Source organism: Sarcophilus harrisii, chromosome 3 (genome assembly GCF_902635505.1).
Source record: "Sarcophilus harrisii chromosome 3, mSarHar1.11, whole genome shotgun sequence".
NCBI classification, from domain to species: domain Eukaryota; kingdom Metazoa; phylum Chordata; class Mammalia; order Dasyuromorphia; family Dasyuridae; genus Sarcophilus; species Sarcophilus harrisii.
In genome coordinates, this window is record NC_045428.1 from 229,732,999 (window position 1) to 229,805,087 (window position 72,089).

A 72,089-nucleotide genomic window follows, 5' to 3' on the forward strand; every position below is an offset into this window, starting at 1 on the left:
AAGGCTTATTAGAATTCTACATACTAAGAAATGAATTTTTTGGCTTTACCAATGACCATAAGTGCTGCTTCAACTATTTCCCAAAATCTACTATTCCCATCTTCTATATATTCCAGTCTGTATCAGGTTGCCAAATAGTGGTTTAGCTGAATGGTACAAAATGGAGAATAAAGTGCACAATTTCAAAAAGAAACTGAAAGTGTTACTTCACTAAGATTTATCAATCATTTACACACATGAAAAAAAATCTTCATATCTGTTATTTACAATTCGTTAAACTCAAAACCTGTTGCTAATTCAGTGGTCTGAGCCAAAATACAGTACCGAGACTTCCCTCTGATAAAAAATAAATAATTCATTCAGTTTCTGCAACTAGATAAAGACCTTGCTAAAAAAAAATACTGTATACTAGAAACCATAAGCTACATATACATCCAAAATGAATTATGTCCTTAAAAGGGAAAAAAAAATTTACATATAAATTATCCCATACAGATGTCATACTATTTTTCTCATATAAACCAGATCCAATAGCTGAGATATCTATGAATAGTTACTACTCAGTGCCTCCAAAATTTTGTAAAGCTACCCCAGTTTGCATGAGGGAATCTGGGGGGCACAAATTCCCTTCCTGGACTACATTAAGCGTTGAGAGGTAGAAAATGGGAGAAAATCCATAGAAAATGGATATTATTTTTGGAATGTGAAAAATATTATTTCTGCTGTTCATATTTGCATTGTAGAACTAATTAAACACTTTTAGAGTTTAAAAAGTTAAAAATTACATTCCTTACTCAACAACATAACTTTTTTGTTTAGACTTCACTTTTCTTAATGGTTCAAATGTAATGAAGGACACAAAGTCATTATCCAAAGGACCTATACTGCTCTTTTCTTTTTCTACAACATTTTTAAATTATGGGAAAAATCATTTTTTGAATGCTCAAAATTTTTAAAGTGTTTTATGAAAACCAATGCAAATATATTAGATAAAATTGACTTATTTACTTATTTACTTTTGGGCTAAAAATCTATATAGTATGGAAATTTGAACATTAGGAAACTTTTTAAGCACCCTGAAAAAGAATATCTGAAATTTCAAAACCTAAAAGTTTCAAAAGTACAAGAAAGCATAATTTCTCCCATAATTTAATTCATCTTTGGCATTTTTCCAGTAGTTCTTTAAAGCAAAACATTATCAACAAGTATTACATGACATTTTGATTTTTGAGGGTCAATTTTACATCAATTTAACAAAAATAGTTTGGATAAGGTAATGGTGAGCATTATAGATGTTGTCAGTATTAATACTGCTGAGCTTTATTTTCTATTCACTGTAAATACCTGGGGCTGGGGCCAAGTGTCATAGCAACACTTTCAGGACAGATATTTCAAAGTACTAGTAACATTAAACAACCTGACAACTTCCACTAATAAAATTTGGTAGGAAACTATATCTTACAAATGGCACTATTCTATTTTTACAAAATGCAATTATAAATAATGCTTATGATCTTTTCTGTCCTATATGCCCGGTATTCTAGATGACCGTCATATGAGAATTCATTTAACATGCATCACTTTTGAATATATCTTTCCTATGGAAAAAGATGCATTCAAAAGAATGACTATAGAGTGGAGGAAGGAGCCTGGGGAGACAGTTAATTTTAAATTAAGTGTTATGTGAAATTCACCAACACCTAGATGTTGCTATTTCCTGGTAAATTTGAGAATCATCTTCATTAAAGTATCTTGGCTTTACTTTTGCCATTTGTTGTATTAAAGAGGTATAATAAAGAGAAAATGGTCACTAGGTGAGATGGATTAATTCAATTGAAGTTGGTCTTTCTTAAATGTCTATTGGGAATTTCTATAGCACTGACTTGAAGAGGCCAAGATCCACCATCAATACCTGCTTGAATAGCTACTCCCATCACAACAGCCAGATCAGGGTCTACAGATGTGTTGGGACTCTTTCCAAAGAACTCTTGAATCAGCTGGCGTATTCGGGGAATACGAGTAGACCCCCCTACCAAAACCACTTCATCAATCTCAGTCTTCTGCAGATTTCCTTCTTTCAGCACTTGTTGAATTGGCACAAGAATTTTCTGAAAGAGATCCTCATTCAATGTATCAAACAGTTTCCTTGAGATTTCTGTTTCAAAAAGAACCTGACTCAGTTTTCCATCTCTTTCAGAAGAATTAACTCTGAACATAATATTCTTATTATGGGAACTTTCTGGAGACAGTTTGTCCTCTGAAGGTTTACTTTCATGTTCCTTATTTTGTGCAGAATCTTTTAAGTCTTTAGTTTTCTCTAAAGTAAGTGACACTGAAATCCAGGCGGAATGATGAAGAGTCAGATTTAACTTGACCATTTCCACAGCCTGTCTTAATCGATGGATTTCTTCTTTCCTGAAAGGTAGGGATCCATAGGTTTGATAGATCTGCTTATATAAGTATTGAAGCAATCTCTGATTGAAATCTTGACCTCCAAGTTTATTATTTCCTAAGTTAAAAAAAAAAAGAGTATGAGAATTTAAATAATCTTTGGCATCAATACAATTGTTTTATTTTGTTTTAACTAACAGATTTTTTTCCCCTCTGTCTACTTTGAAAGAAATGATTTTTTAAACATCACAGACTATATGAAGGAAAGTAAAGTATAAGACTGGAAATATAGATAGAGTCAAGTTATAAAGGCTTTAAATGACAAAAAGATGACTTTATTTGGAAGATAACAGAGAACCATCAGATCTCATTGAAGCAGGAGTGAGGGGATGGCATTATCATACCAACATATATTTTAAAAACTCATCTAGGAGTTAAGTGAAGGATGGAGTAGAATTAGGTCTTGCGACAGAGAATTAAAACACATTGCCATTGAAATAGTTTAATGAAATGGGATAAGGACTTGAACTAAGAGTATTTATAAAAACTGATTGTTATAGTAAGACCAAGTAAAGATTTATTAAAGATAGGGGAAAAAAGTGTTTGTAGGCAGCAGAGAAGAAACCTGTATATATGGAGAGATTGAAGAATAAAGAGAGTAGTATGGGTTATTTGCTGGAGAAATATGGAGAGGATGGCATCAAAGGTTCAAATAGAAGAGGTAGCATTAACAAAAAGAAAAGTTAACTCAATCTGAAACTCAAAAGAAGGGGAAAATAGTGGGGAAAGATGTCTAAGTGATTAAAAAATGAGAAGGTGAAAAGAGGAAGCTTTTGTTTGAATAGCTTTGACCTTTTTCAGTGAAGTATGAAATGAGTTCCTCTGCTGAGAAGGTAGAGGCAGTTCGCAAAAAATGAGGTCTAAAACAGATGTTATGGAATGAGATAGTGAACAGATTTAGGTAGGAATAAAATGCTGTACTTTAATAAAGAAAAGGTTGAGATTAAATAACATAAATCAATATAATTTTCATGATTTCCTCCAGCTCCAATAAGCAGTAAGTCCATAGAAATGAAGGAAGTAAATGATGGGATTATTCCAGAGTTGAGGTTTAGGGGTAAGCAATAAGAAGAGAGCAAGTGATTTAAGAGTAGAAGATTGTATAAGATGTTCAGTCAGTTTGTCAAAATTAAGAAATTGATTCTATTAATTTTTTAAGAAATTTGCCCCCTTTCAAATATTTATGTCCAAAAATAATTTAGGTATATTAATGAGCAACAATAGACTACGTACCTTATATATGTATACTATATTTTAGATTGTGTCAACACATTTCAAAAAGCAACTCAGAACTTTTATTGATATAATTTAATTTTAAGCTTATGTAGGATGGTATAAATTATGAATATTCCCTACCAAAATAGACACAGAATGTAAAATAATCACTCGTTCACTAGAAAGGCATTATGAGTTGAATCTCCATAAACTCTCCTTACCTGCCATGGCTCGGGTTAAAAACATTCCTCCTTGTTTGTTGAGTAAGGAAACATCTAGTGTTCCTCCACCCAAATCTACCACCAAGACATTAAAAACATCTGCCTTGTGAAGTCCATAAGCCATAGCTGCAGCTGTGGGTTCATTAATTACTCTTAAGATTTTTAATCCTAGAAGATGAAAAAGAAAAACAGTTAATGAGGGGGAAATTATTTATAGATGAAAGAATCAAGGAAGACTTCACTGAGGAGATGGCAGTGGAGCTGAACCTTAAAGATAAAGAAAGGGAGCTATTACAGACTAGGGAACAAGAAGCCAATAAAATCAATTAGCAGTCATGTATTAAGTGCCTACTATTTACCAAGTCCTGAGAATAGAAAGAATGAAGTAATGTCTAAGCTTAAAAAGCTTACATTTGAATGAATAAAGATGCAAAAGAGAATTGGACCTATTTGGGAGGGGTGGGGGAGAGCACTCAGTAACTTATTTGGTTGGAAAATACAAAGGGTTGTTGTAGTTGATCCTTCATTCTAGAAGAGGAGAGCAAGACTACAGGAAAGTGATGCCACGACTTGCAAAGTCATCAGCCTCATTCTGTCCTCTGCATCATCTGGGTTTAGTGGCAAAATAAGGATCAGAATGACTGGAGATGGCTCTGGATGCAGTGAGGATCTTGGCCTTTTTAAGTTGTCTTTTTCAGGTTTAGTTTGATTGAAGCAACAACCATTCAGTAATTAAGGCAGAATACTGGAGAGTTAAAGTGAAGTCAGAGTGGGAGGGCCCTGAATTCCAGCCACGAATTTGGTTTGCGACATGAAACATGAAGTCAAGGGATCAAGCAATTATTAAGTATCAATGACACAGCTTTTCTGGCCACTTTCTCCAAACTGCTTTCATCTGCATTCATTTTCCTTGGTTCACTCTGATCAAGCTGGAATAGTTCTATACAACCCTGAATAATATTAATAAAGAAAAATGTCCCCCTTCTCAAAACAAAAACAATTCCTGAATTTTCCATTAGTTCCATGGACTAACTTAAATACTGAACTGATGGATCTTTTTAATGACCTCTGAATAAGTGGTAGAGCCACGTGGCATAAATGTAAAGTATATAATGTACTTGACAAGCTAACCAAATCATAACAACTGAAGTATTACCTGCCAGATTTGCAGCCTGGATAGTGCAATTTCTCTGCCTTAGATCAAATTCTGCTGGCACAGAAATAACAGCATTGGACACTGGCATCCCGAAGTAGTCTTCTGCCATTTTCTTCAGCTTCAAGAGCAGTTGGGTGCCGATATATTCTGGAGAAACAGTGATAGTTCCATTGCTTGTCACAGAAAATTCAGCAGTTCCATTGTTGTTTAACACCTGTGAATACATATCATAAGCCACCAAGAAGAAATTGAGGTCTTATTAAATAAAAAAAGCAACTCTGCAAAACTATTTAGTTTTATATCATGTGCTAATGTCATAAATTCTTCATCCAAGGATCACATTTCAAGCTGGAAGGGATCTCATAAACCATTCAAATCCAATCCCACCATTTTACAGATGAGGAAAGAAGGCCAGTGAATATTTGAAAAGAAATGGAATTCCTATTTTCCAGATTCAAAGTCCATTATTGAATCTACTGTGCTACCTAGCTGTGTAATTAGAAATGATTATCTAAAAATCATATGTCTACAATAAATCAAGGGGAAAATATCTGACAAATTTAAGTAATATGGAGTCTGGCAAATAGCAATCTCTATCTTCCCCTTCCCCAAAACTTCCTATCTCAAACACAAATTTCCTCCAAATACAAAATTAATTACCTTATATTCTTTCACTTTCCATGGTAGATAATATAACCAATTAAGATGCTGTGTATCCTTTTCTTTCAAGCAGAGGGCAAGTCTTCTGACAATTAGAATGACCATTCTGATGTAATTCTGTTGCTAATTCTCTTAAATGACTACTTGATAGCCAAAATTCATGTCCTCTGTTGTCTTCTGAGAATAATAACTCATATTCACTTAAAAGTTGTTTTGTTTTTTGTCAAAATGTAAATTTATTTAGGAAAGAGGTCACAGACAAAATGAAGGGATAAAATAGTCATTAGGAATGGTAAATATGAAATAGTGGAAGAATATAAAAAGGGATTTTAATAATTAATGATGGAAGAGGCAAGTTTCCTAGTGAACTTGTCATTTATCAGGAGAAAAGAAACACACCATGAGATTAGGGCATGTCCTTAGCTGGCAGGCTAAATCCTAAAAGGGACATAAACACCCCATTCAAGTTTTACAAAGTACTTATGTTATGACAACCCTAAGAATTGTACAGTCCTATTTTACAGAAAACTAAAACTCCAAATGATTAACTGACATCTATAGTAGAAAAAAAAATTTATTATTTATACAAAAAATGTGCCCAAACTACTTTCCCATTTATCTTACTGCTTTATGTTCTATATATTAATCACAGTCCACATAAACATAAAAATGTTTTCCAGATTGGAAATAAGAAAAGACCTATTTGATCTGTTTATGACAAAGAAAAGGAAAATATGTTTTTCTGAAAAAAGCAGATAGTCAATGTCACTGTCTTGAGTTCCAAAAGATATCTCTCAAGACATGGTACCCTTTGCTCAGACTCATTTCTCGGTCTCTCAGATATCCTAATTTCAGGTGGGTAGCAAATGTCATGTGATTTCATGTCAAAGCATTGTTCTCAGTCTCCCAGACTGCATCCTCTGACAACTTTTATGCCTCTTCTACTGATCCCACTAAACTGAAAAGCTATGAGAAATAAACAGGGAAGATGCCTGATAAACAGAAGTTGGCCTTATTGTGCTACCATCCTTGGTAGCAGCTGATATAGCACTTATTTGATTCTCATATGACAATCTTGTGACATAGGCAAAACAAGCATTATTTTTCCCATTTTACAAGTGATGAAACTGATTTTCAAAAAAAAAAAAATAGATTGCCCAAGTCATTTAGGAAATAAAAAGCAGAGTTTAGCTTCAAACAGGGAGGTCTTCCTCAAAATTTATTACTCTTTTCGATAAACAATAGCTCCCTCAGCTGTCCTAAAACTGCTGAAACCATACTATAAATCCATGTTTTCTGACTCCAGCTTTTACTTGTCAGATCTAATAATCTTTCCTCAATCTTTTATCTTTCTTGACTTCTTTGCAGCATTGGGATAATACTTTCTTTCTTGTTATGCCCTTTTCTTCGGGTTTCCCTTCCTCTCTTCTTTTATGCTTTAGTCTTTCACAATCATCATTCTTACTTCCTAATGGTATACACTTTCCAAAGCTCTGTCCTACATCATCTCCTTTCTTTTAGTGACCTCATCAGTTCATATTGTTTAGTAATGAACTCTAATATCGATTAACAGATCTATATTTCAAATCCAAGGTTCTTGAACTTCAGTTCCACATTATATACTACTTATTAGACATTTTTAAATGAATGTATGTCCCTATAGCTATCGCAACACTTTCTCATATCCAATGAGTCATTTCTATCTCAACAGTATCTCTCTCACAGTTGCCATTATAGGTCTTCATTTTCCTGATTAAACCCTTTACAATATCTCTCCAGTTGAAGCAAACAGAAGGAGAAATGGGAGGCAGAAAATGCCAGGCAAATTGAACTACCAATCTTGACCATAATTTTAACCCTTTGGATCCTGAGAGTGACAGCACAGGATCTGAATCCAATTGCTTTTGGAATAGCATTGTGGAAATTCAGTGTTTCCCATAGAAGCAAGTGCTATTGTCACATCTACTGAAGTTGGCCCTGTCAAGTGGTTCAACATCAAAAGTAGTTCAACATTAAAAACTGAAATGATTTTATCAGTGGAAATAACATTAAAAAAGAGGCATTACTATCTTCACAACTGCACCTTGATGACCATGAGCTCTTTGCATCTGATGAAGCTGAAAACTTCCACGCGTTGTCTCCTCCATTAGAAGGCGAGCTTCGAGTAGGGACTGTCTTACCTTAGACTGGAAATGTAGATCTTGGGGCAAGTAGGTGGTGCAGTGGTTTACTATCTATTTCTTCCTGTAATCCATTTAACTTCTCCTTTAAAAATTCAGATGCTATGCCAGTCAGTGCATATGTTTGGTATTGCTCTAACTTCATTACTATGGTACCTTAATTTAGCATGATGAAGTTTCATTCTTTACCTCTTTTAATTAGGTCTATTTTTGCTTTTGTTTTTGTCTGAGATCATGATTACTAACCTATCTTTTTTTACTTTAGCTGAAGCAAAATAGATTCTGCTCTGGCCCCTTATCTTTACTCAGTATTCTATCTTTGTGCTTTCAATGTGTTTCTTGTAAAGAACATATCCTAGGATTCTAGATTTTAATCCCTTCTGTTATCTATTTCTGTTTTATGGGTGAGTTCAAATAATTCACATTTATAGTTAAAATAACTTTATTTCTCTCCATCTTATTTTAATTTCACCTCCACCCAGTCCCTCCTCACAAGTGTTTTACTTCTGATCAGGGCCACCCTCCAATATGCCCTCTCTTTTATCAATCCCCTTCTACCCCCATCATCATTTTTTTTCTTCCATATGTATCCCTTTTTTGAGTCAATTCTGATGACAGTAAAGTTTCAAGCATTGCCCACCAACTTTTCTCCCCCCCCCCAAAAAAAAGTCTCTATTATAACAACTCTTTTTAACACTTCTTTTTATAAGAGATAATTTGCCCCATTCTATCTCCCTCTTTTCCCAGTGCCAGCTTCTTTCTCACTACTTAATTTTTGTTTTTTGGGTTTTTTTTTTGTTATCTCAATATAATCAGCTCACATCCACATCTGTGTCTACACACACACACACACACACACACACACACACACACACACACACACACACACTGTATTTACTTATCTTTATAATGATAAAAGTTCATAAAAGTTACAAATGTCACCTTGCAATGTAGGAATATAAATAGTTTAACCTTATTGAATTCTTATGTTTTCTCTCTCTTTCTCTCACACATTCTTTTTTTTACCCTTTTATGTTTTTTTTATGTTATTTGAAGAACTTTTAAAAAAAATTTAGTTCTGGTCTTTTAATTAAGAATACTTGAAAGTCTCCATCCCATTAAATATCTCTTGCAATCATCTCTTTCTCCATACTCATACAGCTGTAACCCTCATTTGGGTCTCCATCATTTCTCACTTGAACTACTCTAACGGCCTCCTAACTAATCTCCCTGCCTTAAATCTTTACTAATTCCAATTCATCCACCAGGCAGATGATATGATTTCCCTAAAGTATAAATTTTTCTCCTATTTGTAATTCCTCTATTCAGTAAACTCCACTGGCTCTTCTCTACTTAAAGATCAAATATAAACTCTTCTCTTTTTGTCATCCTTTTCCAATCTACCTTTCTCTCTTTACTACAAATTACTTCCCTTTACATATCCTTCAATTCAGTCAAATTGGCCTTCTTACCATTTCTTATACATGATACCCCTTGTGTCATTTCTTTGCCTTTGAACTAGTTGTTCCTAATACCTAGGTTGTCTTCTCTTATGTACAACTTATATATCCCTATGACTTAGCATAGTGTCTGGAGTAGATGCTAAATAAACAGTTGTCCATAGATCAATTATAGTTTAGAAATCAGAAAGATACATACACACAGAATTAATAACCATACACGTTTTTTCTTCATCTCAAGGATCTATCAGACTTATTAAATAATCTCTTACCTTAAATGGATATCTACTACTTTCTGTCTCCAGCTCTTCTTGGGTGAAAATCTTTCCTATGAATCGTTTGGCATCATATATTGTATTTTGTGGATTTGAATCTGCCAGCTCCAATCCATCATATCCTACATGAACATCAGTTTCAGTAAAAGATACCATGCTGGGTATGCTATTATGACCACTTTCATCTGGAATGACCTTCACCTTTCCTGTACCAGGAAGAAATGCCCCAACTGAACAGTAGGTGGTCCCAAGGTCAATGCCTATCACTTTAGGAGTAGGCAGAGGCAAATACTGCTGTGCCCAATAGCCGGCCAAAAGAAGAGTTAGGACAGCTGAACCTGAAATATAACCAAATTAGAATATGTAATTGTAACACATCAGTATAATATACCAAAGTTCACCAACATTTTAAGTTCTTAAAATAAAGATCATTTAGAACAAATCTTTTTACACTTCACTGAACCTGATCAATACTAAAATCAAATGCTCAACACTTTTTTTTGCTTATTTCATTTATTCAATAAATATTTATTAAACATCTATTGCTCAAACTAATGAAGCAGCTTTGATGGTACAGTGATAAGAGCACTGGACTTATAATCAGGAAGACATCTTGAGTTCTGATCCAACCTTACTAACATTAGGTAAGTGATCCTGGGCAAATCACTTAATCCTGTTTGCCTCAGTTCCTCATTTTTAAAGTGAAATGGCAAACCACTCTAGTATCTTTGCCAAGAAAACCCCAAAATGGGAGTCACAGATCAACAACAAAAACCTGCACTAACACTAAGTAGAATTTGGGTGACTGAAAGGTCAAAAGGAAAAAGGGATCATAATCCCTATCCCCAAATAATTTATAATTTAGGGTGTCAAAATCCACCTAAGGTCAATAATTCCAATACAGTAGGAACAATGTGAGAGTGTGGTACAAATAATCCATTTAAATATTGAAAAAAAAAGTTACTTTGTGTGGTTATTAAAAAAAAAACAAAAAAAAAAAAAAAAAAACTAAGGTCATCTGCTGCACTGAGGCATCCTTCCAAAATAAGGAGGTGATAGCATAAATTCCTTGATCAGACTACATTTGGAATAATCTGTTCCATTCTGAGCTCAAAGGTTACAAATGACACTGATAAGCAAGAAAATGTCCAGAAGCAAGCAACCAAAATGTTGATGGCCAAGATAATCGTGGAAACATGAGTTGAACTGAGGATGTTTAGCCTGAATAAAGAAAGGGTAAGGATAGGATAGTTGTCAAGTTTTTTAGAAGATTCCAAGTGGAAGAAAAATCCTACAATGTTGAAGGAGAAGCAATGGTAGAAAGTAGTGCCTATAGTTCTAAATGACCACACTTGTGGTCACAAGTGATTCTTTTCAGTTATGAGTTAGAATGGATAACCAATGTATCTTCTTCCAGCTCTTAAATTCTATGCCTCTGGTTCTCCCAGGATTTTTTTTTTTAATTGTAATAACCTGCAAAGCCTCAATTCACCCTCCACCCAAATAAGCAGGTAATTAACAACTTATTCAGAGATGTCATTCCATCAGACAATCTATATTTTTTTCTTTTCCCTACTTCCGTAGGGCCAAGTTTCAGACACATTTCATCACCTTTGAAGCTGGCAATATTAACTCCCACCTAAGAGCAAAAGAAATACCATTCACTGGATTTTGGAGAGCACATATTCAGTCTTCATTATATTTATGGTACTTCAAATAAAGAAGCCGCTGAACAAATCTTTTCAGAATTATTTAGGAGTAATTCAACACACAAGTAGCCCATATATGAAATGTGATATTTCTTCCTTTCATCTACAACTTCTTTCCCCAAAATCTAAAATGTTCTCAATTAGCACCAGGGAGTTATTAAAAAGATATTTCTACAGGACCTGGTTTCCGCTGAATCCCCACTGTTAATACCTCCACCCCTTTTAAAAAGACCTGCAATTATGTTGAATAGGGAAGTCCCAGTATGGAAACTCCTTCCACCAATGTAGATCCCGCTTGCTCCGAGATTTATATTCCTCAGAATTTCCCTTAAGCCACCAAGAAGTGAGTGACTTTTCCAGATCCACGTGAGACACAAGCCTCACAACTTGGCACAAGTCAGAGAGGCAGGCTGTTTAACGCCGGGGCTTTTTGCTTCAGAAGCAGGGTCTCTCTGCAGAGGACTTGCTGTCTCTCCCCAGACTTTCCTTTAAGAGCATCCCCAACACGGAAGCCTTTCCTGATGCTCCCGGAGCAGACAACTTAGTAGCTTAGCGCTCACAGAGTACTTTTGTGCCGTAACTTCTTCGCTCTTAACACACAGCAGCACGTGCCGTGGTCACCTCCATCTGCCCGCGGGGCATCTCCGATCGAGGCTGTTCCGGCCCCCGAAAGACCGAGGCTAGTTCTTGCCTGAATCTGGCATCACCTCCAGCAGCGCACAGGTGCTTCGCTCACGGAAGCAGCTCATCCCTCCCTCTGCCTGGGGCGGCTCTCACACAAACATCAGCCGCACTTAGGGCTGCTACCGCCCCCTCTCCCTCCACTCCAGCGCCAGAAGGGTCTCCTTCCCTCCAGAAGAGCCGGGAGCGTTCTTTCCCTCCTCCTTCCATCACCTTCCTCGGGCCCGTTCCAGAGACACCTGGTGGCAGGGACGCTCAGCGACATCCACCACCCTCACCTGCCCCGCTTCCTTCTGAAAAAAAGGGGTTCGGGGTCACTCACCTAGAATTGTCATCTCCCCCGCCATGGTTATGCCGCTTGCCGGGAAGCCAGATGCTGACTGTATCTTAGCACAAACTGTAACGTCACCAAAGGATGGCCTACCCGCCGGCAACGCGGTTCCCTCTGGGAAATGTAGGCAGTTCTTATTCCTCCTCCACGCCCCCACCGTCCCTACCCCCGTCCTCAGCTACATCCTGAAAGACTGTGCCGGGAGGAGTGGGGACTACATCTCCCGTCACACAGCGGGGCGGAAGGACCCGTGACTACAACTTCACACACCGCCAATGAGGCCATAAACAATATACGCGTGTACCTAGCCGGAAAAAGAGTGTGGAGTTAAGAGCGGCTTTTTCTGTTTTTGTTTTTATTTTCGTTCTTGTCTTTTGTTTTTAATTCTGGAAACAGATAAAACTTGACGGACCTTCTGCCGCTAGGCATTCTGGGAGATGTATTTCCTCTGATCCTCCTCCCCAATTTCGCCTGCGCGAATTTTCGCCCGGAGAGGCCTCCGGGGCTAAGGCATCTGCGTTCCGGACACCACCTCCCTGAGGCTGTCGGGAGTCATTTTTACCCGACTTTACCATCCTCCCTCTCTTCGCTACTTTGCTCCAGTCCCCAGCCCCAGGTGCGCTACATCCTTACTCTGTAGCGCGCATCTGTATCCGGCGGACCAAGGAAGGGCAGGATGCGGGGCCGCTCTTTAGGGAAAGACTGAAACCATCCTTTAGCCGAGGCAGAATGGAAGGAACGCTCTTTTGAAGAATCCATTCTTAGGGTAATTTTAAAGAGCTCATACTTGGGAAACTGGAGACTTGGTTTTCTTTAATAGTTGTTTAAAAAATAAATTAAAAAAAAACCCTTTTCGGAATTTTTTTTTTTAATGCAATAAAATAATACTGAAAGGAAGGAAAAGCAAAGCTGTGGGATGATCAGCTGTGAATGACTTTGCTATTCTCATCAATGCAATAATCCAAGACTACTTTGAAGGACTTAATGATGAAAAATGTTAGCTATACCCAGAGAAAGAACTGATTGTGTCTGAATGTAGACTGATTCATACTTTTTTTTTTTAACTTTATTTTTCTTGAAAAAAAAATTTTTTTGGGGGGGAATCTATGATTCCTTTCCCAATAATACTTTGATGGAAATCTTCTCATTGGTGGGAGGGGGAAGCTGGGAGGTAATCTGGAATTCCGTTTTGGAAACAATCGTTATCAATAAAATATCAAATAAATTATCAGAAATATTTTAATGCAAATGTGTGGGACAATATAGACCAGACTGCCCAACAATTGCTGATTGAATTAAGAGAGCACAGGGAATACTCGGTGCCATTGAGTATGAAATTATTCATAGCATTTTACTGTAATTTTACTTATATGTATCTGTATCTTTGGATCTACTCTGGTAAGCTCTTTTCTGACTATTGTTAAAAAGAATTACGGATGGTGTCCATAGGCAGGATCTCAGGCTTCAAGACTTGAGAGCAGCAATAAACAAAAAAAAAAAAAGGGAAGATGTAGTGAATTCCCAGGAAGTTCGATATTTCAGTAACTGGGATGTTCCCTTCCTCCTAAGATTAATCAAGCGTGCATTTAAGCTTGAAATCATGAGAAAACATAAGGTCCTGGCACATTTACTGGAGCATTGTGAACTTTACACAAGATTGAGTCGCCAGAAAATAACGACATGCATCAGAGAGTTAGATCATTGAAAACAGAAACCAGGGTTGGCCACAGAACAATGCTTTTCATAATAACATGGTTTTAAGATTTATAAGCAGCATGATTTCTCTTAATAAATGGCTCTGTTGAAATATCAGTAACCCCCATCTCCTTATTTTCAAACTCCACTAATCCATTTGTATTGTGCTAAACACAATAATAATGTATACATCCAATTTTTATTACAGATGGAGCTTCATTCAAGAAACCACATTCATTATTTTATGTGCAAGACACAAACTAGAGATAGACTAATATGTCACACTGTATACCAAAATAAGACCAAAATGGGTGCATGATCTAGACATTTAAAGGGTGACAACATCATCAAATTGTTATTGTTCCTCTTTTTCTAAGCTTTTTTCTAAGACTTTTTTCACAATTCTCTTACATCATTCATCACTTTTCCCAATTTTTCTTCTACCTCTTATTTGATCTTTAAGCTCCTCTTTGAGCTCTTCTGGACTTAAGACCCATATCCATTTTTCTTTGGGGCTTCGCCCATAAGGGTTTTGACATTATTGTTATCTTTGTATCTAGATCTTATTGTAACTATAATAACTCTCTATGATCTGACTTTTTAAAATTATTTTTGTACTCATCATTTCTAGCCTTTTCTCTTACTTTTAAATTTAAGTTCTGTTCCTGAGGAGGAAGGAGCATTGTCCTATGCTTCTTGCTCCAGGTACTTTTGGCTTTGGATATTTACCTGGTGCTGGACTGGTATTGCTCTGCGGTCCATGGGACACTTTTGCATCTGGTGCAGTTTTAGAGACTAAGATGGTGGGTGACTGGCACATCTGGAGGATGTAGGAATCTAGCAGCTTACCTGATAACTGATCTGTTCCCAATCTGGGATGTCTGGTGTGAGCTGAAACCCATGGCAAGGTCCCTGCCAATGGCTCCTGCTTTTTTATTTAGAGATGTACTGAAGCAGGTAGCAGGTCCAAGTGTTGATATCTGTCTGTTTTCAGCATACAGATAGCTATAAAGATTATAACAGTGAGGGATTTCAACCTTTCCTTCTCAGAACTACATAAATGGAATTCAGTGAAAGAAAACAGACCAAAAAAACCTCCAAAATAAAGGAAGTAAAAAAAAAAATTATCTTTGGTCTGTAATCAGACTCTCAGTTCTTTCTCTCTCTCAAGATGAACATCACGTTTCATTATAGGTCCTTCAAATTGTCTTGAATCATTTTATTGCAGAGAATAATTAAAATATTCACAGTAAATCTCCTAAAATATTGCTGTTACTGTGTAGTGTTCTTGTTCTGCTCATTTCACTTTGTATCAGTTCATGTAACTCCAGGTGGTTTTGAGACCAGCCTGCTAATCAGTTTTTAAACCACAAAAGTAATCCATCATAATTATATATAGCAACTTGTTCAGCTATCAACCAATTGATTGACATCCTCTCAATTTCAATTTCTAATTATTTTGTCTCCACTAAAAGTTGCCATAAATATTTTTGTACACAATGGTCTTTTTGGGATACAGACTTTTGGGGTACAGTGGTGATATTACTTGGTAAAAGCATATGCATGGTTTTATAGCCCTTTGAGCGAAGTTCCAAAGTGGACTCCAGAATGATTGAATGAATATACAACCTCACCAGCAATGCACTCATATTTTAATTTTCCCACACATCCCTTTCAACATTTGTTATTTTCTTTTTCTGTCTTGTTGGCCAATCTGAGAGATAGCTCTGAGTTATTTTAATTTGCTGTTATATGTTGTTTGTCCTTAGTTCTCAAAAAGGACCATGATATCGGGAAGGTGATGCCATGACATGCAAGTGAATTGGATTTAAGGGAGGGAGTCTGTGCAGGGTTGCCTGCTATATTTTCCTCTGAAGAACCATCTGGGTCTAGTGGCCAATATATTTATCAGGAGGACTAGACATAGTCCTGGATGTTTTAATTTGCACCTCTTTAATCAATAATGATCCAGAGCACCTCTGCATATGACCCACAGATTGCTCCGATTTCTTTGACAACTGCCTGCTCATTTCCTTTGACTATTTATCAATGAAGGAATGGCTCTTATAATCATAAAATTAACTCAGTTTTCTATATGTTTGAGAAATAAAGTCTTTATCAGAGAAACTCTGTAACAACTGTTTTTTCACAGTAATGATTACCAATTGTATAAGTTCTTCCATCCCCCTATTTATCCTACTTTCTTTCTCCTTTTACCCTGTTCATTCTCAAGTGTTTCGCTTCTTTCTGACTTTTACCTACCCCAGTCTGCCCTCCTTTCTATCACCTTCTCCCCGCCCTCTTCTCTTATCTTCTTCCTCTCAGTTTCCTATAAGATAAAATAGATTTCTCCAGCCAACTGAGTGTATGTTTGTGTTCTTCATTTTAAAGGCATTCAGGGGGATGACTACATTCGGGCTGGGGCATTGGTGATACTAGAAAAATATGAGTTAGTCTCTAATGTCTTCTTAATACCAGTTGGGCCAGAGTAAGCAAGGAAATTGTGGTACTGTTTGGGAATAGTTTGTATTAATTTTGTCCCCAGGTGAATTTATTTGGGGTACAACTACAGGCCCTTTATGAAAATATAATGCCAGATTTAGGACTTTTGCAGAAATTTCCCGCCCCCAAGGAACTTCATTGACAGCAGTTTTAAATCTATTCCAATCTTCCTAATCTTACAAATGTCTTCTACCTGATTAATATTGGAATGTGGTTTTAGTAAAAAAAAAAAAAAAAAAAAAAGACTATTTCATTGAACTCTTGAACTATATGAGTGCACAAAATTGCATGTAGAAAAATGACTGGAACAGCATTGAACAAGCAATAGCTATAGCTAACTGTCTGTAATTCCACCAAAGAAATTCTTTACATTTTCTTCACATTCAGACTAACATTAACACCTTGTCTCTAATTAACTTTTCTTTCTGTGATTTTTTTTTTATCAAATGGACTGGAGGTGAGGTGGGAGAATTAATTGTTAATTGGTGTCCTAATCAACTCCTCTCTTTCTCCCTAACCATAAAAATCATGAACATAATGACCCTTCTGTTAGAAACTTTGCAATCTCTTTAGTGCCTGAATCTTAGACCTTCTGATAGAACTGGTTATGCTTTGGAGGATTTTTCTTTTTTCTGATTCATTCTGTACTCTAAAAGAATATGAGAACATCACTATCTGATACTATCTGTACTGTTTTTTCCCCAATTTTCCTTGCACACCCAACTCAAAAGTCTCAAAGAATGAACAAATATATCTGCAGATTGAAGGAAACAAATAGGACTCATACAAAACTGAGGAAATAATTATGTCTTCTATGATCAATCTTTTCCTAAGGCCTATAAATCCCTAGCCATTTCCTGGTAGGTTCTATGTCTTATGTGGCAACTTATAAATTTTTCTACTGAGGCTCCACACATTCTCTTCCATAGTTCCTCTGGCACAGTACAATTCATTATTCTATCTCTATTCTCTCATTCCTAGGAGATGGTGAAATCAGTTTGCTCTTACTGAACCTCTTCTGTCTTGTGCAGCATCACTTTGCCTGTAGTTCTCCAACAGATGGTAATGGTTCTCTTCTGATATTCTCAGTTTGCAGTCTCAATTAGAAGCCCATCTCTTTGGGGGGTAGAGGATGGTATTTTAGAGCTCACATGCCTTGGCAGAAAGAAGTAGTTCCCTTGTATACATCCCTTACCACAGCACTGCATGGTGCTAATAACAGAAAGACAGCAGAATCTTCATTTCTATTTTCCTTCATCTTAAAATAACTGCACAAAACTAGCTAATAGGGAATTGATATATAAAATTAAGTAAGATGATAGAAAGCACTTAGTTGCCATTGATGAAGCAGGTCACTTTAACCAAGTAAATTACATCCTTGGATATGGAAGGAACTATTGGCATGATTGCTGGATCACTCAATTATATTTGAAAGATCTTAGAGGAAAATAGCAGCACTGTAGGAAAAAGATAAATATTTCAATTTTCCAAAAAGGCAAGGAAATGTAACCTTTCCACCATAGTCCAGTAGGCTTGATTTCAATTCTTGGACAAAAATCCGTAATATATTATTAAAGCATTATTTAATTAAAAGCTAGAAAAGGAAGCTAATGATAAAAATGTCACATGGAGAAGCTGTTCAGGGGTATAATCATGCCAGTACATTAAATGGAAATCTTTGTCTTAGAAAGAGAATGCAATGTTTATTTTGACATATTTGCAAGAGGATAACATTCCTAGAAAATTTTATGAAATTAAAAGATGTGAATGTTGATAGATTAAATTCATGGGAAATAGAGAAATAGGTTCCCATGACCACCAAAACCCTATAATCTTTTGCAGTTGACAGCATGCAGACATTCCAGCATGATTTAGCTTTATTGTCTCACTAAACTGCATCACTAACTTTGCATGCTTAGGTTTAGAGCTCAAAGTATGTGTACTATATTTGGGGGAGGAGGAGGCTTAATTGCAAATCAAACTTGAGTTTAAAGGCGGACAATGAAAATATTCAGGAAATGCATGGGGAGTTGTTTTTGCAATGGTAGGAAGAACTAGACCAGAGAAGCACCTAGGAGGATACCTTCTGCTCTACAAACTTGTGTGCATTGCCCCTCTGCATAGTCATGAAATGTGAAGGTGAAAATTAGGTTGCTTAAAAGATTCTTGAAATTTTCAAAGTTAAATGGACAAATGTTGAAGATTAACTGTAAACTTGTTTTATGATTAGAACATTTGGAAAAGGTGAACTAAGTTCTAGAAATCTTGTTCACATGCTTTTCAGTTACTATCTGCTAGCAATGAGATTAATGAGATCGAATTTGAAAATTGATCAGTTAATTCTAATTGACCATTTACTGAACCTTCCCTTAAGGGAATAGAAGATTAGTGGTAATATAGTCTTTGTTTTAAATTATATACATAAATTTGTATATACATATACATGTATATTAATTAAGATATTGATAACTACAGCATGTATTTTCTCTTAAAACTTTAAAACTGCAATCCATCAAATTAAAGTGAAATCCTATTTTAAAAAATTAGGATTTTCAGTTACATAAAATATAAATGAATTATGCATATCATATTATAATCATGATAGGGAAGCCCATGAAAATACATTTACCATAATCATTAAATCAACATAAAACCACATATAAGTACTTATTGAGTACTTGCTCTGCTCAATACTATAATGAGCACTTCAGGGAATGCAGAGATAGGATAAGACATGATCCCTGATGCCAAGGAGCTTATCATTTTGTTGAGGAATGACTATGCTCTTGAATAACTTGTCTTTCGATTTGGGCCATCAGCATTATTTTGTACTTTAAAAGCAGAAAGCAATTCATTGTTTCTCTTTAGTAGACTTGTTTAGTGGGTTTTAAAGTAATACCTTAATAGCAGATTAAGCACCAAAAAGTTTAATTTAAAAATCTATTAAAATGACTAGCAAAATTGATATTGTAAGATAGTTTTCTTTCAGACTCAAAGAACAAAATGCACTTCACTAAATTGTTGGCATGTCATGCATCATATTCATGAATTGAATGCTTAATTGATCGGGGGATCTGGATAAAATGAGTAATAGAGTTCTATATTTATAAGATTTTAAGTAAGGTGAGATTAAATGACCAGTAGGTGTCTCTGTTATATAGGATACCAATAATTTTAAGTTTTTCTGCTAATTTACTTATTTCACATCTGACTAAAATTTCCTCTGTTCCATTTAATATTTCTTTTCCCCCTCCATTTTAAGGAATCATTAACCTTCACTATATTTCCATACTTGCCTATTCTTCTTTAAATATTCTTCTTTGAAATACTTCTTTTAATATTCTTCCCATAAACTCTACCTCTTAATTCTTTCTCAATAGCTTGTTTTTAACAGCATCTTCTGATACTGAAGTTCAATTTTCAAAAATACATTTTTCATTAAATATTTTCAAATTACATTTTAAAAAATAGCATTCACTTTTTAAAATTGAGTTCCAAATTCCTTCCTGCCTATCCACCTCATCCTTACTCCTTGAGAGGACAAGCAATAGGATTTCCATATATGAAGTCATACAAATATATATATTTCCATATTAGTCATGTTTCAAAAGAAAACACATATGCAAAAAAACACCAAGAAAAATGAAGTGAAACAAGTATGCTTCAATCTGCATTCATATCAGTTCTCTCTCTGATGATGGATAGCATCTTCCTTCAGATTTATCCTGGATCATTTTCTTTATCAGCATATCTAAATCACAGTTAATCATCATTACAATATTGCTGTTTCTGAGACAATACAATTCTAAATGATACATAGAACTGGATTTTCAAAAGTTTTTAATAAGTATGATTTAGAGTACCTAAATTCCTATTAAGAATTTGAAATCAAATTCTTGATTTCCTTCAAAGTTAACCTTATTCATGAGATCTTTTCTGATTTTTCATGTGTAAGGACTTTCTCACTTCCTAATACCATCTCATCACCAGGTGAGAAGAGGAGCCAAATTTTCCTTTGACCCAGCTAAATGACTTCTGTTTCCTGCTGGGTGCAGTATGTTGCCTGAAAGATGGCTGCAAAGGGTTAGATGAGTCATCTTCTATCTGCTCCGAAACAATGACTTCATTTATACCAAAGCAAAGCAACTTCAACCTCCAGCCACCAACCTAGTCTCCAAATAGGGTTTGGTCAACCTTTGGTGCAAAAAGGAGCAAACTTTAAGTTCAGCCCTTCCCTTTTCTGTTGTAATTGTCCTATGGTAGAAGAAGAGGAAAGAGTGGGGAAAGGGACTTCTTTCTCCTCCTGTGTCATTTAGACTTCCATATCCTACTGTGCCATTTTTCCTGTCAATCTTCTCCCTTTGGAAGAAAGAAGAGTAGTGAAAGAGCTATTCATCTGATCTAATGCTTTCCGTCTTATACTAAACTTGCCTCTGACCTCCACACTCTTTGGGAAGGACTGGCACTCTCCTTTCAGTGATGAGTCATACTCTTCACCTGGCTATTCTTGTGGTGATTACTCAACTGAAACAAAGGCTAGTCCGGAGACCTTCAGAAAACCAAACAAGAACACTACACTTCTGTTTGATTATTGAATCTTTTGTTTATTTAGGTCCAGCCACCCACTTGTTAAGAGACTGGTTCTGGTCTAGTTGATACTACCAATTTCTGCCTTAATACTCAGAGATTATATATATATATATATATATATATATATATACACACATACATATATATATATATGTATATATATATACACACATATATACATATACATACATATATGTGTAATTCTTAAAATACTCTCTATATTATTATATCTACTGTATATATATTATTCCTAAAATATTCTAACCACTTATTTCTTCTACCTATTTATTTCTCATGAGCTACTCTTCCATCCCATCTCAACACATAAACACATGTAAAGATGATCAGATCTTTGATCTTGTCATCACCCACAAGTGTCCTAACTCTATGTTCAATAATTCTGAAATCCCTTTATCTGACTATTATGTATTGACTTTTCTCCTCTACCTTATAAAATCTTACTCCATGATCTGAGTCCTTTGACCTTCAATTATCTTCCCTGCACTATTTTTTCTCTTTTTCCCATCTTGACCTCTTGTTGAATCATTTCAACTCTACATTGTCCTGTTTTTGAATCCCTAATCTGCCCATCATATTCTAATTACACCTGGTCAAGTCTCAGCCTTCAATCACTTTCATTTTCTCTTCTACATATGAACTACTGAATTAAGGTGGAGAAAACCATACAATCATTTTGACTAGGTTCACTACAAATTTATTTTTTACAATTTCAATTGAGATATCATTGCTAGTAGGCAATTTTTCTATAACTCCCTTAGCAACTCAGTATCTCACTCTCCACAGTTCTTCCAAACCATTTCATCTCTTCTCAAACTTCTTATGGTTCTTTCTCCCCGTACCCTCTCAACTGAGAGCTTTGTTTCATATTTTAGAATATTAATTCTATAATCTAGAATATGAATTTCTAAATGTATTCACATTTAGAAAAATAAAATTGCCACCATTTTTTCTTCTCTCCCTTATCACTTTATTTCCTCAGAAGCTTTTTGCCCTTATTTCTTTCAATCTGTCTCACCATATCAGGACCCCACATGTACTTTGGTCTAGTCAGGGGAGCTGACAGATTCCAGCTCCAGGAAGCAATATGTATTTCAATGTAGCCTCAGGCTGGCCAGGTATCGTACATTGGCCATACCCACCACATAGTTGGGCACAGACTGGAAAGGTGAGCATCCTTAGGAAGCTGGAGCACCACGTACATTCACACATAGCTCTTGGAAGGCAGGCATCCTCCAGCTGCCATAGCAGCATGTGCTTCAGTGTAGCCCTGAAGAAATGTAGAAATATCCCACCTGGCTTCTGCACAAGCCAGACAGCACTAACAGGACCTTGGCTCAGCACTAGGTAAACTACAACCCCACAGCCTCCCTACAACCTCCAGTAGTGTCAGCCACCTCCTACCCTAATCCCTCAGCATAGCATCAAACAAGAGGACTCCACCCCATGGGCCTCAGAGCAACATTAAGGCAGCACCAGGTAAACAGTCAGGGCTTGCAGCTCCTGGCAAAAGAGCCTGAGACAGTACTCCTTCCAGTTTGGGAGCAGAACTTAAATTTAAAAGAACAAAAAAGCACCCCTTCCACTCACACCCCCCAAAAGATGAGCAAATAATAACAACAAAAAAGAATCTGACTAGAGAAAACTATTATGGTGGCAGGGAAGACATATGCATAAACTTGAAAAAAAAGAATCTACCAATCATCTCAGGAAAGAGATTCCAATATAAAAACTCCCAGGAACATTATAGCCAAATTTTGGAATAATCAGGTCAAGACAAAAATACTACAAGTGTCCAGAAAGAATTCAAATATTAGGGAATCACAATTAGAATTACACAGGATTTGGCAGCTGCCAAATTAAAGAATTAGATGTCATGGATCATGATATTCTAGGAGTCAAAAAAGTTCAGTTCAGACTACAACCAAGAAAAAACTTACTCAGGAAAAAAAATTCATTCAACAAAATAGAAGGATTTCAAGCTTTCATAAGGAGAAGACTAGAACTAAACCAAAAATTTGACTTCTAATATCAAGATCCAAGAAAAACATAAACAGGTAAAAAGGAAAAAAAGAAGACATAAGGGATTCAAGAGAGCTAAACTGTTCACATCCATAAAGGGGAAGATTATAGTCATAATTCTTAAAGACTATATTATTAATAATTTGGCTAGGAAAAATAAACATAGACAATGGGTATGGGTAAATTTGAGAGAATGACATTAAAAAAATTAAGGCATGGAGGGAGGCAGCTAGGTGGTGAGTGGAGAAACCAGCCCTATAGTCAAGAGGACCTGAGTTCAAATCTGGCCTCAGACACTTAATACTGCCTAACTGTGTAACCCTGGGCAAGTCACTTAATCCCAATTGCCTCAGCAAAAAAAAAAAAAAAAAAAAAAAAAATTAAGGCAGGAAAAAGAGATGTATACTGAGTGCAGAAGGAAAGGAGAGATAAAATGGCTTAAATCATTTCACATGAAAGTTATGAATAACATTATAGTGGAGGATGGGCAAAAAATACTGCTTTTACTCTCATCAATATTGGCTCAAACAGGGAATAAGTATAATAATAACCAGGTGAAAATAGAAATCTATCTTACTTAGCAGGAAAGTAGGAGAGGAGGAGACTAAGTAAAAGGAGGAAGGAACTGATAGGAAAAAGGACTGATCAAGGGAGGTGTTAGAAGCAAAATACTGATGAGGAGAGAAGGGGTGAAATGGAAAAAAGAACAAATAGGAGAAAAAATAAGATGGAGAGAAATATAAAGGTATTAATCATAACTGTGAATGTGAATGGGATGAACTCTCCAATAAAACAGAAGCAGATAACAGAATGGATCAAAAATGAGAATCCTACAATATATCATTTACAAGAAACACACTTGAAACAGAGACACACATACACAGATAAGAGGCTAGAGCAGAATCTGTTATGCTTCAGCTGAAATCAAAAACCAAAAACCAAAAACCAAGGAGAGCAATCCTGATATCAAAGTAAAAGCAAAATCAGACCTCTTTAAATGCTTCTTTAATCTAATTTAAATCCATATATGAAGAAGCACTCTCAAATGATTCATTATGACCCTAACCACTACATATATTTTCTTTACAAAAACAAGATATTTCATGCTTCTTAGAGTAATGAAAAGTTAGAATCCCACTTTGTTGTTTTTCTAATAGGACCTTAGATAGAATTCCTTATTTTAGCAAGGGACTATAAGTAAATAACATTAGTCTTATTTATTATTAACAATAATAATAGCTAACATTTGTGTAGTTCTATATGATTTCCTTGATTATCCATGTTTGTAATGAATTTTGCTTTTTTTTCTTTTCTTAATGAAGTAGGAAGATAATGCAGATTAAAGAAAATGTAAACAGTATTTCCTCTTATCCTCACAACAATTCTCAGAGCTAAGTGCTATGATTATTTTCATTTGATTGATGCAGAAAATGAGGCAGATAGAAGTAGAATGACTTACTCAATGTCACATAGCTGGTAAACTTTTCAAGTTGTGACCCCAAATCCAGGGTTCTCTCTACTGCATCACTCCTAATCAACTACTTGGTGTCAAATAGAAAAATAGCAAGCATCCTTATTTTTTACTAATATCTTTCAAATTTTTCTTTAAAAGGTCATATTACATTTAATTTGAGATTGCTTTTATTTTGAGATAAATTAGATCCTTTGAGAATCACATAATTCAGTAGTTCACTATGATAGATTAGGTATTGATTTAATCTATGAAAATGAGTAAAGAGGAAAGAGAAAACATTGTAAGCCAATTAAAATTATTTAAATGATGATGTATATCCCTGTTAGATTATAAATTCCATTAGATCAGAGATATCATAGCTTCCCAAATGTCTAGTACAGTACTTTGCATATAATAAATCTGTAATATATGGTTGCCAAATGACTAAATTAGTCATTACAAGCTAATAAATAGCTTACTTTTTTTCTGTAAGTTTTGGTTTCTGAAAACTTTTGCTTACACTTTGCCTAGAATGTTAAAGTGCTGTCATTTAGAGCCGTTTCCTTCAAACGAGTTGCAGTGGAATTTCAAATCATTTAAAGACTAGAAATACAGAATCCCAAAGGATTCTTAAGTTGTATTTCCATTATACTGACGTCACCCACACTAACCACTTCTGTTCTCATTGGCTATTCATCTCCTAAAATGTTTGCTGTTCTTCCTTTCATTACTTTGTCTATGTAGTTCTTTGGCCTCTGTCCTGTAAAACAAGCAAACAAAAAGGGAAAGCTGTACTCAGTTTCCCTGTCTTCCTGTATGCTTGTGTACTCAAGAGTGCTTATTATAGTTTGAAAAAGCTTGATTAGTAATTGATATGGGGTATATTACTGCATGGAGATATTAGAAAATCTAAGTGATTTTCTTATTGTATTTTTCAGATTTCAGTTTTTCCCTCTTTGAGAGACAGGAAATAATAGCAGTTAGTTCCTGAATGCAGAGGATTATTGTAGCATGAATTAAACTATGAGCAGTTCAAAACCAGAAGAATCAGAAGCAATCAAACTTAATAACCCAGTGTTCCAGGGAAAAGATTATTTGGAAAAGAACTCTTCATTTGACAAGAACTTATGGGAAAAATTGGAAAGTAGTTTGGCAGAAATTAGGTTGAGAGCAATACTTTATAAAATATACCCCAATAAGCTTAAAATGGATATGCCTCCTGAATATAAAAGATCACACCATAAATTATTTATCCCTATACCTTTTTGAAATACTCTGCAGAATGAAAATATTTGAATTAAAAAATACACATTCATGTAAAAAGCTAGGGATTCAAATACAAAAGCAGAACACCTCCTGTGATTAAAAAGCTTGCATTTTGTTAGGAGAACACAAAATATATAAGGTAGTTACAGCCAAGAAGAGGTGTTTTGGTCTCAGAAGTTACAGATTTAGTGATTGTAGCAATATTGTGGTGAATCAATGCTCTCATACTAGAAGCAGTGGTAATTTTTATTTAATTTCCATTCTTAGAGCAAGAGGTACAAAGTAGATTTCTTGTAGGAAGCCTGGGATAAAGCATGGCTGGATCTGGGACTGGCCAGTTATAGTGGACTCTCAAAAATCAAAAAAAGTTGCCTTTGCTCCTCCAGATCATGGTTAATGCCCAATTCAAAGAATGCAACAGAGGAGGCAGGACAAATGACAGGATGCTGGGACCCAGAAAAAATGCTTTATATTCTATTTTTTAATCTCTTAGAAAACAGGAGAAACTCCACATTCTCTACCCATCACATCAAGTGGAATAATATTATATTAATTTTTAAATTATTTAACTAAATGAATAATAAAAATGATAATTGATTTTCATTCCTCCCTATATCATGTCGCATTTCATTTTTTTCTTTTGGAATCATAATTGATCATTGTATTATTTGGAATTCTAAAGTCTTTTTAAGTTATTTTCTCTATAATATATTTATTATATAACTTTATCCTGGTTATGTTTATTTCTCTTTATACCACTTTAAAGAGGTCTTCCTATTTTCCTCTGAAAGTATTTCATATAGCACAATTATATTAAAATTCTTGTGTTCATTACAATTATATCATGTTTTAATATGTTGCATTTAAATTATATATTATAATTAGATCATCCATAATATTAATAAACAATAATTTATTTAGTCATTTCAAAAATATTAATTTAATTTTCCATTTAAAATTATTAGAAGTATACCATGGGGCCTCATTCCATTTGTTGGGGGGCTTTATCATCCTTACTTTCTCTTAACAGCATTAGGACATTAATGAAACACTGGCTGTCCAACTGCATTGCCTTTGTAAGAAAAAGGGCCGATTGATTTATGCAATTCCACTGTATTTTAACTGATAAGGTGTTGATTTTTCAAAAATTGGGCCTGTGGAATATCCCTTAGAAGTAGTCCCTTGGTAGAAAGAGGAAAGTAAGAAGAAAGAAGAGAAGTCTTGCTTTTAAACTTGAACAATTCTGCTCCCACTCCATTTTGACTAGAGGACCCTTATCAGGAACCAGCAATTTTGGAACCTCCCATCTCTTAGCCACATATCCAAGTACAGCTGACTGCAGTGTCTGCATCAGGAGCCAAGGAGAAATGAATGCATACTCAGCATGCTTAGCAGAAACTTCTTGAGCAGTTTACAAATGGAAGGAAAGGACTTTCAGCGGGCAAGAGCTATAAGTTACCCACTTGCCACATGTACAAATCATTCTCTTTAGTCACCCATCTCTCTGTCAGGAGATGGATAACATGCTTTATTGTTAAGTCTATGAATGCTTGGTCACTGCATTTTTACACCTCAGAAATAAGTGCTGCAAATCAGGGGTTGGTTCTTGTTTGCTTGATTGTTTAGATTAAAAAAAAATAATAATACAGAAATGTTAATAATTCAAATTAAACTTAAAAGTGTATCATACATAACATCCCCCCTCTCCCTTGAGAAATAGTTATTAAACATTTACCAAACACCTGTAAAGTGGATAGGAACATTTGTGAGAATCATCACACTGTGGTACATCACACAGTGATGCTCAGTTGCTTCTCAGAACCAAGAGAAAGAAACAACAGGCATCACAGAATAAAATTTGAGTATAGATCTTCTTGTTTGAAGATGTATGTTCTTTAGAATCTTGTTCTGAAGGGAGAAGGTTGTTACTGTATGTATCAGGAGCATGACAGTATCTTCACAATAAGCTTCCCAAAGTATAGTGAAAAATAGGCATTCTATATACCCAGTGTACACAGTACTTATAGTTGTATCTGTGATAAAACCAAATTTATTAGTTCCTTACATAAGATATTCCTGTAATATTTTGAAACAACAAGGGAGCTGTTGGACTTTGAAGTGACTGTAAACATGCTCAAATTAAATTTGTGGCACTAGAGAGTGGCCTTCACAGGGTTCCAATATACAAAGACTCGAGTCTTTTGCTTTTAAATCCTGGACAAGCCAGAAGCAGGTCAGGTTCTAGGAACACATGGTGGGAACTAGGATGGCTCCCAGGTGTATGTCTGGGCCTCTCCCTGCAGGAATTAAATAAATGTTTTCTCTTTGTATCTGATGATGTCTCTGATTAATTAATTGGATTGGGAAGGGGTTCTTGTACCTGACCTGTCCCACATACTTCCTTCCTTCTTTCCTTCCTTCCTTTCCTCCTTCCTTCCCACCTTCCTGCCTTCCTTCCTTCTTTCCTTTCTTCCTCCCTTCGTTCCATCCTTCGTTCCCTCCTTCATTCCCTCCTTCCTTCCTTCCTTCCTCACTCCCCTTCTTGCCCCTTCCTTCCTCTCTCCTTCCCTTCCTTCCTTTCTCCTTCTCTTCTTCTCTCCCTCCCTTTCTCGTTTCCCAACTATATCTCTCTTCTACAGAACATTCTACTTTTTTCTCCCTGCTTTTAACTCATCAATTTAAGACAAAATTTGCTTAGTCCCATTTCTTCTCTGATTAGGACCTCAGATAAATCCATGAAATAAAGGCAATGACACCAATAGAAAACTTCTTCTCTCTTCCCAACCCAGTGTTCCTTTATGTTTTGAAAAGGCCTTGTTATATGCTTTTAAGTTTTTATTGCCTATAGAGTTTTATTTATTTATTTTTTTTTGGTAACTTCTCTGTTTTGTGGTGGGGAGCTTCCCAGAATTGAGGAACTTTCTCTCTCTCTGGGAAATTCTGGTGTTTTCTTGTTGATCCAAGAACAAGCTTATGCTATTACTTACCCTCTTTTTTTGTCAGAAGGAAGCTATTATCAGATAATTCTATTATCAGATGATTCCCAGACCATCTAGGCAGGAACTCTTTATCAATCCTTATTGTCTACCCCTTAGTCCCTGATCTTTAAACAACCTTTGGAGATATTGATTAGCATATTTTTAGACTGGGCTGGGACCTAGTCTGCCAGGTACATTCCATGTGGCTCCTGAATCCCCTGCCTTAAAGCTCCATGGTTCTTCTTGTCTTTGAGCCTTCCTCTTGAATATATGCCTTTTTACATGGGCCAGCATGGCCAGATTTGAATTCAGGTCCTCCTGACTTCAGGGCTGGTGCTCTATCCACGGCACCAACTAGCTGCCCCAATAAAGTTATTTTCTACCAATGGGAGTTTTCTACCAGATGAAATTGCACATTTGTATCAACTTCAGATTTTCATGCTGTTAAAGACCATTGCATTTGGTAATTTCATAGAACAGAATCCTTTTATTTAAAGAAAACATTTTTTGAATAGCTAATCATTTTGATGGATTTTTCCATAAAGTGTTATTAATTATTGATTGCTTAATGGCAATTTTGATTGTAAAAGTAGAGCCTGCTATCCCCAGAATATTTGTTTTCTGATGAAACTGCCACATCTGTTTATTCAGATAGTAAAATTTCAGAATCTCTTGTACCTCATAATAACAGGAGTAAAGGACTAATATAAAATCTTTTTTGATGAGGCATCATGGCAGTTATTAAGTCATGTTTGCTACTTACACAAAACCATAATGAGGGGAGAAAATACTTCTATACATATGCAGTAATGTTCTTTCAGTATGTGTTCATTTTGATGTGTACATGTTAGAAAGTTAATGAAAATATGACCAGGTTACTAGACAGCTGTTTATACTTTCTATTTATTTTGCATGAGAAACCCTGAGATTATATTTCCCCTATAAAAGATCTGGTTATGATGAAGATCTTTGCTAAGTCCTTTTCTGGACTAAGTCCACTATAAGGTAGTAACTCTCTCTTTCCCTCTTTTATAGTGCCTTCTCTCTAATGGTGTCTTTCTCCTTATTCTGGCTAATTCTGGTTAGTCTAACTATATGCCCTCTGAACTCTATTTCATATTTACTATTTCTGGTGTCTGTTGTATTCCTTCATTTTGTCTTCAATCTCTTTCCCTAAATAAATCTATCTTTTGCCAAAGAGACTGGCCATTTTGGATCTGTCACATGTTTATTCTGAATTAGGTATTGCCATATTGACCCCCTCACTTAGACTAAGGAACAGGGTTTCTGTGTGTATAAGAGATACATGCCTGTAGCTTTTAAACTTGTCTGTCTTTCTGGAGCTGTGCTGCAGCACAGTTTTCACTGGTGTGTATGATGTTTGACCCGCTTACATTCTAAAATTTATTTGAAAATGAGACAGGAGTGCACTGACTACATAATTATTAAAAATGCATTTAAAGCCTTAAAAAAAGACTAAGGATCGTGCTTCCAGCAAGTATAAAGATAAGTAAGGTTTTTCTTTCATTTGCAAAGAATATGCATGTCTTGTAATGGCAAAATAATAGTTGACCTATGTTCAAATTGAAAACTATGTTCCCTTCTCAAAGATAAAGTAAAGGATTTCCTGATCTTGTGACCAGCCAGAGAATAGATTAGAAACTATTAACTCTTTAAACCTACACACACACACACAATTACACATAAACACACATGTACACACACATATATACTAGATGCAGAATGATTGATCATAGCTCAAGCCACAAGAAAAGGAAGATAAAAGTTTAATGAGGTAAATCCTTATGAATTAATGTCAGAGAGTTTTAATCCTTAAAACATTCAGAACGTCTACCCCATTACCCTCTATGAGCTCAGCAAGAAGGCAAAGTGTATTAATATACTTGTATTGCATCCCATTTTGGTCTTTCTTTGCTGTAGAAATTCTGACAGCACACTCCGCTTCCTTTCTGTACTTGCCTATTTAACCACAAATGGCAGATACTAACAGTGCCTAAACATGTAAAGAGGAAGTAGGGAGTTAAAAATATCCTGGCTTGCATATAGTGTCTAGCCAGAGGCTAGGGACACCCAAGTGTGGTGATGAAAGATGAAATGACTTAGGAAACAAAGTTTTGAGCTTCTAAGAGTATCGATTTATCAAGCAATGCATGCCAATTGCATAAAACATAAAGACTAGGTCTTCTCAGCTTTGACATTGAACCTGGAACATAGAAGGATACAGATTTTTTATTTCCCTCTTGTATCTCTTCTTTTTTTTCTTTTCCTCTCAGTTGTTTATTTTGAAATGTCACTTCTCTTTTCATTTTTATGCTTGTTGCATCTTTACTATGCCTTTTTCTATAGATATTTTTTCTTTGTCCTTTTCATTATTTTCTTCTTTCAATATATTCTGAAATTTTATTCTTTGATTCCTCAACTAACTCCCTTATTTCACAGAATCACAAGATTCTGCTATTCTATAATTAATAGATGTGTATGATGTTTAGCCCTCTTATATTCTGGAATTTATTTGAAAATGAGATAGGAATGCACTGGCCACATTATTACCTACCCTGCTATCCCTGCCCTTTCTATTATTTATCTCCTTCCAATAGCCATCTCATCTTATTTCAATATATATCTATACAGATATATATTTCTGGTTCCTGCTTTTCCAGTCAGCTTAACAATCCATCTTTTGAGCCAAAAATGTAGTCCATAAAACTATACAACTTTTTCAGATCTAACCAATTGGAAAAATATTAAGTGCTCTTGGATAGGTCGAAAAAATATAATAAAGATAACAATACTACCTAAACTAATCTATTTATTTAGTGCTATACCAATCAGATTTCCAAAAAACTATTTTAATGACCTAGAAAAAATAACAACAAAATTCATCTGGAAGAACAAAAGGTCAAGACTTTCAAGGGAACTAATGAAAAAAAAAATCAAATGAAGGTGGACTAGTTGTAACAGATCAAAAACTATATTATAAAGCAGCAGTCACCAAAACCATTTGGTATTGGCTAACAAATAGACTAGTTGATCAGTGGAATAGGTTAGGTTCACAGGACAAAATAGTCAATAACTTTAATAATCTAGTATTTGATAAACCCAAAGACCCCAGCTTTGGGGATAAGAATTCACTGTTTGACAATTACTGCTGGGAAAATTAAGAAATTAGTATGGTAGAAACTAGGCATTGACCCACACTTAACACCGTACACCAAGAAAAGGTCAAAATGGGTTCATGATCTAGGCATAAAAAATGAGATAATAAATAAATTAGAAGAACATAGGATAGCTTGTCTCTCAGATCTGTGAAGGAGGAAGGAATTTGTGACCAAAGAAGAACTAGAGATTATTATTAATCACAAAATAGAAAATTTTGATTATATCAAATTAAAAAGCTTTTGTACAAACCAAACTAATGCAGACAAGATTAGAAGGGAAACAATAAACTGGGAAACATTTTTACAGTCAAAGGTTCTGATAAAGGCCTCATTTCCAAAATATATAGAGAATTGACTCTAATTTTTAAGAAATCAGATGAAGAAATGGAAAGTATTTCTTCTCATAGGAAAAGATGCTCCAAGTCATGATTAATCTGAGAAATGCAAATTAAGACAATTCTTAGATACCACTATACACACCTCTCAGATTGGCTAGGATTACAGGAAAAGATAATGATGAATATTGGGAAAACTGGGACACTGATACATTGTTGGTGGAATTGTGAATGTATCCAGCCATTCTGGAGGGCAATTTGGAACTATGCTCAAAAAGTTATCAAACAGTGCATACCCTTTGATCCAGCAGTATTACTACTGGACTTATATCCCAAAGAGATCTTGAAGGGAAAGGGACCTGTATGTGCATGAATGTTTGTGGCAGCCCTGTTTGTAGTGGCTGGAAACTGGAAAATAAATGGATGCCCATCAATTGGAGAATGTCTGAATAAGTTGTGATATGTGACTATTATGGAATATTATTGTTCTGTAAGAAATGACCAGAAGGATGATTTCAGAAAGGCCTGGAGAGACTTACATGAACTGATGCTGAGTGAAATGAGCAGGACCAGGAGATCATTATATACTTCAACAACAATACTATATGATGACCAGTTGTGATGGACCTAGCCATCTTCATCAATGAGATCAACCAAATCAGTTCCAATGAAGCAGTAATGAACTGAACCAGCTACACACAGCGAAAGAACTCTGGGAGATGACTAAGAACCATTACATTGAATTCCCAATCTTATATTTTTGCCTGCCTGCATTTTTTTATTTCCTTCACAGGCTAACTTTAAAATATCTTGGAGTCCGATTCTTTTTGTACAGCAAAATAATGGTTTGGTCATGTATACTTATTTTGAATTTATACTCTAATATATTTAACATGTATTGGTCATCCTGCCATCTAGGGGAGGGGGTCAGGGGAAGGAGGGGAAAAATTGGAACAAAAGGTTTGGCAATTGTCAATGCTGTAAAATTACCCATGCATATAACTTGTAAATAAAAAACTATTAAACTTTAAAAAAAAGAAAGAAAAGACTGGATCAAAAAATATATTGACAGTCTACAATGTTTATGTTAGCAAATTTCATAAGTATTTAATGGAAAAAAGGAAAAAGGCCCACATCGCAATTGTATGTTCCCCTTTCATAGGCTATTACAAAGATGTTTCCTTTCACAATAGTCCAATAACAGTGAGAAATAATTAACTCATCTTCTTCCTCATCTCCACTCACCAAGGGTAATTTTTATTAAATGTCAGGGAACACATTTCTTTCTTTCATAGGACTCAAAAGTCCCACAAAAGACTTGATCACCTGTAAGCTTATCTACTTGATCAAGAATACCTCTGTATGTTTTTTTAATATACTATAATAGTATTACTTTTCCTCTACCATAAGGACAAGTACTATTCATTCATAGTGAATCACAGAACTTAAAAGAAAAGGATTCACCCTGTGTTTCCTAAATGGAGATTTCAATTAACTTTTTTAAATGGAAGATTTTTCTATATAATTTTTGACTCTAAATCTTTTGTCATAGGATGTTTGATTAAAAAAAATCTGTTCTGTGAGGTTGCAAATTCAGAGTAAATTTAATTTTAAACTAAGAAATCCATAAACTCAGGAAGAAAAGTAAAACTAAATTTTATTTGTGTAATTTCTAGATTTTAAAGGAGTGTAACAGAGAATCTATTAAGAAACCTAAGGTAGGATACATGTGAACATAAAGAGATTCCTGTTGGACTTTTTTTTGCTTCATTTCTTCTTACCCTCTGAAGCAGTGACATTAAATAATCTTTATTCCTAAAGATTAGGACATATATGTGGACATAATTTCAGCCCATAATATCATACCTTAATTAGAAATCCTCATTTTAGAATAGTAATAATTCAGTTATATTTTATTAAGCTCCTTTCTCAAGGTTCCTGATCCTGACATTCTATTTAGGCAAAAGGCCAGAAACATGGAAGTTGGGAAAACACACTCCCAAGATGTCTAATATTTGTTTAACTTTTTGCCACCTGCTTCTCTCAAGTGCTAAAAGCAACTTCGAATTTGTATGAGCATAAGAAAAGGGAAGGTAATGTGAAATAAAGCTAATCCAGAGCCTTACTCTTAGTGTACTTTATACTTATTATGGGAAACAGCATTGATTTTTGAAAAAGGTCAAGTTTGTGTTCTGGTTTAGATATTAATTAATTGAATAACTTTGGCAATGCACTTAATCTCACAGACTCATAAAAGATTATCACTATAAATGAATTTGGAAATCATCTGGTCTAAATAATCTTTTTCCAAATGAGGAAGACAACAAATAATTTGCCTGTGTCACATAACTCAACTGAGTTTTCTCATCTATCCAATAGGAATGATGATATTTGCACTATCTATTATAGATGATTTTTTTAAAACCAGGAAGTTCCTTATAAAGTGAAAAGTACTATGTAAGTAAATGTGAATTGCAATTACTTTTATTGTTTATTTCCCATTCCCTTTCACCAAACCCTGATTCACTATATTTCTTGTTTTAAAATTTATTTTATTAAAAAAAAAAAAAGGAAAACAGAAAAAAGAAAAAAAAAAAAACAAAACAAAGAGAAATTAAGGGACCAGTATGTGCCAAAATGTTTGTGGCAGCCCTATTTGTAGTGGCTAGAAGCTGGAAACTGAGTGGATGCCCATCAATTGGAGAATGGTTGGGTAAATTGTGGTATATTAATGTTATGGAATATTATTGTTCTATAAGAAACGACCAGCAAGATGAATACAGAGAAGCTTGGAGAGAATTACATGAACTGATGCTAAGTGAAATGAGCAGAACCAAGAGATCATTATATACGTCAACAACGATACTGTATGAAGATGTATTCTGATGGAAGTGGATTTCTTTGACAAAGAGACCTAATTCAGTTTCAATTGATCAATGATGGACAGAAGCAGCTACACCCAAAGAAAAAACACTGGGAAATGAATGTAAACTGTTTGCATTTTTGTTTTTCTTCCCAGGTTATTTCTACCTTCTGAATCCAATTCTCCCTGTGCAACAAGAAAACTGTTTGGATCTGTACACATACATTGTATCTAGGATATACTAGGACATATTCAACATATATAGGACTGCTTGCCATCTAGGGGAGGGGGTGGAGGGTGGGAGGGAAAAATCGGAACAGAAGTGAGTGCAAGGGATAATGTTGTAAAAAAAATTACCCTGGCATTGATTCTGTCAATAAAAAATTACTATAATAAAAAAAATAAAAAAAAAAAAAAAAAAAACAAACAAAGAGAAATTGTCATGTACCCAGCAGAACATCAGGGAGGATGCAAAATATATAACAACAATTTACCAGTTCAAGAAAGTATATATATATATATATATATATATATATATATATATATATATATATTTATATATATTAGTAGAAGAAATTATATATATTCATGAGTGTCTATCTTTTCTTTACTTCCTTGTAAATTGTTCTTTTGTTCTCTGCAGCACATTTTTTTTAACTTTATTATTTCCCCTCCCTTTCATCCCCCCAAGGGATATATTTATGTATACATATATAGACACACACACACTGTCCCCTTCCTCCACACACATCTTTCCTATGCCTTCCGACTCTTTGTTTTAATTCTGCTCTTTAAATTGCCTTGGTATTACTTAACCACCCCCCACTCATGGATCCCTCCCTTGTTTTCTTCCCTCACCCTTTGCTTCCTTTTTTTTCCCCATCCCTTCTACTTGTTCTTTATAGATTTTGCATGGTGTTATACCCATAATGGTATATATGTAGTGTTGCCTATTTAACCCATTCCCATATGATGTGAGTAGATTTGCCAAACCTATTAGTTCTCTATTGCCTCTATGTCTATTATTTTTCTGCAACTCATTTGTATAACCTAATTACTATTTTTACCTTAACTCTACCCCAATCTTTCTTCTGAACTACTTTATTATTGATGACAATTTTAAATATATGGCATAAATTTCTTATGTAAAAAATTAAACAATTTGTCCATGTTGTTAAAATTGGTCTTTGATATTGGCTCTTATGTTAAATTTTCTATTAAGTTGGGTTTGATTATTAGAAAGTCCGAAAATCTGCAAAAATCATTGAATGTCCATTTTCTTTCACTCAATATTATAGATAATTTTGCTGGCAATGATATTTTTGGCTGTAGGCCTAGTTCTTTTGATTGTTAGTACATATGATTCCAAGACCTGCAGTCTTTTATTGTGGTTGCTGATAAGTCTTGTATAATTCTCATTGTAGCTCCAGTTTATTTATTTTTCTTTTTTCTTGTTTCCTGTAAAATTCTCTCTTCTGGGGGTTTCAAAATTTGGCAATAATATTTCTATGTGTTTTCCACAAAAGATCTTGTTGAGGTGATGATCGATTGACTTTTTCTAATTCTACTTTCCTCTCATGTTCTATCATTCCAGGACAATTTTCTTGGATTATTTCTTACATTATTGTGTCAAGATCCTTATTTTTGGTCACAATATTCAGGCAGTCTGCTTTTTCTTATATTTTTTCTTATTGGGTTTATTCTTCAGAGCTGTCCTTTATTTTTTTTTTTTTAAGATGTTTCACATCTGGTTTTTTTTTTTTATTTTTCATTTTAAAAAATCTGTTCTATTATTTCTTAGTCTCTCATAGCTTCACTGGCTTCCCTTTGCCCAATTACAATTTTCAAAGGGTTATTTTTGTCTTTGAGACTCTGTTTCTCCTTTCCTATTTAAATATTTAAATTCCTATTAAATATTTAAAAATATTATTCTCGTTTTTCTTGGATAGTTTTTATTTTTCTAGTTTTTCTTCAATATCTCTCATTGATTTTAAATTTTTTTTTAGTTCTTCTATAAACTTTCTCTGGGCAGGGAGTCATTTTGTTACTCTTTTAACATCAGTGTCCTCCTTTGAAGATGAACCTGGTTCTTTTCTATTCTCAAAGTAAGTTTTCCATGCTGGGCTTCTTTCTTTTTTGCTGGTTCATTTGTTTTTTTTAATAAGAAGTATTAGTATAAGGACCTCTAATCATGCAGTGGGGATATGGTTCTTCTGGCTTCACAGAGCCTTGATTTAGAGCTCTACCATGAATTACCTGTTCAAACTACAGTAAGTTATTTAACCACTTTGGGCCTTTATTCATATTAAAGTCACCTATATCTCTAACTATGGAAGAAAGGATTTTGTGAAAACAGTGAACATTGGCATTTTGCCTTTGTCCAAGGGATGTTCCTTTAACATTAATATAAATTAAGCAGTGATCATTGGTTTATTGATCACTGAAGGTGTCATTAAACCTCATAGATGGTGTTGAATATTCCTAATGCTATTGAACTTGAAGCATCTACCGTAAGATAGATCCTTGCTCTCATCCTATCATGGGATGGGCTGGAGATTGTGCTATCAGTTTGTAGAAATTCCTGAACCTTCAAAGTCTTTTTAATCCACCTGCAGGATTGAATTGAGAGCTATGATATTGAAATATGACAGCAATGTAGGTTCTAATAACCTAATTAGGTTAAAAAATAGATGAAAAATTATAGGATTTCTGACATTGATGTGTGCTAAGGAGAATAGTATTGATTCACTCCAGAGGAATATTGAAGCAAATAACCAATTAGGAGTGGCTTAAATTTTTTTTTGAAAAGAAAACATTGAAAATCAGGAAAATGGAAATATAGATGACTCAGAAAATTTTATCAGTTTTCTGGGGAACTTTGTTCTGTTTTCTGTTCAGAGGATTATGATACCTTTATAATTATACTTACCATAGAATCTGTCACAGTACTATTCATTGTGATTTAACCCTGGAATATTATAGCAAACTGTTTATATTACTCATTATACTCATTTGTATCATGAAAACTGAAAAGCAACAATAAAGAACTATTTTTAGGAGAGAAGCACAATAGAGTAAAGATTTTTTTTATTTATTTTAGGAGAAAGAACTTTGAAACATTCTGATAGTTTTAAAATTCAAATAGTTCGATTGCATATGAGGTTGGGGTTTTTTAATTACTCTCATTAGATCATTGTAGCATAATATCAGATGGAGTTGGAGGAAAAGAAGCCTCACAGATCCAGTTTAAGTAATTTTCCCTCTGAGAATATCTAATATTTCTTAGAATTTTGGTGAAATACCATTTTCTTCAGCTTTTAATGACCTCTAACTTTGCCATTTCCTCACTTCAGTTGCCTTGTATTTATTGCATGTAGGTAACTCTTTATGTATATGTTCTCTTCCCAGATAGAATGAATGTTTCTAGAAGTCAGGGACTGGTTCACTTTTGTCTTTGTATTTTCTAGGGCCTAACACACTGCCTAGTATATAATGATGTTGAATCAAAGTTTGTTGCTTGATAGTTAGCCTAGGGATTTGGGATTTGAACTCAGGTTCAACAAGTATATTTTAACAAGTATATTACTCTTTTCACTGTACTAAGCTATTTGTCATATATTGGATTCCAGGATCTCTTAGGACATTGTCATGTAAATCAGTAAGTCAGTAGCCAACTGTATGTCAAGCAATAGGCTAAGCAATGGGTATACAAAGAATGGTGAGTGAAAGTCCTTGCCTTTAAGGAGAAAACACATGCAAACTACTTTAAACAAACGATTTATATAGAGGACTAATAGTACAAATAAATAAATAATTCCCTCCTCAGCAGAAGAAAGAAGACTAGAATTTAGAAGGATAGGGAAAGGCTTCCTAAACAAGATGGAATTTTAAAGACTTAAAAGAAACCAAAGAGATGAGTAAGGAGAACTTTCCAGGCATGAGGGACAACTGATGAAAATGCCCAGAGTTAAGAAGTATTATTTGAAGAACAGCAAAAAGGACAATGTCACTAGATCAGAGAGAACTTATGGGTAGTGCTGCCTAAACAGCCATGTCATCATTTCCCATCTAGTTGTAATCCTTTGGACTTCTCCAGGATAACCCTCAGGAAACTCATCATTGAGAAACTCATGAATCTACATTATTTTGGTATATTATTATACCTCATAAAACCCTCTTCAACTCTGGATGTTGGAGTTGGGACTCCTCCCAAAACCTCTGCTTAGGAGATCTATCTCTTCCCACTCCACTGAACTCCTTTGGACTTTTACAACTCACTACCTTGCCAGGAATCGCCCTTTCAGCTTCTTCACATGTGTTATCTTGACTCATTAGATTATAAGGTCCTTGAAATCAGAGGCTGTCTTTTTTTTCTCTTTCCATATTTGTATCTTCTACATTTAGCATAGTGTGTGAACAGAATAATTGCTTAATGCTTTGGGACTATCTACATAAAAGTAATATATAACATTTAAGAAAACTAGAAAGGTAGTGGGTATAAGTTAAATCATTATGGGTTTAGCTTTGAACCCCAAACAGATGGTCTTTTTATGTTTGATTCTGGAGGTGAAAGTATAGAACTAGAGATCAGGACCCATATCAAGGTGGTAGCAGTATTGGGGGAGAAAAGCAGGTATAAGGAAGAGGTTTTGTTTTACAAATATTTATTTTAATTCTTATTTAACAACTTGTCAAATAAGTATTGTTATTATCCTCAGTTTGAACACAAAGAAACTGAAAAAGAGTTTAAATGAGCTGCCTAGGGTCACATAACTGGTTGGTTAGTTGTCCTTCATTTTCAGAGGACCAAAATGACATTGTTGTGTTAAAATCAAGTTACAGTGTGTCTGACTGTGGGTGATCAGACCAAAATGACCTTGGAAGGCTCTGCCACAGGTAGGACACAAATAGTCTCTATTAACTTTTGTGGAGGCTTCTCTAATTTTGCACATCTCATGTTTCTTCTGGGCTAATTCAATTCTGCTTTTCTCATAGAGCACAGCACCTTCTCTGAGGAGAACACACCATGCTGGATGGTCCTGTGCCAGTGTCTCCTATGTCATATAAGAAGTGACTGAGGCTAGATTTGAACTCCGGGCTTTCTGGCTTCAGGCTCAGAAATCTATGCATTACAACACTAGCAACTTTTTTAGATAGAGTTCTATGGGTAGTGAGACTCCATCTCACAGTGAGCTGTGCATAGGGCAAGAAGGGGTCCCAGATCCATAATCAGACACAAGATGGGAATAAATGTCATCTGGGGGAGCTTTTGTCCACCAGCTCCCCCATTTTAAATAAAAGATTCAGGGTAAGGACTTTTGTCCTAAGGTAGTATACCAGAGTAACTTTGCTAGGGTTTTGGTAGCTGCTAAAATTTTGCACTTTGAAGTGATCACCTTTCTTTCTACCATTTCTGTGATTAATAATCATTGATCACTAAGCCAGGGACCTTTAAAGATAACCTTTCTATTTTTCTTTACTGGTCATAATAACAATGATTATTTCCATGCCAGATAGGAAAATTGGATGTGCCCTATGACAACATAGGGCACTGCTGTTGGGATGACTACAAAAGAACAATTCTCTTTGTATATTTTGTAAGTACAAAAATTGTCTCTATGGCATTTTAGTAATTTAATCTTGAGGTACTTTCTCTACCTGAACTCTTCCGTATATAAAGAAATGATAGATTCGTTAAAGAAAATTATTTCTAATTTAAAATTATATGTATGAACATGGCATATGATAGTTAACTATTCATTTTGTTTACACATTGATTCATAATTGATTTTTACTGATTTTTCTTGTATGTAAAGTAATAAAACTTATAAATTGTAATGCAACTTTCCAACTAGACTATAATCATTCATGACCAGTGAGGGACTATCAATAGTGTCACCTGCCTGCTCCTTTCTCCAGATAATTTCAACAGTCCCAACATTTATTTTTCTCCTGACTCAAGGACTAGTGCTCTATCCACTGTACCAGTTATCTGCCCTCAGAAACCATCTACTTTCCTAATATTCAATATATGTCAACAATACCATCCTTCTGCTTTTCATTCCACTCCACCCTATCTCAACACCATTTTCTATCACCAATTGCCACCCCCTAATCCCATGCAGTCTTAAAAATTTAGTAAAATTAAAAGTTACCCCATTCTAAAAAAGGTTGAAGTCTAAGGCAATACACGCTGGCAAAAGCATATGTCAAAATAGCAACATGTAGTGCTGACATTGTATGTATTTTTGATAATGTGCAGATGGAAAATAGGATGTGTGAAAATATGACTATTCTAGAAAGATACAAGTATCTGAAATCATATAACTTTTTATTGGCTATTATAATTTTTATTATTTATTAGCCTAATTCTGCTCATAGACATTGCAAGAAGGATGAAGATTTCAGGGGAAGGACATAAAAGGGTACTTAAATGTTCCTCATATTATTTTGGAACTGATCCCTTCACTGAATGCTAAATGACCCTGCAAAGTCCCTTGTTGTCCTTGCTCAATATTGATCATACACTTTTGCTCATTTTATCTCTCCTGCCTGCAGAGCCCACTCACTTCATGCATGCTATTCAAACCCTACTCATCTTTATAGACCTAATTCAAGTCTTACTCCCTTCTCTAAATCTTCTTACACAAAGTAATCTTATAACACTTATTTTCTGTGTACCAAGTAACTTTACAAATTTAGCACCTGGCTGTGTATATTGCTATATTAGTCAGGTGAGAGGAAGGCAAATTATTTCCTCTTACTGGCATATACTTTCATTTGGATAGCTCAGCTCCCTCTTTCCTGCAGCTTTCTCTATTGTTGATTCTCTAAGCTCTCCCCTAGAAGGTTAGGATGATTTTCCTTTTAAATCTTCCATGATGAAAAAAAAAAAAAAAAAAGGAAAGATAAAGTACACGAGACCACTATCTATAATACAAACTTTAAGCTTCTCTTTCACCAAAAGTTAGGCCAGATCCACACCGTCTTCATAAAAATATAAATATGCTTTCTTTTTTTTTTTTCAGTTCTTATTCCTCAATGAGTCATCGAGTAACCTGAAAAGGAGTCATTGTCTCTGTCTCTGTGTCTATCTTATCTGTTGATCTGTGTCTGTCACTGTCTCTATGTTTTTTGTCTCTTTCTTTCTGTGTCTGTCTTTCTATTTCTGTAATACTATCTGAATCTGTCTATCTCTAGATCTTAAGACAAAGGAAAAAAAAACAATCATTGCAGGCTGTTGACCATCCAAGCATAGCAAAATTTTCCCATCAGAATAACAACATTTTGAGTTAATGCAATGGGTCGCAACAAAAGGGAAAGTTGTAGGGGAAAATTTCAGAATCATTAATACATATACATGCATAAATATAATAAAATGTTTCAGGTAAAAAAATTCTAAATTCAAGCAGCAACAAATGCCACATAAATGTGAAACATGAGTAGAAGAGTTCTCCTTATTTGTGGGGATTTTATTTTGTTTTTCAATTTCTTATAAAACACTAATTTGTGATATTAATCTAATTGGACTTTCCTAGAATTACTTATACCCCATAATAGGGCAAAGTCCCAGCATGAACACTGAGTTCTTTTCTATTTTTTCAGCTGTCTAAATGTACACTTATGTGACTTAGTTGTTCTCCCACCTTAGTTTTTTTTTTTTTTTTCACAAAGTTTAATACTATTTTGAACTATTCAAGGACTTCTTTTAGTCTATCTTGCTCAAGTTCAATTTAAAAGCAAGCCCCTGGATTTATAAACATTTGTCATTAGGTCATCTGTTTCTTTTACTCTGCTGCAGTCTTTAAGACATGCCTATATAAAAATAAAACCCAAGTGCATGAGAGAAAATGAGTTGGGTTGTAAGAAAAGTAAATGGAGACCTACAAAGGGAATACTATTGATTATGAAGTTACAGCATAAGAATATTTTGAGGGGAAAAGTTTTAGCCATCTCCATAGGACTAATCCTATTATTATTATTATTAATTATCATTTTTATTTTTAAAAAGGGCTTTTAAATTTACTTATATAATGTGAATTCCAGAGCCCATTGGTAAGAAACTTTCTCCTCAAATGTAGAGATCAATACTTCATGCTTGCATAAGAGTCAGGACAGAATTGGAAAGGTCAGGAAAGGGGAGCTATGGTTTCTTTTAGGATTGCTTGGACTCTCTTCAGAGTATTCAATCTTTGTGGTATATTATGGTGCTTCTGTATTCTCATTTGAGAGAAAAGATGGACAATGCCAATCTCACTTCAAGTTGCTGAAGGGAAAATAAGACCCTGGGAAGAATCCCACATTAGAATATCTGACATTCTCTGTTATGTCCCTACCTCCAATATAGTATGTTAGAAAATTTGAGAAACTTTGTCTTAAGTGAGATTTAGGACTCTCAGTTGAACTAAGTTATCTTGCTTCCCAGTGGGAGAACTCCTTCACTCTGGATTTTCTGTTTTATGTTGACACATTTATACTTTCTCTGTTTTCTGTTTTGCTATTGACTTGGATAAATGGGTTTCTATGCTAATTAGTATAGGTATTCGTTGTAGAATTAATAGGATATCAAGCTTTGAATATTTGGGTTCTTGCTTCCCTACATCAGTAAACAATAATCAGAATTTAGCTTGAACCTGAATAAACATATCCCCTAGATAAATAATTTTTAAAGGTCAAATAAATATAATTTTAGTCTAGTACCTCATCTCTTTGAAGAAAGTTGAGTGGCTAAGTTTCTGACCCTAAACTCCTGCTTCTCCTCCTGGCAGAAATTAAAGGCTCTCTTAGAAAGAACAGAAGAAGAGTCCAGCCAGCCAAATGATTAGTACTTAGTATTTCATATTTTCTGGGGTGATATAAAAGAAGTTGGTATAAAACTTCTCTCCAAAAGTCTGTGATGGGCTTTCCCACAGTGAGTCTAGGAGAAAATTGGTTTGAACTTAAGAGCATAAGTGGTAAAAGGGTACCCATGGTTGTTGGCTGTTGGCAACCCCTTCATGTTTGTTTTAGTTGCCTATGGAAAATGCAAAATCCTTCTATCCTCCAAAGTTCACAAAGTCCTCCTTTGATCAATGGGAAGATGAAGACCTGTCTGGAGAATTTCTTTCATTATAAGTGATTCCTCTGAGTGTCTTAGCTGGGAGACTTCTACCATTATACTGCCAGAAATTCAAATTTTCTGTTCTCAGCTTTGTAAATCCAACAAAGCAATGAGAGACCAAACCCTTCAACCAATCAGAAGCAGATTTCTAGTCATACTTATTAATGTCCTTGATTGATTGTTGAATGGATTCAATTGAGGTATAGAGTCTTTGTTAATATGTAGTTTCATAACAATGATTGAATGAATCTGATGATATGTATTCTTCCCTGATAAAAGTATAAAGGCTTCAACTACTATCCATTAAAAAACCCTTTTCCAAGTGCTTCCTACCCTGAAAAGGAAAATTATTTTTAGGAGAGAGGTTGACTCTTTTTGGAGAACACAGTTGATATCAGGAGTGATATCCAAAACCATTGGGTATTGGCTAAGAAATAGAGTAATTGATAAGTGGAATAGATTAGGATCACAGGGCAAAATAGGGAATAACTATAGCAATATAGTGTTTGACAAATCCAAAGGCTCCAGCTTTGGGGATAAGAACTCACTATTTGACAAAATCTGGGAAAATTGGAAACTAGTATAGAAGAAATTAGGGTTCAACCCACACCTAACACCACATCCCAAGATAAATGGGTCATGATTTAGACATAAAGAATGATATTATAAGCAAATTAGAGGAACATAGAACAGTTTACCTCTCAGATCTGTGGAGAAGGAAGGAATTTGTGTCCAAAGAAGAAATGGAACTCATAATTGAACACTAGATAGATAATTTTGATTATATTAAGTTAAAAAGGTTTTATACAAACAAAACTTGTGCAGACAAAATCAGAAGGGAAGCAATAAATTGGCAAATCATTTTTACATTTAAGGGTTCTGATAAAGGCCTCATTTCTAAAATATATAGACTCAAATTTATAAGAATCCAAGTCATTCTCCAACTGATAAATAGTCAAAGGATATGAATAGACAATTTTCAGATGAAAAAATTAAAACTATTTTTAATCAAATGAGAAGGTGCTTTAAACCACTATTGATCAGAGAAATACAAATTAAGACAACTCTGAGATACCACTACACACCTTTCAGATTGGCTAAGATGACAGGAAAAGACAAAGATAAATGTTGGAGGGGATATGGGAAAACTGTGACACTGATACATTGTTGGTGGAATTGTGAATGAATCCAGCCATTTTGGAGAAAAATTTGGAATTATGTTCAAAAAGTTATCAAATTGTGCATACCCTTTGACCCACCAGTGTTTCTATTCAGCCTATATCCCAAACATCTTAAAAGAAGGAAAAGGACCCAAAAGTAAGGAAGGTCCAATAAAAATATTGGTGGCAGGCCTTTTCATAGAGACAAAGAACTGGAAACTGAATGAATGTCCGTTAGTTGGAGAATGGCTGAATAAGTTATGGTATATGAATGTTATGGAATATTATTGTTCTATAAGAAATGATCAGGAGGATCATTTTAGAGAGTCCTGGAGAGACTTACATGAATTGATGTTAAGTGAAATGAGCAGAACCAGGAGATCAATGTACATGGCAACATCAATATTATACGACGATCAATTCTGATGAACATGACTCTTCAACAATGACTGTCTTTGCCAGTTCCAATGATCTCGTGATGAAGAGAGCCATCTACACCCAGAGAGAGGACTGTGGGAACTGAATGTGGATCACAACATAACATTCTCACTCTTTTTGTTGTTTGCTTGCATTTTGTATTCTTACTCATTTACTTTCTTTTTTTTGATCTGATTTCTATTGGGTAGTAATAGAATTGTATAAATACATTTATACATATTGCATTTAACATATATTTTAACATGTTTAACATATATTGAATTGCTTGCCATCTAGGGGAGAGGGTGGAGGGAAGGATGAGAAAATCCAAAACACAAGGCTATGCAAGGGTCAATGTTGTCAAATTATCCATGCATAGGTTTTAAAAATAAAAAGCTTTCTATTAAAAAATAACTAATTTTTTAAAAGAAGTGATATCATTTCTGATATTATAATAGGAATAACTGGATTTATCTGAATAATGTCATTGTGGAAAAACATAAGACAAAGTTTAGAGATGTGAGTTCCAGATCTGATAGTAGCTGTGCACTCCTGGGAAAAATCATTTAACCTCTCTAAGGTTCAATTTGATTCTCTTTTAAATGAGCAACTTATACCAAGTAATTTAATCTTCTAAAAAAGCAGCAATAATAGCAAAAACCAGTTAACATCAAAATATTTTCATTCAGAAAGAATTTTCAATATTAAAGTAGAGGATAAATCTTTTGGTTCTGTTTTTAATGATCTTCAAATGCTTTAACAGTTTTGGTTTTTTGTGAAGGATATTTTTTTTAGAAAGCGGGAGAAGAAGTAGGGAATAAAACAAGTAATCCTGGACTCTTCTTCTGATAAGTTATAAAAAGCTTGCATAATTATATAATAATATATAAACGTCAAACAGATTACACAGTTTCAGATATTTTTACTCAACAAAATGTTGGATAAAGCTAGTGACTTAGCCATATCCTACAGCTACAAATTTTCTGAAGACTTTTGAAACCAGGAAAAGAAGATGATAGAAACCAATTTTAAAATAATATTGAATGCAGACATCAGAATGGTCTACTTGAATTTAATCACAACACACCTCAGGACTGACCACAGGCCCAAACCAGTTTCTACATTGATTTACCTAGAACCTGAAATTGATGTTCTAACAAGTTGTCACCTCTCCTCCTACAACTTTTTCTATGGATTTTCAGCTTGTTACACAATGCAGCTCATGTAACAGCTGCTGAAGGATGTGCCTTCCAGGTGCCTCCCAGGAAACTCCTTCCCTGGTGATATATATTTATTCTTGTACCTCTTACAATAGTCTTGCACCAATTACAATTCCCTTGCCTCCATTAAAGGCCTTACTTTTTTGCTAGTTTGGTAGTCTTCTTTATTTCCATTTGATAAGAGCAATATTTCCAATCAAACTGATGCATATAGATCTGCTTCTGGCAACAAACGGCAGGGCACAGAATTTATACATTTTTTCCTTTTTCTTTACACAATATTTTTCTTGGACATGTAAAATATGTTAATTATTTTGACTGTTAGCTAACAAAGAGGAAAGGCACACATTTGCAAACCTAGGAAGGGAGCGGCTTGTAAACTCTCATCAGAATTCTTTATATCACAATGCTATGAATATATCTCTTTTCCTAAATGTATTAAGAATAAATATTGATTCATCATTTTATTTATTTATTTATGCTCTCTTCTTTTAGTTGATTCAGTATTAGAGTCTGCTCTTTTCATCAAAGAGAATGGAATGCCATAAACCAATGCTGATTGTATTAGCAAAAGTATAACAAGGAATGGAAAATCATGGAGAATATGTTATTCTCTAACCAAGAGAACAGAGATGTTTTATGCACAAGCCTTTTCTGAAAAGTTGGCATCTTCAGAGAAATGCAAATTAAGACAACTCTGAGGTACCACTATATATACCTCTCAGATTGGCTAAGATGACAGGAAAAGATAGTGATGAATGTGGCAGGGGATGTGGGAAAACTGTGACATTAATGCATTGTTGGTGGAGTTGTGAAATGATCCAATTATTCTGGAGAGCAGTATGAAACTATACCCAAAGGGCTATCAAACTTTGATCCAGCAATGTCTCTACTGGGCCTGTATTCCAAAGAAATCATAAAAAAGTAAAAAGGACCCACATGTGCAAAAATGTCTGTAGCAGCCCTTTTTGTAGTGTCAAGGAACTAGAAATTCAGTGGATGTGCATTACTTGGAGAATGGCTGAATAAATTATGGCATATTAATGTTATGGAATATTGTTGTTCTATAAGAAATGATCAGCAACATGATTTCAGAGAGGCCTGGAGAGACTTACATGAACTGATGTTAAGTAAAGTGAGTAGAGTCAAGAGAACACTGTACACAGCAACAACAAGATTATGTAATGATCAATTCTGATGGACGTGGCTCTTTTCAAAAATGAGCTGATTCAGGCCAAATCCAATAGACTTGTGATGGAGAAAGCCATATGCATTCAGAAAGAGGACTGTGGGAACTAAATGTGGATCACAACGTAATATTTTAACCTTTTTTGTGATTGACTGCTTTTTGTTTTTTTTCTCTTTGATTTGATTTTTCTTGTGCAGCATGATAATTCTGGGAATATATATATATATATATATATATATATATATATATATATATATAAAATTGTACATGTTTAACACATTGGATTACTTACTCTCTAGGGGAGGGGTAGGAGAAGGGAGGGAAAAATAATTTGAAACACAAGGTTTTGCAAGGGTGAAAGTTGAAACCTATTTATGCAAATATTTTCAAAATAAAAAGCTTTTAAAAATAAAAAATAAAAAGTTGACATCTTTTACTTTTACATATCCTCACTTCCAAATATATCTCTGTCCTTTCCCTTACCCCAAAAGCCATCCCCTGACAAAAAATAAAAAAGAAAGGGGAAATAATAATAACCAATATTTATGTAAATACTTATGATGTGCCAGATACTCTGCTAAGTGTTTTGCAATTATTATCTCATTTGATCTTCACAATAACTCTGGGAGGTAGATATTATTATCATCTTTATTTTACAGATGAGAAAATTGAGGCAAATAGGAGCTAAGTGACTTTTCTAGGATCATATGGCTCCTAAGCATCTGAAGCTAGATTTGAACTTAGTAGGTCTTCCTGACTCTAGGCCTGGTGCTCTATCCATTATAGCATCTGGTTGTTTTCTATTTCTATTTCTATAACTGCACAACAAACAACTCCGCAAAACTAACCAACACATCAACTGAGTGTGACAGTATAACAATGCTCTACACTCACAGACTTCCACACCTCTCTAATGAAAAGAGGGAGTAAATTTTTTAAAAAAATTTTATTTTCCTCAGTTACATTTAAAATAATATTTTTACATTTATTTTTAAAACTTTGAGTTCCAGATTCTTTCCCTTATCTTCACCTTCAGAACCCATTAAGAAAGCAGATATGAAATTATACAAAATATTTCCATAAAATTTTTGTTGTGAAAGAAAACATAGATATCCTCCCCCCCCCAAAAAAAAATCTCAAGAAAAATAAATTTTGAAAAGAAAGAGGAGAATATTCTTCAATCTGTATTCAGATACAATCAATTTTTTTCCTGGTTATAAATATAATTGTTCATCACAAGTTCTTCAGAGTTGCTGTGGATCATTGTATTACTGAGAACAGCAAAACCATCTCAGAGCATTGTTATTATTTTATACATAGTACATTTCACTTTAACTGAGATCATGGAGGATTTTCCAGGTTTTCCTGAGTGCATCCTGCCTGTCATTTATCATAAAGTTATAATATTCTATCATAATCACATACTTCAGTTTCTAATATTTTGCCCTGAGAAAAGCTATTATTATTATTATATTATATTATAAATATTTTTGTACATATAGATCCTTTTTCCTTAAAAAAATCTCTTTTGTGATTCATGCTTAGTAGTGGTATTGGAAAGTCAAAGGATATCATGATTTAATAGTACTTTGAACATGGTTCATATCTTTTGATTATTTATCAATTAGGGTATAATTTTGATTCAGATTCCTAAATGTTTGAGAATGAGATCTTATCAGAGAAATTTGCTTCAAAATTCTTTTTACAATTACTATTGCTAACTGCACTTACCCCATTTATTCTCTTCTCTCTCTTTCACCTCAAAAGTGTTTGGCTATTGAAAACTCCTTCCTCCAATATGCCCTCTTCTATCACCCTCCCTCCTTCTTGAGGGAGCAAATTTTCTTTTCTCTTTCTCATAGTCACTCTTGATCATTATAACTGAACGACATATAACTTTTTCATACTTTTTTTGTGAACTTGATAATTTAACCCAAAATATGGATTGTTTCAAGATAGGGAGAAAATGAGGTATTAAAAACCTGAGTACCTCTTGTCATTTTCTAAAGTAAACCACTGGAATGATTTCAGAAAGGCCTGGAGAGACTTACATGAACTGATGCTAAGCGAAATTAGTAAAATTTAAAAAACATTGTGTACAGCAACAAGAAGACTATGTAATGATCAAATGTAATTGACTTGATTCTTCAACAACAAGGTTATTCAGACCAACTCCAATAGACTTGTGATGGAGAGAGCCATTTACATCCAGAGATAGGACTATGGAGACTGAATATGGAACACAACATAGTATTTTTACCTTTTTTTTGGTGTTTGCTTGCTTGCTTATTTCTCTTTTTGATCTAACATTTTTAGTGCAGCATGATAAATGTAGGTTTAAAAGAACTGCACATGCTTAATCTATACTAGATTATTTGCTATGGAGGGGGGGAGAAAAATATAGAACACAAGATTTTTCAAGGGTGAATGTTGAAAACTATCTTTGCATGTATTTTGAGAAATAAAAAGCTATTAAAAAAATAAAGTAAGCTGTTGCCTCCATACTCTTTCCTTCTCCCTTCCTCCACCATCCTCATACTCCACTGGATCTTATATTCTTGAAAGAGAAAACACAAAAGTCACTGTACATAGGGAGGTTGTAATGTTTTAGTGAAAAGATTCTCCTCCTCCTCCTCCTTCCTCCTCCTTCTCCTTCCTCCTCCTCTTTTTCCTCCTCCTTCTCTTCCTTTTCCTCCTCCTCCTCCTCTTCCTCCTCCTCCTCCTCTTCCTCCTCCTTCTCTTCCTCCTCCTCTTCTTCTTCTTCTTCTTCTTCTTCTTCTTCTTCTTCTTCTTCTTCTTCTTCTTCTTCTTCTTCTTCTTCTCCTTCTCCTTCTCCTTCTTCTTCTTCTCCTCCTCCTCCTCCTCCTCCTCCTCCTCCTCCTCCTCCTCCTCCTCCTCCTCCTCCTCCTCTTCCTCCTCCTCCTCCTCCTCCCTCCCTCCTCCTCCTCCTCCTCCTCCTCCTCCTCCTCCTCCTCCTCCTCCTCCTCCTCCTCCTCCTTCTTCTTCTTCTTCTTCTTCTTCTTCTTCTTCTTCTTCTTCTTCTTCTTCTTCTTCTCCATCATCATTATCAATATAACTAGACCAAACTGCCTGGAACCTAACAGATCTGGCTAAAGACAGGAGATTCAGGAATCAAATAAAAGTTTAATTTCAAAGTGAGAGGAATCGTTTGCAAACAAATAGAAGATCTAGAAACATATGTCAGGGCCCCATCCCTTAGGAGGGGGACCTAAAGCAGGGAGAGGAAACTACAATACTTATAGCAATGGCTATACAGTATTCTGGAGCCCTGGCAATGAAAGGGAACAGCAACAATGAGAAGAGTTTGATTCATAAGAGACCTTCATGATCCAAATATGAGTACTTGTCTGGTGTTCATCCAAACTCAGAGAACACCTGGTGGTGATGAAAAGCAATACAATAATTATGTGATTTTTCCAGAAGGTGAGATCATCCAGAAGGTGAGTACTAGGGATTGTTGTTATGCCAATCTCAGGGCAGTTTGTCTGCTGGACCTTAGTTTTTAAAAACAGGATGTCCTCTAAGAACTTGACATCATCATCAATCATCCTGACATTTATATAGTACTTCAAGGCTTACAAAGAACTTTACAAATATTATCTCATCTTATCCTCACAACAACTCTGGGAGGTAAGTGCTATTATTATCCTCATTTTGCAGATATGAAAACTGAAATATAGACCGCCTGTGTGACTTTTCTAGGGATCTTGAACTGAAACTTCCTAATTCCAACTCTACTGATAAATTTCTATGTCAGTTATGCTCTGTACCACACCACTTCATTTGAACCAAAGTTCCCTCTGGTAGTTTTAAAGTTATTGCATGTATTTAAACTTTATCTTATCAGATTGTAGACTGTTTGTGGGTTAGGATCTTGTTTCCTGCTTCTTTTGAAAACCTTTGCTAAAGTATGCAGATTCTGCAGTAGATATTTAACAAGCATTTACAAACCCTTACTATGTACCAAGTGAAGCAGCTAAATAGATGGCTTGGTGGATTGAGTACTGGGCCTGGAGTCAAGAAGACTTGAGTTCAAATGCGATTCAAATCCCCATGCTAAGTGTGTGACCCCCAAGCAAGCTATTTAACCTCCATTTTCATTAATTTACTGGAGAAAGAAATGGCAAACAACTCCAGTATCTTTGCCAAGAAAATTTCATTCCAGAGTTGTAGCTGAACAACAGCAATGTTCCAGACATAGTGCTAAGTGCTAGGGATAGAAAGAATGAAAAAATGCCATCCTTGTCCTAAAAGATCTCACACTGTAATGAAGGAGGCAATACATATATAGTCAACAGAGATAAATAGACAAGAGAGGGGTGGCACTGAAAAAAATAGTAGGAAAGAAGGCATTAAGAAACTTAGAAAACTGAGGAGACATCTCCTGCAGAAGAACTAAGTACTACATAATTTCGACAGTACAAAGATCATGAAAAAAGGAAGAGTAACCAAGAATGATGAAAGAACTAGGGTAAATGATAGATGAGAAGTTTAAGAGCATAAGGAAAATTTTAGATGACTTTAGAAAAAAGATAAGAGACCAAATGACAAGAAAGTACAAAAGTGGAAAACTTTATACAAATGTCACAAAAACAAAAGAAAAAGGAACAAAAGTCTGTGAACATAGGCTCTATAATGCTTGTTCTAACTGATTAAATAGAGCTTCTCTTTTTCACAAGGGAACCAGACAATGAAGGAGCACAACAACTAACCAGTTAGGAGAATTTCTGATGCTCAGCACTACCTGACATATCAATGATCCTTTCTAAAGTAATCTTTAGCTCAGAGACTCCTGCTATTGCTAAAACTAGCTCAGAGAGCAAAGCAAATATCTTAGTTCCTGATTTAAGTACAGTGGCAAACATCTTGTTTTCTGATTTATTGTTTTTCAAGATATTTTCTCCCTAAAACCCCACTTCCTACCTGATTTCCCATTTTATTGTGTTTCCTCTTTAACTTAGCCATAAATATCTCAAAAAGACCCAAATATCTCAAATATGCATAAATGCCTCGCCCTTACTCACTCTGCTCTGAGCAGATGAGGACATTGTCTTTTTATTACAGTTTGCAAGCTTCTTCTCATTCAATAAATGCAATTATAATCTTTATAAACTATGATTGGACTCTGGTTCATTTCAGGTTCCCCTTTTGGACTTCCATCTGTTTTATCAATTCACAGATTTTTTTTTTTATTTTTGTTAAACAATTGTTTACAAATTGTAAATAAATTGTTAAACTTCATACAGTTGGTAGGTGTGAAAGCTTGGCAAGATAGACAAGGGAAAATTAGTAAGGCTAGATGACACATAGCTTTAAGATTAACAAAGCACTTTACATAAATTATCTAATTTAAGTTTCAACATAATTCTGTACTACAAATAGAATTTTTTTTATTTTATAACTAAGGCAACTAAAGAATAGGGAGCTTGAATGGCTTGCCCATCATAACAAAGATATTATGATACTCAGAGATCAGAGATCCTTTCTTTCTGATTTAGAGAACAAGCCCTATTCTGCTTCTGGGGCATAGCTCCTTGATACTTTCTGGTTTAGAACAGCAATACCTGCAGTCTTCTTTCACTATTGAGATGTGGGTCCATAATTTTGACCAGTTCAAACCTCATCTTACAGTTCCTATGCTAGTCACTTGACTGTGGGGCAAAATTATGTTCTTGTCTTTGGAAGATAACCCATTGTGATTTTTCCTTAGATTTCTGATCATTGCTATATCTGGTGCTCATCTGAACATTTTTTCATGTTACTATAGATAGCTCTGATTTCTTTGCCTAAAAACTGCCTGTCCATATCTTTGACTATTTATTAATTGGGTAATAACATATTTTTATAAATTCCTAGTTCTCTATATATTTGAGAAATGAGGCCTTTATTCAAGATACTTGTAAAATTTTTCTCCTATTTTCTGATTTCCTTATAATTTTGTTGCATTGGAATTTTTTATGCAAAACTTTTAAATTTTATGTAGTCAAAATGATCTGTTGTAAATTTTGTAATGCTCTGTATACTTTTTTGTCCAAATTCTTCCCTTATTCATAGATCTGACAAATAAACTATTCCATGCTCTCTTAATTTGCTTATGGTATTTCCCTTTATGTGTAAATCATTTACTCATTTTGACCTTATCTTTGTATCCAGTGCAAAATGTTGGTCTATACCTAGTTTCTGCCATAATGTTTTCTAGTTTTCCCAGCAGTTCTTGTCAAATAATGAATTTTTCTTCCAAAAGCTTAGGTCTTAAGTTTATCATATACTAGGTTACATTGTCATTTACTATAATGTAATTTGTACCTAATCTATTTCACTGATCAACCCTTCTATTTCTTAGCTTGTAGTAGATTTATATGATGGATTTTTGCATCCTAAGTAGAAATAAGAAAGGCGAACCTTCTAATCTTCTGTTTGCCATGCCATTGTATCAAGCCAGGCTCTAAATTTTCTGGGAACTAGAAAACTGAAGCAAATGTCAGATAATGATAAATGTCAGAGATAGAACTTTTTTTATTTAAAAAAAAAAAAAGAAAAAGAAAAAACATAGTCACCCCTAGTTGGTCCTTTATCACATCTTTGGTGCCACAAGAGCCAATGAGAAATTTTGAGAGTTGCCACACCCCATAAGATGATCTGAAGCTCAGTTCAGTTATGTGACAGATAATCATATTTGAGTCTGCACAATTTCCTCCTAGTCATTTAAACAGTTACATTACCTTCCCTATCCCTTCTTTCCCCAAGCTGATAGAAGATCACAGACTTCTGCATTGCCTGGATAGTTGACCCAAAGACAAAGACATGAAGAATGTCTAATTTCAACTTTAGTCCTCTAGATGCCTCAACTGATTACAAAGATTGTTTCAATAAATTTTGTAGTTCATCTGTTTCTTTCCCTTCTGAATGTGTTCTTTTTTTTTTTTTTTTGTTTTTATCACAAACCATACATTTAGAAGAAAATTGCCCCTAAATGCAGATATTATGGACAAAAATATTTGATCATTTTCCCTTTATAAGTATTTCTGGAACTCCCAATTTACTCTAAAACAGGCGATGAGAAGAATCAAGACATTTTAATTATCAATTAAATGTCATAGATAGCCTATAGACTGACAACTTTCTGATATATTGTATGAGTAGATTAATGATTCAGCAATTTTGGGATGTTTTGTCATCACCACTATCTCTTTCCCACCTCATTCAGGGAGAAAGTCAGCACCAAACTAACAATCATTCTGATGTATTTTGATTTTCTTAATTTCACCTATCTGTCTGGGTTATGAGAATCCAAAAGAGTAATAAGACCATGGCATTCAATACCAAACAGTCTAAGCCAGATTCCATTAGATACTGCAGAATAGTCATAAAGTGTGTTATAACAAATATTTTATGCTTATGACTTAGAATAGAATTAGAGAATATTATCTAGTTATATTGTCTTATAATTCCATCCAAGATTATTCAAGATATTCAGAGTAACATCTGCCAGGTCAAAATAACTAGGTTTATAACAAGGTCTAAATGTGTATATATAATAACAACTTTGTATTTAATGTAATCTTTTTTATTTTTAATAGTATATTAATTTTCCAAATATATGTAAAGATAGTTTTCAACATTCATTTTTTGTGTCCCAGATTTTTCTCCCTCCCTCACTTGCCATCCCCCTCCCCTATAATGTTCTTGGTGGTTTTCTGGAGGTCTCTGGACCAGCCTTCATTTCAGCAAAGTAATCACCACAAGAATAGCCAGGTGTTAAAGTCCAAATCTTTTATTATCTCCTTCATAATCTAGTTTCCTTGCCTGGGGCCCGAGCTAGCTTCCTTAAAGGCCTTTGGACTCTTGGTTTCAGTGGAGAAGTTAAGTAAGACAGGCCTGCTACCAAGGTGGTGTGAGATGGAGTGAATGAATCTCTTTGAGTCCGAGGGCTTGTGCTTCAGCCTCCAGCCACCACAAAAGTGGAGGATGGAATGAATCTGTCTCTGGGTCCCTTCCGAGTCTGTGTCTGGCCCTTCTGAGTCTCTCTCAGAGTCCTTCTGAGTCTGTATCTATCTCTGACTCTGGCTGAATTTGTCACAGCTTTATATGCTCTATTTTAAGTATAAACCAATCATTATATCAGTAGGAAACCATTATTTGTTGTAAGATTAAATCAGTCATACTGAACTTAGAGGACTATTAATCACCATGCTAAACTAGATAACTGTTGTCTCATCAATTCCACTGAATTAGCACCTTTTAAGAATCCTTGTTTTAAGTACAGAGTTCTGGTCCATAACACTCCCCAAAACAGCAAGCAATCTGATATAGGTTAAATATGTGCAATTCTTTTAAACATATTTTCATATTTGTTATGTTGTACAAGAAAAATCAGACCAAAAGGGAAAAAAAGCAAGAAAAAAAAAAAACTAGCAAATAACAAAAGGTAAAAATACTATACTTTGATCCATATTCAGTCTCCATAGTGTTTTCTCTCTTTCTTTCTCTGGATGCAGATTTCATTTTCCACCTTAAGTCTACTGGAATTGCTTTGAATCAACTCATTGTTGAGAAATCCAAGTCTATTACAATTGATCCAATATAATCTTGTTGTTACTGAGTACAATGTTCTCTTGATTCTGCTTACTTCACTAAGCATCAGTTCACGTAAATCTTTCCAGGCTTTTCTGAAATCAGCCAAACTGTCATTTCTTATAGAACAATAATATTCCATCACATTCATATATCATAACTTATTTAGCCTCCTTAACTGATGAGCATCCACTCAATTTCCAGTTCCTTGCTGCTACAAACAAGTTTGTACATTGCCAAGTTTTCCCTTTTTTATGATCTCTTTGGGATACAGATCCAGTACTGTCATTTTACTCTTTTCAAAATGACTAGATATACATTAACTTACTTGACCCTCAAAAAAACTATGGAAGGTTGAAAAAATGAAATTGTGAATTTTGAGGAAAATGAGGGTCTAAAAGATTATGTGACTTTGCAAAAATCATATAGTTAACAAGTGACTGGACTAGATAGTCACTAGATTTGGAATCTAGTGCTTTTCTCACTTTTTTACACTTCCTAGGTAAAGACTTGAAAATCTAAATGTAAAATCAGAGGACCTAGTATTCATCCTGCCTTTGTTATTTATTCATTGTGACTATAGATTAATAATATAATCTTTAATTTAACTCTTTTTGCACTTTTCTTTCCTATTCTGTTAAATGAAGGATTGTAGTTGAAAACCTTTAATTCCCCTTGTAGCTTTAAATTCACAATTCTATGATAACCATTTTATCTCCAGTGCTGCTAGATAAATATCTCATATATACTCTGTCAAAATTTAACTCTTCTATATGCCATTATGTCAGAGATTTGCATTCTGCCAAAAAAATTTATCTTTGTGATACATTACTGGGGACAAATATGTTAATATCCCGCTCCATCTAAGTAACATATTTTCATTTTGAGGTGGGATTTTGGCAATAATCTCCTAAACTAAAGAAGTGAGAATTTCACATACCAAAACCTGTTGGTGACAGATAAGAATAGTCAAGTGCCTATCATGTTGGTAGCTGTACATTTTGATTATGGATAGATCTAGATTTATTGGGAAAGAACAAATAAATGCTTCCTAATGAATCATAATAGCTTCTTAAGTGATCTTCCCTTCATTTTCTCCAGTCTAACTTGACATCGACCCAGTTTCCAATTTGATATCCTTAAAGTATAGTTGACCATGTCATTTCTCTTCTCTAGAATTTTCAGTGGCTAATAATTGTTTCTAGACCTTTAGAAGGATATCTCTGATTAAGATTAGGAGGGTGCCGTGAATAAACAAGGGAGGGACTTCTAGAGGGGTGACAAAAATAAGTAATAAGAAGGTAAGACAAGATTGGGTAACAGATAGGGTGAAAAGAGAATGGGAAGGAAAACAGTAAAAATAAGATGAAGGGAAATTTACAAATAGTAATCAGAATTTTGAATGTGAATTTTTAAAAGAATAGTAAAATTCATTTGGAAAGACAAAATGTCAAGAATATCAAAGGAAGTAATGGGGAAAAGTGTAAATGAAGGAGGGTTAGTAATACCAGATCTTAAACATTATTATAAGGCAGTAGTAGCAAAGCTATCTGGTACTGGCTAAGAAATAGAAAGGTAGAATAACGGAATAGATTAGACATACAATTTATAGTCTTGTATTTGACATGTTTAAAGAATTAAGATTTTGGGATAAGAATTCATTATTTGATAAAAATTGCTGGAAAAACTGGAAAGCAACATATCAAAAACTGAATACAGACCAATATCTTACATCATTTACCAAAAAAAGTCAAACTGGATACATAAATTAGATGCAAAGAGAGATTTTTACAAGAAAATTAGAAGAACATGGAACATATTGCTGATCAGACTTATAGACAGGTAAACAATTTATGAATGAAGAAAAGACAGATATAAAATGTATAATTTTGATCATATGATATTAAAAGGGCATTGTGTGAATGAAACAAATGTAGTCAATGTTAAAATGAAAGCAGAAAATTGAGAAAAAAAATTCTATAGGCAGTTTATCAGGTAAAGGTCTTATATCTAAGTGATGTAAAGAACTTTGTTAAATCTATAAGAGTGCAAATCATTCCCCAATTGATAAAGGGCCAAAGTATATAAACAGGAAGTTTTCCAATGAAGAAATATAAGTAATTTATGGTCACTTGAAAACATTCTAAATTATTATTGATTAGATAAATGCAAATTAAAACAATGTTTGGATATTATTTTATATCCAACAGATTGGCTAAAATGATAAAAGGGGAAAGTGACAAATGTTGAAGAGGGTATACAAAAATTGGGACATTAATTAATTTTTGGTGGAAGTGTAAACTCATCCTACCATTTTTGAGAGTATTATACCCAATTTATAGAATTATACCCAAAGAGTTATTAAACTACCTATATCATTTGAACCAGCAATACCACTACTTGATCAATTCTGAAGATAATTGGGGGGGGGGGGAGAAAAGTATCCATATGCTCTACAACATTTATAACAACTCTCTTTTTTGTGGCAAAAACTAGAAACTGCAAGGATGCCCATCAATTGGAGAATAAATGAAGAAATTGTGATATATGATTGTGATGAAATTAAAAGAAATAATGAACTCAATGATTTTAGAAGAAAAAAAAACATGGAAAAAATTGCATGAACTAAAAAAGAATGAATTACAGAATGAAATGAACAGAATAAGAGAAAATTGTATATCGTAATAGCAATATTGTTTTAAGAATAATTTTGAGTGAAAAGATTATTTTGACTATAATAAATGCCCAAATTAACTGTAAAGCCTAGTATTGTACCACTGTTTACTACCAAAAGAAGTGTTTAAGAAATTTGTATTTGTGGTTTAAATATTAAGGAAAATTAAGTATGATATAGCAAACAACTCAGGTCCTCCAATCTTTACTCACATAGTTCTCAAGAAGTCACATTTCAAATGATTTTATTAATCTATGAAGTAAATCATATTTTTCTTCTTCTTGTGATTGAATTTTTTGTAAGGCCAAGCAAAAGAGAAAAAAAGATTCTGTTCAATTCTCATATTCTCTTTTCTTCTTCCTCCTTTGTCCAATCATTGTTTCATTTCCACATCTTTTTTCCTTCTCCAAAAAAGCACCCTATGTTATACATTTTAAAGAATGAGTTACTTTTGAAAAAAAATTTCAAAATACTTTAAAATTTTTATTTAGACCCATCTGGTGGTTAAAAATTAAGGGTTGAGAAACATTTTTTTTTTTTTTTTTGCCATTTGCATTATTGGGAAACTTTGCCTTCTCATGAAGGCAATCTACTCAAATATATTGTTTGTTAGCAATTTTGGTTAGAATGGCAGATTCTTAAGTGTCCCTGGTTTGTGTGTCCTCTTGGGAACACTACTTGTTTAGGAAGGGAATACTTTGCAGCATTCAGCAGTTTGGTTTTGGACCATTTTCACCATGAGTCAGGAATTGTATTAACATTATGAAAGATTCTTGCTCCTATGACCAGCATCTCCAATTAGCTGAATTACTCTATCAAAGTACATCATAGGAAGATTTCAAGTAGAAATTATTACTGTACCAATTATAAGACCTACTGTGCCAGTTAATAGGCAAGCAAATCTTTCCTGATCAGTTTACAATAAGGTGGTTCTCATACCCACAGTAGATCTACTTTTATTTAAAGCCTTCCATTTGTAATTATCATCTGCAGCTGATGAAAAAGGAGGCACAGACCCTATGTGAGGATACACATATATGATTATAAAACAATGCTTTTTTCTAGAATGAATCTTGCTATTTTATTTTTATCTCTTTTTAACCAATTAATTATGATTTGAATAAAACTGGCACAGCCTGAAGCCAAGATGATTCATTTTCACTTTCCAGTCAAAATGTTGTTTCACAAGACTCCAATTATGTTCAAAATGTTATAGTAAGTAGTATCTTTTCCCTAGCTGACTGATAAAATGAAAATAATAGGCATGATCTACAAAGTATTGTTTTCTATAATAATAATGCCAGCTAGCAATTATTTAGCTCTTTAAGGTTTACAGAGCATTTTTCAAATATTTTATCATTTAATTCTCATCACATGTCTGGGAAGTAAGTGATATTGCTATACCCATATAAAGATGAGGAACTTGAGACATAGTGGTTAAGTAATTTGCCCAGGATCACATGGTTAGGAAATGGCTGGGGTCGATTCAACCTCAGGCCTGATTCCAGGTCCAGCACTTTATGTCCAGCAGACAGTTCAATATACATAGTGCTTGTACATAATTGGCATTCAATGAATGCCAAATCTCATCAAGCATTATTGAGCACCAAATGCTCATACTGCACATATTATTTTTACAGATCTTATTTTATATATTTATTTGTAAATATAATTCATTAGGATTGATTTCTTCCCTTTACAACTTCAAACAAGCCTTATAATTCTGCTCTGAAAGAATTTATGCACATTTTAAGTGCAATCTGCATTATTATTAATATTCTCCCCATCATTTTCTTAAGTTTAGAAAATCAATAAATCTAGGTATCATTTTTAATGAATTCTGAGGTGTAAGTGCTCATACTCAAAATTTATCAATTGGCTCTTGAGAGTCAGCTCCAGAATACCACTGTCAATATATTTTTGTCTTAAATAAAAAATATATATATTTACTAAACTTTACCATGTTCTAGTTATTGTGTTGTGTTGGGGATATAAATAAAAACTAGAAAGAAAAGAATTCCTGCTCTCAAGAGACTCACCTTCTAACAAGGGGATAAAAGGAAAATTCTTTATTTGGACTTTCACTTTATTTGGCAAAAGTAAGGACAAAAGAATTAAAGGATTTTTATTATAAACACATCAAGGCAGCAACATATTGACATTGACCTGTTGATCATAGAAGATCAGTAGTGGATTCAGGGTGGGAACAGTTTTTATAGGTAACTTTAAGACAATTCAGATAGGTCCATTTTAGCAAAAGAAGTTGGGCCCTTGCATCTCAATTCCTTCCCAATGCATCAAGAATATGATAATTTACAGATAAAATTACATGACAAAGAACATGTATTTTAAAAAAATTCCATATTTAGTATGTCCTTCCCCCTCAAAGCCTCTCCCAAAGTTGATTGCTATATAGAGCTGGAAACAATGGATAATCTAGTCAATACAACTTTTAACAGGAGAAAAACAGACACAAAAGGGAGCTAAAAAGTGGAGATAGTGTGTTTGGGGATAAGTGATGGAGGATGTTTTTGAAGTCCAAAAGTCAGAAGCAGAACTCAAAGGGGAGTGAAAATGAGTTGGTCTGGATTTCTCCACAAAAGAGTTGTACTGGGAGGAATTCATCAGTTGTAGGAGAAAGGAGTTGGCCTGGTTGAGCAATATTCCAAGGTGAAAAGACCACAGGCATGGAAGTCCCACTTGCCAAGACATTTCCAAGATGAGATAGAGCAGTAAGGATGTAAGAAATAGGAGGGGATGAAGACTTTTTCTCTTTATTGATGAACTCCTTTTTTCATACAGTATCATTTTTTAAAGCAGCATGTTTTATTACCTGTACATGGAGAATTGAGAAGGAAGTAGAAGATATGATCTCTTCCTTGAGTATGTTATTATTTCATAAGTGGTATGTTGATCTCAGAATCAGAAGGACCTATTTTTAAACCCTTTCTCTGTCCTTTAGCAAGTTACTTAAAACTCTTTTCTTCAGCTATAAAATAGGAATGATACTGGTTATCTCACAGCATTATTTGTGAGGGTGAAATAAAGTTCTGTATGTTAAATATTTTACAAACTTTAAAGAATTATGTGAGCTGTTATTGATGAGGCACTAGGTATGGAGACAGTAGTTCAGAATGTGAAGAGATCCATGGAGTCCTTTATTTTGTCAAAGGACATATGGGCTGATCAGGGTGATCTAGTGTGAGTGTACTTAAAGGTCTGAGGCAGGGAGGAAAAGGGGAAGTGAGGGCTGGGTTTAGAGAGTTACAGAAGGGAGTCTGGTTGAGAGCAAACTAGTGTATGCATTATGTCTACATCAGCAACTGCATGATGAGACTATGCTAATGCAGGCCAGTGAAGATGCTTTCCTCACAAAGGTTACTTTTCAGGCAAGAATATGTCCTAATGTGCCTGCTCAGAGGAGGTAAGAGTCCCTTATCTACAGGGTCTTTATTGATTCAGCAGGTTGAACAAGTCTTATTCATGCTGACGAGGTAACAGTCCCAGTAAAATGGCCTCCCATTAGTAAAAGGTTAAGGTCTTCCACAATGGGAAAAGAGTGGGATCTGAAGAGTTTATCATTTATATTAATCATTATATTAATAATGGTATTATTATGATACTCCTAAGCCAAATTCTATGCCATGAACCTAGTTGATGTGTTGAAAGTCTTGAACCAGAAAACTAATGTCTTTTTAACTCATGTAATCTAACAGCTGGAATTCTTATAAAATCTTGGATGTAGAAGAGATCTCTTAGTAGATAGCAGATGTTTTTAATTCTATAACTCATATTCTGTATTATTTATTGATAACCATTTATCATATACAATATTATTATTTTATTGGTATTCCATATGGATAAGCCCCTCAAAGAAAGGGACATTGTACATTCAGTATCTATAGCATCAATCAACCAATCAATTTTTATTACATATTTTAATAAAATAAGTTTATTAAACATCCCGTTATATATCTAAGTTCCAGTGATAAAAATGTAAAACCAAAGGAGTCATTTCTCTAAAGGACTTGCATTCTACTAGGGTATATGATATGTTCATAGATAAGTAAATATAGATTATAAAACAACACATTAATTTTGGGGTAAGTCTAACAACTAGGAGAATTAGGAAAGAACTTTTAAAGGGGGTAGAACTGAATTGTAAATGGAACCAAAAGTTTCAAGCAGTAAAGATAAGGAGAAGCATCACATGTTTGGGGACAACATATTGTAAAGGTGTGAAGAGAAGATAGCATATCCTTTATGATAAATAGCAATAAACAAAATTGACTGATTCCTAGATTGTAAGAAAATTCCTACCTAGTAATCCACTTATTTAAAAGGCTGGAACTAGATTGTGAAGGAATTTAAAGGCCAGACAGAAGAATTCATATTTTGTCCTGGAGGAAGTGGGAACCACTGATACAATCAGATCTGTGCTTAGGGATTATCAATTTAGCAGCAGTGTGTAGAGAATGGGTTGGAGGGCCGAGATTGGTATTAATTGGCATTAGGAGGTTATTGTTATTGTACTTGTTGCACTTGTTGACTGATGAGGGTAAGAGGTGATGAAGACCTGAACATTAATGGCTTTGGTGTGAATAGAGAAAGGAGGTAGGTATGAGTGAGAGATATTCAAAAAATTGAATCAATAAAACTTGACAACTAATTGGAAATTAGGAGTGAAAGGGCATAAGGAGGACCTAATACTAGCTTCTGGGTGACTGTAAAGATGATATTACCTTTGAAAGAAATGGGAATCTTAGGAGCTGAGTGAGTTTAGAGGAAAAAATAAAATATTCTATTTTGAACATGTTGAGTTTACAATGTTGGTGGATCACTCTGGTGACAATATCTAGGAAGCAGTTTAGTATACATGGTACCAAATATAGCTGACATTCAATGAATATTTTGTGAAAATAATGCCATTTAAATTATTTTTGAAGTTCTCAAAAATCTATAATAAAAGATATTTTTATTCACTAACATTTATTTTCTACTTTTCAAAAATTATTGAAGGACATAGAGATAATTCATCTGTGTACATAAACTTATTTTGTTTTCCACAATACACTGAAGTTTATTAGAGGTATTTTCTGCAAAATACATTTTCTTTGAATCATGCAATCTACAATAAGTTTGCATCACATAATTTAGAAGGTACAGGCTGTGATAATTGCTAAGTGGTACAGAAAGCAATTATTTATATCAGCAACTGATGTTTCAATAACACGAATAATGGTGTTCAAAATGACTAGTTATTCATATGTTTGAATTGCATCCTAAGAATTTGTTTGAGGATAACAAGGGCATAAATTTAAGTCGAACTTCCCAGAGCACCTTAGCTTACAATAGTCTCTGCTTCCTCCAAGCATACATAACTCTTATTGTTTGTGTCAATCATTTGGCAATCTGCATTTATCAGTGAGCTATTCAATCAATTAGCAACTAGCAAAAAACTATGCACGAAGAAGATATGTGCAGGATAAATTGAGGGTAATCTCGTAGGAAAGGCACTAAAATTAAAGAGGACTGGGAAAGGCTTCCTGGAAAAAAGAAGGATTTTAGCCAAGACTTGAAATAAGCCAAGAGATGTAAATGAGGAAGGAGAGCATATAAATTATGGGGGACAGTGAAAAATGCTTAAAAGTGGAGAGATAAAATGCTATGTGGGAGAAACTGTGAGGAGGCTAGTGTCAGTGGACCCAAAATTGCCCAGATAGGGGTAAGGTGTAAGATAAGGAGATAAGATATAAGAGAGAGTAAGGAGTAAGTTTATAAAGATAGAAAGATGGTAGGATAAGAATGGCTTTGAACACCAAATAAAGGATTTCACATTTGATCTTAAAGGCAATAAATAGCCATTGCAGTTTGTTGAATACAGAGATAATATAATCAGATTTATGTCTTAAGAAGATCTAATAGCTGAGTAGAATATGGACTGGGGTGGGACTGGAAACAGAGAAATCAACCAGCTGGCCACTACAATAGACCAGGAATGAGGTGATAAGATCTTGCACCAGAATGGTGGCTGTGCTAGAAATGAGGAATTTGTCAGTCTGGAATAGGCTGGCTGAGCCAAGTGTAGCTGACTTGGCTTCAAGGACACCAAGAGTTTAATAGAGTCCAGTTGCAAAGCATCACTGTTATATTAATTCAAAAGGGTTTTATCTCTTGAAAATAGGGCAACTAAAGAAAACAAGTTCAGTAGGCCCTTCCATATATTATAGATATTTGCTGGGATCTATGTCGGAGAACTAGGCTTTTACATTAAGGAAGTCTACCTTAACCTTTGTTCTTATATTCAATTAGGGTAGGTAGATAGGGCAGATAGTTCTGGACCTAGAATCAGGATGATGAGTTCAAATCCAATCTTGGATACTTACCAGATTTATAGGCTTGGGCAAGTAACTTAACATATCAGTTATTCAGTTTCTTTTTTCTGTAAAATGGGAAGAATAATGCTATCAACCTGGTATTTATTGTGAGGACAAAATGAAAAAAAATTTACAAAGCACTAAGGACAGTGCTGGTGCACAATAGGCATTATACTATAAATATGTTAGCTATTACTGTTAATAAGTCCTGCAACATGTTTCTCTGAAATGATGTTTCTTGTTACTTTCAAACACAAATGAAAACCAACTTTGTTAACACTTTTCTCTGTTAAAGAACTTGTGTGGTATTGTTTCATTGATACAATTTCATTTTTTTCTTGTTTCATATTGCAATATAGCAATATAGCTGTGATTTAATTCTTTTATTAGTATATAAGTTTATTTGTTGTTAGTCAAAGATCCTCCATTTAAATTACAAAAAAATTAAATAAATGATCTAAAAACTGTGACTCGACATCCTTTGTTTTTAATTTTTTTTTTAAACTACCATGCCATTATTACCGTGCATGTAAGAATTCATTTGTAAACCCATCTGGTCATGGAGTTTTTATTCTTTTCTTGGAATTTCCTTTGTCCAATTTTTCTTTCTAATATTGCATTAAATAGTATGTTTCATCCTTTGTTAATTATGATATTTAATAATTGTAGTTGACCTTTTCCTCCAAGTGTTCTGCTTTTGTTAGCATATAATGAGCATATTCTGACAATTTTCTTTATTTCCTCTTCAATTTCTGTAGACCCTTCTTTTTAAAAATATAAACAACTCTCTCTCTCCCCTCCTTCAAATCAAGCTATCTAATTGCTAGTTTGTTAACTTTTTTAAAAATTGCTAGGTTTTTGTTTTGCTTTGTTTTTGCTTTCAATGTTATTAATCCTTTAATTTTTATAATGTCTACTTTGGTCTTTAGTTGAAGACTTTTTGATATTGCTGTTCAAATCTTAAAATTTCACTCATGTCCATTTCATTGATTTGTTCTTTGTCACTTTTATTATAATATGCCTTTCAGAATAGCTCTATCTCATAAATTTGGCTATATTGTCTCATTATTAGTATAGCTAGGTTGTGTAGAAGATAGAATATTGACCTGGTGTCAGAAAAAATCTGAGTTCAAATCTGTCCTAAGATACTTAAAATCTGTGGGACCCTGGGCAAGTCATTAACCCTGTTTAACTCAATTTCTTTGTCTGGAAAATGTACTGGAAAAAGAAATGACAAGTCACTCCAGTATCTTTGCCAAGACAATCCCAAATGGGGCCATGAAAAGTTTAATATGACTGAACAACAATTTATTGTAATTTTTAATGAAAAAAACTTTCTATTGTTTCTATAACTTGTTGTTTGACTTAATTGTTCTTTAGTATTATATTTTTAGGTGTCAGTTACCTTTTTTTTTTTTTTTTGCAAGGCAATTGGGATTAAATGACTTGCCCAGGATCACACAGCTAGCTAAGTGTTAAGTGTCTAAGGTCATATTTGAACTCTGGTCCTCCTAATTTCAGGAGTGCTCTATCCACTGTGCCATCCAGCTGCCTTTTAATTTTTTTCTTCAAGTAACCTTTCTACATTCTTATGAAGTTTTTGTGTCGTAGTATATGACCTATTTTTGTAAATATATACAGATGCAGAATATAAAGATTCCTTTCTCTTCTCAAGCAGTAATAATTAGAGATCTATTACATCTAAGTTTTATTAAGTTTTCAGCTGCTTGCTTTCTTGTTTGATTCAATTTGGCTAGGTTTAAAAGTGATACAGTAAGATCAATCACTATTTATTGTTTCATTCTCCTTTTCTTTCCCCTATTCCATTAATTTTTATAAGCTTTGTTATCAAATACATGTAAAGTTAGTATTGATATTAATTTATTAACTATGGGTATCTTTAATCCTAAAAGATTTTCCCAGCAGGAAAATTATCTTTTCCATATATCTTCTCTGCCTTTTTAGTCTACATTTATAGTAGCTTTATTTGAAATCATGACCATTTCCCATGCCTCCTTTTGAGTTTAACTGAAGTATTATAAATTTTGCTCCAATTACTCATTTTAATTCTATGTGATTCTTTGTTTTTTCAAGCGTATTTCTTGTCAAACTTTGCATTCTAATCTTTTCACCTTGCTTCTGTTTTATAAATGATTTCAGCTCACTTATGTTTATTTCCTTCCATGTCACTAAGTCTTTAGAAATACAAGTGTTTTCAAGAGCCCTAGTGCTTAATTCTCTTCTCCTAATCTTCTCTCTTCACTGTTAAAATACTGAAGAACTTGAGGTTACCTATATAACATAATGATGCTTCATTTCATCATTTCATAAAGTCATCATAAAGTTGAAAGAACACTGTAGTCAAGTTCTGCCAGTATGTTACTTTGGTCAGGTCTGGAACTCTCTCTCATTTGTAAAATGAAATGGTTGAATTAGATGACCTTTAAGGACTCTTTCAGCTATTCATTTATAATCCTATGATTGCATGACTAAAATCGTATATATTCAGAATAGCTTTGTTTCCATAGTTTTAGATTATGTAAAGTCAAAAATAAATTGACTGAATCATTGAGAAGCAAAGATTCTGACAGAGGTCATCATTAAAAGTGTAAAGTTTTGTTACAATCAGAATATTAATATAGTTATTTTTATGAATGTGGTATCTGATTGCTGGTCTTTATACCATTCTCTTCTCATGTAAATTAAAGTATTCAAGATTTCATAGAAATTTAATAAAATACTGTTTCCTACCTATAAGTTATTAGTATTTGGACAGCTGAGGTATTTGTTTCTATTGGAAAGAAGTTTGGACAATACTGCACACCTACTATCAATAATATTTAGCTTGAACAAAGATATATATGTTTTAGAGGAAAAATATTCTGTGCCTCTAGGAAGCATTATTCTCAGTAATAATTATTAATGGCACCATGATATTGTTGATAGATCTTTTAAGTGATTTTATGAAATATCTTTTTAAATGAACACTGTAATTATGGTGATCAACAGAATGGATCCAGAAAAAAGTAAATAAAGTTCAGCTTCCATCTTTTCAAAAGTGGGGGAAATGAACTTAATTGATCTTAGTTGATATGTTGGTTTTCTGGAACTGCTTTTTTTTTTTTTCTTTCTATTTAAAAAAAATCTTTGTTAAAAATAGGCGACTTCTCTTATAAAAGAAAGGGTAACAATATCTTTGGAAAACAATATACTATAAAATTAGAAGGTCTCAATAAACATTTTCAAGATAAATACAATTCTTGTATAAAGAAAAAAATGAGAGATCTCTCAATGATTTTCTTTTTTTTTTTTAAACTATGATGTTTAAAGTGAATGTGAATATATGTTGTTTGTATTTCACAATGTCTTTTCCAACACAGGAAAGAAAACTTTCTATTTCTTTTTCTTTTTAAAATATAGGTAGTTCTTTGGCAAAATGGTCCTGGCACTCTTTCACAAAGAAGCTTCCAATAACTGCTGTAACATGATGACAATTATGCTTGATTAAGCAGATCCAGTAAGCACTTGATCGACTTTTTCCCATAAATGCTGACTTTCTGCAGCCAAAGCGAGAACTACTGCCATTATTTTAAGCACGTTGGCCTTCTCCCATTTAACCTTTCAATAATGTAAAATTTTTGTTTCTCAAGAATAAGGTTTAGAATGTTTTTGATTTAATGGATGTCTGCCCAACACTTCACTATATGATTGGCTTTTGGCAGGAAAGGCTGGCCTTATGAGTAGACAGTTACCTTTGTGATGCAATTTGAAAAGAGCACAGGTGGGGATTCTTGCCCTGCAAATCAACCTTTCTTTCTGTCACTCTAAATAATCACTTTGTTCCTTTGAATCTTTAAGGCTTTGCTGGGTAGAAATAGCTTATAATGATACAAGTCCTCCTGAGAATGGACAAACCTTTGCAAATATTATCATTTAAAACAATATGCTGTAAGAATGCCTTACACAATATCTTCCAAACAGTTGTCTTAATGAAATTCTTGGTAATGCTGAACTGGATATAATTCATGATAGGCTCCTGGGAAAGGTTAGTGATGAGGAAGGTCAGAAAGATAACATTCTCCTTTTTTTTTTTTTAAACAGTTTTATCTTCTTTTTAAGTAACATTGCCCTTTAGTGCTCTCATACTCTGGTTTTCATAAACATATTCTTAAGATTCAGTGAAATGCTTGGAAGTATAATTCCTTTTCTTCCCAACTCTTCTTGCTGTAGGATTAACCTAGGCTTAGAGGAATTCACATTCAACAGGCACAGACTTAAAAGGGAAAAATAGAGAAGTTTATTACTGTTCAGAACCTTAATTTAAACAAGATATAAGAAAAGATGAAATTTATAACAATTATAAGCAATAACAAACATGGTCATCCCCAAGATAATATAAGAAACAGACAATATATAACATACATTATCACCACTGAGAAAGCACCAACATCTGAATTCCTTGCTCAGTCTCAAGTGGGAGGCTTTGTTAGGCAAGTTATAAAAGGTTTCCTAACTGAATTCTCAAAGTTTCTTTCCATTAAGAGGTTTCTATAGGCTGAAAACAAAGAAGGCACTGTGCTAAATATTCTCATTTGATATGTGACCCTTAAGACAGAGCAGCTCCCTCAGTCATAGATGCTCTATCACAAGAGGCCAACCAAGAAGAATGTGTGTTCATACCTTTAGGAGGATTATATTTACTCCAGGAACTGGCCAGGTTTCCAGGTTAAACACAAGCCTACCATAAAAGATACTTTTTAATAAAGGCACCAGAAGGGTGGCTGACCCTTCTAATACTTCTTGAGATTCTATCAGATATCTGTGAGCATGTTCCAAAGTTCTCAGCAAGCAAATTTCCACAAAGGCAAGCCTGAGACTCACTGGGATTCCTCACTAGAATTCCTTAAAATTCAGCCCTAGGTTCGGGAATGTCCCCAATTTGATCAAACAAAACAACAAGGCTTGAATTAATAATCATTTACACATAGCAAATAAAACAAATGGGTTTCAAATGGTAATCACTCTCACCTAATCACTTGTACATAGTTTAAAAAAAAGTCTAAAAAGGCAATTCATAATACAATGTTCAAATAAACACATTAAACTGATAAAGTATAGGTAGGGGAAGTATTTCCATATTGAATCCCATCCGGATTCAAGGGAAACAATCTCATGCATCCAATATGCAATATCATTAATATTATGTATATTAGTTTCAATGTCACTTGATTTATTAAAGTAAACATATGAGATATTTATGATCATGCACACCCCTTCTGTAGCTAATAAGTAATCTAAGACAATTCATTTGTCAAGGACAATATTAGCTAGGGAGTCTAGGGATTTCTGGAGGTTTTTTAAGCCTTAGGCAATTTCATTTGCAAACTGCTCAATAGCAGCATTTATATTGGTTAAAACAACTTCATGATCTATATATCCCACCCAGATTATTAGAAAAGCAGTTACTTTTTGCACCCATCATAGAAAATTATTCTTATGGGAAATGTATCTAGAAGTGAACTCTGAAGATATTGAATAATTATACACTTGAACAATAAAATTCCACATCTGCAATACCCATAATTAACATATGGACTAAGGCAGTAATAAACTGCAATGGAGGCAACATTCAATAAAGTCTTATTTTGGATTTCAAGAGCTTCATATACTAATATATGTGGAGAATATAACACAAAAAAACATCCCTATTGGAAGTGCAAATTGAGTTTTTAAGCATAGTTTTAAGTAGCTTTTGTATTTCTTAGATGTCCGATCCTTGTAACAAAACAGGCATTATTCTAAATTGTATAGGCAGTTCTACAAAATCCTCTTTCTCCATATACATTCTATAATTTGACAAACATCAAACCGAATTGTCACTGGTATATACTTTTTTTTACCCAAATCTTAACCTAACGTTTCCCATCCTAAATTCCAAATATATTGTAATAGAGGACTCACTTAGATAGTGGATAATTTGGAGTCCATTCACCAATCAGTTCCAGTTCCTCCCCAAACCAAGGGGCCCAAAGTTCTTTGGGGGCATAGGGCAATAATCCCATCTTTTGAAACTACTTTCTGCTGAGGCATTGAGCTGGGTTACCCTACAGGATTCCA

At 34.2% G+C, this 72,089-nt stretch overlaps 1 protein-coding gene across 3 annotated transcripts; it reads right to left on the reverse strand.

The window, feature by feature from the left end:
- Positions 1 to 394: 394 nt before the first annotated feature.
- HSPA13 (heat shock protein family A (Hsp70) member 13) lies at positions 395 to 12,355 on the reverse strand. 3 transcript variants are annotated; one of them, XM_003766726.3, is made up of 5 exons: positions 12,331 to 12,355; positions 9,616 to 9,956; positions 5,044 to 5,257; positions 3,888 to 4,055; positions 395 to 2,509 (listed from the first exon to the last, which is right to left on the reverse strand). In XM_003766726.3, the coding sequence occupies exons 1-5, from the start codon at positions 12,353 to 12,355 to the stop codon at positions 1,830 to 1,832; spliced, it is 1,428 nt and encodes a 475-aa protein (XP_003766774.1). In that variant the 3' UTR covers positions 395 to 1,829. The 3 variants fall into 3 exon arrangements, with proteins under 3 accessions (XP_003766774.1, XP_031815023.1, XP_023357035.1); XM_031959163.1 differs by lacking the exon at positions 12,331 to 12,355 and adding an exon at positions 11,560 to 12,073; XM_023501267.2 differs by lacking the exons at positions 9,616 to 9,956; positions 12,331 to 12,355 and adding an exon at positions 5,704 to 5,911.
- Positions 12,356 to 72,089: the final 59,734 nt, after the last annotated feature.

What these genes read in the sequence shown, in the direction of transcription:
- HSPA13 (XM_003766726.3), bottom strand. Translation starts at nt 12,355, where the DNA reads ATGGCGGGGGAGATGACAATTCTAG. An exon ending in GTAGTAGATATCCATTTAAG is followed by an intron (nt 5,258 to 9,615) that starts GTAAGAGATTAT and finishes ATGTATTCACAG; the next exon opens with GTGTTAAACAACAATGGAAC. An exon ending in CCAGGCTGCAAATCTGGCAG is followed by an intron (nt 4,056 to 5,043) that starts GTAATACTTCAG and finishes TTCATCTTCTAG; the next exon opens with GATTAAAAATCTTAAGAGTA.